Source organism: Castanea sativa, chromosome 3 (assembly GCF_040712315.1).
Source record: "Castanea sativa cultivar Marrone di Chiusa Pesio chromosome 3, ASM4071231v1".
NCBI classification, from domain to species: Eukaryota; Viridiplantae; Streptophyta; class Magnoliopsida; order Fagales; family Fagaceae; genus Castanea; species Castanea sativa.
The window spans coordinates 33,226,128-33,298,216 of record NC_134015.1 but is presented as its reverse complement, the minus strand read 5'-3'; the positions used below and the strand labels follow the sequence as shown (position 1 = coordinate 33,298,216).

At 35.6% G+C, this 72,089-nt stretch overlaps 2 protein-coding genes across 6 annotated transcripts; one reads left to right on the top strand and one right to left on the bottom strand.

Annotated features, from left to right (window-relative positions):
* The first annotated feature begins 15,890 nt into the window (after positions 1 to 15,890).
* LOC142629536 (choline/ethanolaminephosphotransferase 1) lies at positions 15,891 to 45,587 on the top strand. Of its 2 annotated transcripts, XM_075803545.1 has the most exons (20): positions 15,891 to 16,164; positions 16,926 to 17,116; positions 17,956 to 17,965; positions 18,075 to 18,125; positions 25,468 to 25,545; positions 27,070 to 27,145; positions 27,243 to 27,265; positions 27,345 to 27,445; positions 27,872 to 27,966; positions 28,233 to 28,301; positions 29,691 to 29,760; positions 32,949 to 33,012; positions 33,096 to 33,136; positions 33,225 to 33,309; positions 41,484 to 41,546; positions 43,927 to 43,985; positions 44,092 to 44,144; positions 44,435 to 44,507; positions 45,066 to 45,124; positions 45,261 to 45,587. In XM_075803545.1, exons 2-19 carry the CDS (start codon positions 16,980 to 16,982, stop codon positions 45,085 to 45,087), a joined length of 1,170 nt encoding a protein of 389 aa, XP_075659660.1. In that variant the 5' UTR covers positions 15,891 to 16,164; positions 16,926 to 16,979; the 3' UTR covers positions 45,088 to 45,124; positions 45,261 to 45,587. The 2 variants fall into 2 exon arrangements, with proteins under 2 accessions (XP_075659660.1, XP_075659659.1); XM_075803544.1 differs by lacking the exons at positions 15,891 to 16,164; positions 16,926 to 17,116; positions 17,956 to 17,965 and having other exon boundaries at positions 18,060 to 18,125; positions 45,274 to 45,587.
* A 20,182-nt stretch (positions 45,588 to 65,769) lies between these two features.
* On the bottom strand, positions 65,770 to 70,865 carry LOC142626741 (uncharacterized). Of its 4 annotated transcripts, none has more exons than XR_012842629.1 (8): positions 70,418 to 70,864; positions 67,421 to 67,501; positions 67,266 to 67,325; positions 67,021 to 67,064; positions 66,564 to 66,606; positions 66,449 to 66,471; positions 66,218 to 66,319; positions 65,770 to 66,106 (listed from the first exon to the last, which is right to left on the bottom strand). XR_012842629.1 is itself a non-coding variant. In XM_075800449.1 (8 exons), exons 1-8 carry the CDS (start codon positions 70,778 to 70,780, stop codon positions 65,987 to 65,989), a joined length of 885 nt encoding a protein of 294 aa, XP_075656564.1. In that variant the 5' UTR covers positions 70,781 to 70,863; the 3' UTR covers positions 65,770 to 65,986. The 4 variants fall into 4 exon arrangements, 3 of the variants coding, with proteins under 3 accessions (XP_075656564.1, XP_075656565.1, XP_075656566.1); XM_075800449.1 differs by having other exon boundaries at positions 66,400 to 66,471; positions 70,418 to 70,863; XM_075800450.1 differs by lacking the exon at positions 66,218 to 66,319 and having other exon boundaries at positions 66,400 to 66,471; positions 70,418 to 70,865.
* Between the last annotated feature and the right edge of the window lie 1,224 nt (positions 70,866 to 72,089).

Below are 72,089 nucleotides of genomic sequence, written 5' to 3'. Positions count from 1 at the left end.
CAATCTGAAGGTCGGCGGTGAGGGCTGTGGATGTCGACGGCGAGCTGTGGAGAATGAGGCGGCGAGATCGAGATCGGCAAGGAGGAGCTGACAGAGGCAAGATCGAGATTGAGATCGGCAGGGATCGAGACCGAGATTGGCGAGATCAAGATCGGCAGAGAAGATTTTTGGGTTTGATTTAAGGTGCAAAGAGAGAGAGACGTTTGAGGTTAAGGGAAGAGCTGATCTGATCTAAAGAGGGAGAGAGAAACCGGTTAGGAGAGAGAGAGTGAGAGACAGATTGTGAGGAGAGAGAAAAAAATCAATTAAATAACTGAGAGGAGAGAGAAAGTCAATAAAAAAATAATAAACGCATTTGCCACATCCGTCTGTACCATGGCAAAAATACAATGGTACTGTTCACTGTTGCATAAATATGGCACATTTGACACATTTGATAATGCTTCGTTTTTGTGTTTGGTGTGCCAAATATGCCAAATATTTAGCACTTGGCACATTTGCAACATCTGTTACGGATGCTCTTACAGGAGAAAATTTCGAAACAAGCATAAATCACCAACCAGCTCTTTTGTCCTAAACCATTCGTTTACTTATTCCACAAGAAGAATCATTTTTAGCATATACGCAGCTATTGTTGAGAAAAGATGCCATAGATTTGCCCACTTTTAAATAAATAAATAAATAAAGTCCAATACTTATTGAATATAAATTGAAAGGTGATCGTAGGTTTTATCTTCTTTAAAAAATCTGAATGCGGATGCCTTGTGCTACAAGTGGTGCAAAAAGCAGATTCAGCAAAAAAAAGAGTGGTGCAAAAAGCAGAGAGCGAAGCCATGTAAAAAGTGTCCCTTCCATAAAAGTAGAGGACGAGAATCTAACACACGAATCTGTCACGCAATACAAGAGTTGAAATGCAAAATTTTTAAGAATGAAATTGCAGTCTTCATCAATTGTTTAGAGATTACAAAATTATAAAACAAAACATTGAGGTAAGGTTTGGACTTTGGAGCTTGGGTAGTATAGAGTTTTTATTGGTATTAACGTCACGTCTGAGTGTAGTAGCAAGTTGCAACATGCCAAGTTGCAAAATGCAAAGTTCGCAAACAGAAAAGGTTAAAATGCAAAGCAATATAATATACCTAGCATGTGTGATGTGTTTCGAAATTCGAAGAATTCAAGAAACCAATATCGTCAAAACAAATCACCATCACACGCCGGTTCCCTTGCACAGTCTGCACTGCAGCAGCATTGTTTAACACTGACGAAAAGCATGTCATTTTTTATCCATCTTTTTGAAAAATTATCTTATGAGACGGTTTTATAAGACATCTCACTTACAATATATATATATATATATATATATATATATATATATATATATATATATATATGAGTTTTACACTTATAAATCCTATATGTTGAGAAAGAGAGGCCTTATGAGACTATCTTATAAGATACGTTTTCCACCACCCTTAATAATTAGCATATCCTTATTTAAAACTAAAATACTAATTGATGATGCATAAATTCATCTACAACTAGAAGACCTTCTACCCTACAAGACAACTCAAGGTGGGAAAATAAGCATTGATAAGGATACTTTCGTCAAAGGAAATTCCATTACTCATTGGTCCTAGGCCATCCCAACGGACCCAAGACCCTCTCTCTATCCGTCTAGCCAAGTAATCACAGGAGCCGACAATCCCATCCACGCCGTCCCCTAACCATGCGTCCTTCACCATGCGGTGTCCCTCGGATCCATCACGGTAATGGACGGGAGAAGCCCGATGAATGGATGAGTCCTTGTCTCCTCATCTGCATAACTGACAGACGGATGACTAAGCCAATGAATAGAGGTGATAGGCCCCACCATTCTTTATGTAGTCTCCACCCATGGTCCCCCATATGGAAATATCTTGCGCATCATGTCCAACGGCCCAACTACATGCCCGAATCTTCCTCGTATGGAAAGACACCCTAAAATCTCGGAAACCCTAATTCCAGATCTTCCTTACAAGGAAAGACCCTTACATCCAAGGGATCTTGATTCATTGCTCACCACTATATAAGCATTAGATTTCCTCTTCTTCAAGGTACGCAGAAAATCCCTAGTTCTTTCACTATAGAGTTCCTAGAGATTTCTCACTCATTGACTTAACCTTCGACGTGTCTTTGGCCGACACCCCACCGGTGCTTTCTATTAGGTTCTTGGTTTCTTGTTCTTCAGGTACCTATTAAAAGCAATCAAGGACAATTAGCTCACTAACGATTTTTGTGCATCATCAGTTGGTGTCATCTATGGGGATCAAGTGATTGGTCATTTCACTGCTTTTAAGACAAAGAGTTGCATGGTCCAGACGCGATCAATGGCTACCATTAACCAGGAGACGAAAAACCCTTCCAATACATTGGAGAGACAGGTGCAAACCCTGGCGGCAGCAGTTGAGCGGCTCACCCAACGCAACCAAGAGCTAGAGCAGCAGCTAACCAGAGGAACGAACGACATCTCGAGGACCAGCACGACGAGTGGGGTAACGAAGAACAGAATAGTAGTCATCTCCCAACGGAAGATCGGTAGGAGTGGGAAGACTAAGAAGAAAGCAATATCCCAACAGACGAGACAGGCTGAATGACACTAACCATCCATTAGAACTGAAGAGTAGTGCAATGCACATGGCACTGCACATGTAGATGATGAAGGAGAAGATGGACATGATAATGAACGCCCTAAAGGGACGGCTATCCACCAATCTGGACGAGTTGGTCCAGCAAACTGACTCATAGGTCACAGTGCAAGTAACTTCTTTCCCCTTTCTAGCCAAATTTCGAATGATGTAGGTGGAAGCATATAATAGCTTAAGGGATCCTCTCGATCATCTGATGTCATTCAAAACTCTTATGCATCTACAAGGAGTTTCGGATGAGATCATATGCAGGGCCTTCCCCACTACGCTTAAGGGACCAGTAAGGGTATGGTTTAACAAGCTAACCCCTAACACCGTCTCTACCTTCAAGGAATTAAGCACACACTTTGTCCCATTTTATTGGAGGCCAAAAGTACAAGAGGTCCTCGGCAAGCTTGTTGAACATCAAGCAACGAGACTAGGGGTGTCCAGCGGGTGGAAGACCCGACCAACCCGACCAGGCCTGACTGACCCAAGGCCCAGCGGGTGGACCCGATGGCCTTGGTGGGTCGGATTCGAGTCCCTCTCTCATACAACCGGACTAGTCAGTTCAGGTAGCGGGTTTATAGGTTAAAAACCCGTTGAACCCGACCCGACCGATGGTTTAAGCTTAAAAAAAAAAGTGGGGTTGTGGGTTATCTGTGTAGATCATGTGAAGTCTAAAGTGTGGAGTAGTACTGGTTGGACTAGCTGAGTTGTTTAGTCCTACTGCTACACGCAAGACAGCAAGAGGATGGAACTTTGGACTAAAAGGCTGAAATTTTATACTGCTACACGCATAAGAAAATCTACATATAAAGATTTCTCTAAAACTCTCTTCAGTTCAGTTCAGTCTTCACTCTCTCTCTCTCTCTCTACTCGCCCAAACAGCTAGTCGGCTACCCTTCAAATCAAACTCAGATTTTCACTTTCCCATGCCTCTCTCTAGTCATGAATCATGGACCATACTCCTCAAGACTCTCCTCGGCTACAACCTACAAGACTCTACCCTTCAAGACTCTACTCGGGTCTCTCTCGACTACACTTATCAAAATCAAAATCAAATTTTCCATACTCCTCTAGGTTGAAACACTCTCAACACTCATCTCTCTCTCTTATATATTGGTCTTTCTAAGTGTTCTCCGTTCTCTTTGCTCTCTAGTCTCTCTAGTGATTTCAAAATATCTCACTTTGTTTCCACTTTGTTTTTCAAAATCTCAGATCAGACTCGGCTTCCTAGTCTCAGATCAGCCTCTCAGGCCTGTCAAAAATGGAGTTAAAAAAAAATTCATGCAAATTCACAAATTTAGCCTAATTCGAAGCCTAACCCAATTTGAAGCCCAAACCCGCCTACCTGAAGAATCCGACCCGATCATTCGATGGCCCGAACCTCTGGGTTTGACCTATATAACAGGTCAGTTGCGGGTCACATTTTTGGTAACCCGATCCAGTTTGGTCGAGTCTAGGTCAAGCCCAAACCCGACCTGACCCGACCTGTGGACAACCCTAAACGAGACGATGAAAGCTTGAGATCGTACATGACTCGTTTCAACAAAGAGGCCCTTTTGATCGATGAGGTTAATGACAAAGTCTTAGTCACCGCGTTCACCAACAAGCTCTAATTAGGAGCATTCCTTTTCTCCATCTATAAGAACGGCTCGAAGATGATGGCCGACATGTTGTACAAAGCTACTAAGTATATGAACACAGAGGATGCCACAATTGCTCGAGGGGGTACGCTGAAGAAGAAGGAAAGACAAGAGGATCATCGCCGTGACAGAAGAAGGAAGTCAGCTCGGTCGAGTGACCGAAAAGACGATAGGAGATCAAAACCTCCGCTCAGTAGACAGTCAACTTCACGCCACTGAACACCTCGCTTGACCAAGTCTTTATGTAGATAAGGGACGACGCAAAGCTAACTTGGCCAAACAAGTTGAAGGGTGACTCGAACAAAAGGCCCAAAAACAAGTACTGCCGCTTCCATCAAGACCATGAGCACGACACTTCCAAGTGTTATGACCTAAAGTAGCAAATTGAAGCCCTTATCAAACAAGGCAAGTTAAAACGATTCGTCAGGGGCAGAGAGAACCCACCATGGGACCCCGAACCTAACCGATAAGTCAAAGAAAGACCAAGGGTCCCACTAGGAGAAATAAGGGTGATCGTTGGAGGAGGTACATTGGTTGGCTCCTCCAAGAAGGCAAGAAATACATATTTATGAATGGTGCAAAGTGCCCAGATTTCTGGTCGATCGCCTAAAATAATTAGGGTCAACAACTCAACCATCAACTTCATAGAAGAAGCCCGACAACTTCAACACCCTCATGACGATGCCTTGTCATCAACTTGTCAATAGCGGATTTCAATACCCAATGGGTGCTAGTGGACAATGGGAGTTCGGCAGACATCTTCTACTACCCTATATTCCAGCAGATGAGGATTGACAAGAAGCGTCTCTTGCCCTCGAACACACCTCTAGTCGGATTCGGCGGTACCAAGGTCTTCCCCATTGGAACCATCACCCTACCCATGACCATTAATACATATCCTTAATAGCTCACTAAGGAGGTCACTTTCCTTTTCGTCAATTGTACGTCTGCCTACACCACCATCATCAAAAAACCTACGCTCCATGCATAGAGAGCGGCCACCTCTATGTACCACTTGTTGATGAAATATCCAACAGAGTATGAAATAGGAGAAATAAGCGAAGACATGATAGCGGCTCGCAAATGCTACATAGCTATGCTAAAGATGGACGATCACCTATAGGTGCTGAACATCGAGGAGTGACGGGTTACGATGGAACCAACAAAAGACCTAGAAGAGATCTCCCTGGATGACAATTCCTCAAGTCGAATCACCCGTATTGGTACACAGGCCAATCCTTTAGTCCGCAAGGAGCTCGCCTTCTTCCTAAAGAACAACCAAGACGTCTTCGCCTAGAGTCATGAGGACATACCAGGAATTAATCCAATTGTCATGGTTCACAAGCTCAATGTGTGCTTATCCTTCCCTCCCATCCGACAGAAGAAGAGAGTTTTTGCCCAAGAAAGAGACAAGGCCATAACGGAAGAAGTCCACAAGTTGCTGGAAGCAAACTTCATCAAAGAAATGTATTACCCAAAATGGTTGGCCAACATAGTAATAGTAAAGAAGGCAAATGGAAAATGGAGGATGTGTGTAGACTTCACCAACCTGAATATGGCCTGCTCGAAGGATAGTTACCCACTCCCGCGCATTGACCTCCTTGTGGACTTAATGGTTGGGCATTAGCTATTAAGTTTCATGGACACTTTCTCCAGCTACAACCAGATTAGATTAGATGAAGCCGACCAAGAAAAGATTTCATTCGTCACAAGCCAAGGGCTCTTCTACTATAAGGTCATGCAGTTGCGACTGAAGAATGCAAGGGCAACGTATCAGAGGCTTATGAATAGGATGTTTATATAGTAGATTGGGCGGAATGTCGAGGTGTACGTGGACGAGATGCTTATAAAAGACGTAAAGGAAGATTGTCAACAGGACAATCTGCAAGAGACATTTGAAACCCTATGTCTCTATGACATGAAGCTCAATCCCAGCAAATACGTGTTTGGAGTATCATCAGGAAAATTTCTGGGTTTTATGGTATCGCAACGAGGCGTGTAAGCCAACCCCGATAAAATTCAGGCCATATTAGAGATGACACCTCTAAGAAACATCAGAAGTACAAAGCTTGAATGGTAAAATTACGGCTCTTAATAGGTTCGTCTCCAGGGTGACGGACAAATGCTTACTATTCTTTAAAATGCTAAAGAAAGCCTTTGAATGGACCGACGAATTATAGAAGGCCTTCGAGGAGCTGAAGACGTACCTTGCATCCCCGCCATTACTTAGCTTGTCAAAACCCAGTGAAGAGCTTTCCCTTTACTTAGCCATATCCCCAATGACTGCTAGTTTAGCCCTCATCTGGGAAGAGAGTTGCGTGTAATTGCCCGTCTACTATACTAGCTGAGCGCTTTGGGGGGTGAAGGGAAGATACCCCCTATGGAAAAGTTGGCTTTCACCCTAGTCATAGCCGCTCGAAAGCTCAAGCCATACTTCCAAGCATATATCATAGTGGTCCAAATGAACAACCATTACAAAGGGCGATGAACAATCTGGAGGCAGCCAGACGATTGGTCTTATGGGCGATAGAGCTCAACGAGTTTGACATACTGTATCGACCAAGAACTGCGATCAAGGCCTAAACCTTGGCCGACTTCATTGCTGAATTCACTGCAAAGGAAGATGAAGATTGAAGACCGGTGACATGGATGGTATGGATGGATGGCTCATCTAACCAACGCACTGGGGGAGTCAAGGTCATCCTACAATCACTAGAAGGAGATCTAATAGAATGTGTGGTCTATTTCCAGTTCCTGATAACTAATAAAGAGGTTGAATATGAAGCAGTCCTCACAGGCCTTGACCTGGCTAAAGCGGCAGGGGCTTCGTCAATAGTCATACACAGCAACTTGCAAGTTATTGTCAAACACATCAACAAAAACTACGAGGCCAAAAGGGAACGAATGAAAGAATACTTAAGCATGGTCAAAGAAAGGGTAAGCCATAAGTTCCTGGCTAAATTTGTGCAAGTCCCATCGGAAAAGAATGAGTAGGCTGATCGCCAACCAAAACAGCATTCACAAAGCACATGATCATCATTGGTCAGGTACTATCCTTCATTCAATAATCACCTGCCATCAATGGAATAGATGTACAAGTGATCCCTACAAGACCCGACTAGATGACACCAATCATCTCCTACCTCAGAAATGGGACGCTTCTGGAAGACCACAATACTTCTCGAAGGTTGAAGGTGCGATTATCACGCTTCGTACTAATCGGGATGTCCTTTACAAAAGAGGTTTTTCTCATCCATACTTGAGATGCTTAATCCCCAACAAAGCAGATTATGTTATGAGGGAGTATGTAGAAACCACTCGGGGGCACGCTCGCTGGTTCACAAACTCATATGAGTAGGGTATTATTAGCCTATTATGGAGAAGGACACCTAGTCTTACGTAAAGGCATGCGATAAATGCCAACACTTCAACAACATCATACGATAGCCATCACAACAGCTTACCCCAATGAACACTCATTAATCATTTGCTCAATAGGGGCTCAACATAATGGGGCCTTTCCTTATAGCTATGCTGCAACTCAAGTTCCTCATTGTAGGGATCAACTATTTCACTAAATGGATCGAGGCAGAACCTTTGGCCACTATCACTGAGAAGAATATCCGAAGCTTCGTGTGGAAAAGCATCCTTTGTCTCTTCTGCATCCTAAGCGTCCTCGTCTCAAAAACCACTATTCCTCACCTGCCCACCCTTAGGCCAACAATCAAGTTGAAGTTACCAACTGATCTTTGCTCAAGATGATTAAGACTCGGCTCAAGGGGGCAAAGGGTATATGGCCAGACGAACTACCAAGTGTGATGTGGGCAAACCGGACAACAGCTCGCACCCCTACGAGCAAGACACCCTTCCGCCTCGCATTTGGGAGTGAAGCTGTCATCTCGGCAGAAGTTGGATTGACTAGCTACAAGGTATCCTACCATGATGAAAGAAGGAAGAAGAGGGAATGCGCCTACAACTAGACCTCCTGAATGAAGTTAGAGCGACGACTGAGCAACGAATCGCACGTTATCAGGACCTAATGGCAAAATGCTACAATACCAAGGTCAAATCTCGGCATTTTTAGGTTGAAGACCTGGTCCTAAGGAAGGTGACAACAACTACCAAAGACCCTGTGTAAGGCAAGTTAGGCCCTAACTGGAAAGGACCTTACATGATTGTTGAATTGTTAGGGTTTGTGCCCTAAAATCCAATTTATTAGCATGTCATAAATAATTAAATTGTATACTTATATGAGGCTATTTATAAATGAACTAATGTGACATTATCATAGTCCATGAGATGCATTGTATGTGATTTATGTGATTTAGTTACAGAAGATGTAAATCACAAGTTCCTTGTAAACTCAAAATGTAGTTTGTAGTCAGTGATGAAATTGGGCGTTTCATCTGCGAAGATTATAACACATCAACTAAGATGATTTGTCTTGATCATGGAAGTGGAGACTTCTAGTTGATGTGTTGATGTGTCTTAAGAGTTAAGACATATTGAACTGGACCGCTGTGAGATTAATTATTCAATCAACAACTATCACCTGAATAATTAATTTTACGACTTCTAATTTCATAGACTCTCAATCCTGAGAGGGTAGTGAACTCGATCATGAAATATAGGTTACTTTGATATATCAGGAGTGAGATCTAATATTCACGGTCAAAATCTCAGTATGTTGGATAACCACACGTAGTGTTGAGGGAACACATATTCTCAAGATGCAATCCATAATCTCTTTTTGTAGAGACACGAAATATCCCCTTGAGATAAGTTTAATGGGAGCTGGTTATTCAGGGCACCCACTTTAGTAAGAAGTTACTAAAGCTTATATTTATTGAAATTAGATTTCAATAAATGTGAATAACTAAAAGATTAAACCGGGTACTCAAGGATAAAATAGTTGTTTACAAAGTGACAGTTTATTACGATTTTGTTCACTATGGATATTTCATGGAGGGGTCAAATGATATTATTAGAGTCTTGGGATATAATTTATTAATAAAGCCTAGAGTGCAATTATATTTATATAGTGGTATTAAATATAATTAATGGTAACTTTGGACTTGTCAAGAGTTGACAGAAAAGCCCAAGGCCCATTGGAGCTAGAGTCTTATTTGTTTCCTTTGGTCCCATCTCAAGCCACAAATTAAAGCCCAATTGGGTAGGCCCAAAAGGCTAGCTCAATTAGATAATCAGATTTTATTTAATAAGAGTTATTAAATAAAGAAACTACCAAGATAGTTAGTATGTACGTATGATGAAAAGAAAGAAAACAGTTTTTCTCTACAAGGAGAAGAAGAATGATTTTTCTTTAAGAATCAACGTACATAAAGGCTGATTGAGAGACCACACTTCTTGGGCACCATGTGGAATTGAGATGAAGATTAGAGGTATTCTCAAGTCTTGGTTTTGAATTTCACTGTACCAAGGTACGCTATCTTGTTCTTAAATTCTGAAATTTACATAGTGCATGTTATTAATCATAAATGAAATAGATCCATATTTGTTGCTTCTGCTATGTGTTTTGTATGAGATACAAAACCAGATTTTCCAACATGACTATCATAGAAAAGGGACCTACCACCTAGGGACCTTCGACGGGCAAAGACTCTAGTACCCGTGGAACACCGAGCACTTGCGGAGATACTACCAGTAGTGAACAACTACAAATTATGTTATCGCTTTTCTTTCTATTATTATTGTTAAATTAGGATGTTAAGTTTTTGAATTAGTGATGAGACTCTTGAGGATTATAAGACGCATTATCTACATTTTTCTACACCTTTTGTCTAGGGCCTTCTTTTTAGGAAATTATTTACGAAAGTGTTAAGTCTTACCCACCGAGTGGAAGGATCACCAAGGACACCGACGGGTGCCTTGGTCTTAAACTCTATCAAGTCCTATAAGTCCTACCTACGAGATGAATGGATCACCAAGGACACTGACGGGTGCCTTGGTTTTAAAACTTATGGTCCTATCTACGGGGTGGATGAATCACCAAGGACACCTGCGAGTGCCTTGGTCTTAAACTTTATCAAGTCCTACCTATTGGGTGGAAAAATCACTAAGGACACCAACGGGGTGCCTTGGTCTTAAAACTTATAGTCCTACCTATAGGGTGAATGGATCACCAAGGGCACCAACGGGTGCCTTGGTCTTAAAACTTATGGTCCTTCTTACAGATTGACGAATCACCAAAGATACCGATGGGTGCCTTATTCATAAAAGTTATCAAGAACACTGATGGGTGCCTAGGTCTGAAAATTTACAAACCCCACTGAGTGGACAAGCCATTAAGGACACCAATGGATGTCTTAATTCTCAAAAGTTCATAAGTCCCATCAGAGGGTAACATAAGTATCCTTGACGGATGATTGTGAAATGAAAATTTTACACATAGTAAACAATAGCAATGAAAGCATTCATATATAAAAAACTGACAATCATTTAGAGAAAATTAAAATGTCATATATGCCAAAACAAGGCACCCAGATTGTTCTCAAATTAAAATAAAAATTACAAATAAAATAAAATAAAAACTTTCCAGATGGTGGGGGCAATCTCGACTTCATCTTCAGTCGGCTTCTCAAGCTAGGGTGGGCCGTCGCCTTGGACTTCCTGGGGAGCTACAGTCTTCTCAGATGTGTCCTCATCTTCATCTTCAACATCCACAACCTCGTCATCCCCTCTCGGAGTCATTGGGATCATGATGTCAATCTGGACGGAGGAAAAGTCCACGTTTGGGAAGAGGACGACAGCTTGCTTCCTGAACTCTTCAAAACCTTCACCATACTAGGACCCCAACAAGTCGACGAATGGCTGGGAGTCCTTAAAATCCTTAACGGCATCAACTTTGAACTTGTCAATCTCTCGAAGGGATGTCATTTTAGCCGTCAGGATGGAGTTCGCCTCTACCAGTTTCTCAGCTCGACGAGAAGCTCCATCAAGCTTTTTCACTTGCTCAGTCAAGGTGTTGACTTCTCCTTTGAGGGAACGAACCCCGCTTTATAACTTTTTAGCTGATCCACCTCCTCCTCCAGATGGCCTCTTAGGCAGCATACTTGATTTGGAGTGCTCGCATCCTCACCGACGCTTGACAAAAACAGATGGTTAGTACACATACATTTTGTGACAGAGTATAATTATGACTTAAACAAAAAACTCACCCTCATCAAATCAAAGAGCCCAGAGTCCACCAAGGCATCTATCTTATGCTTGGAACACTCATAAAGGTCTGTGTCCTTAACAATGGATTGAACCGTTTGGATGGCATGTTGCTTGTCCCTCACCGGAAGAGGGGCCTACGGAGGGACTGGTTCATTGATGACGGGGCCACGGGCCATCATTAAACCACTACCCACGCCATGACGAGGAGGATTAGGAGTGCCCTAGGAGCCCGTCGGGTCTAAGATGACAGGTTGGTTCACAGTTTTCTTTGCCGGACGTCCCTCGTCAACCTGATTCTTCCTCTTCAGGCCCGTCTTAGCAATAGGGACCAACAAACTACCAGCTTTTGTTTGAAGGGTCGTAGCCTTCTTCACTGCTAGAGCCCTCTTTAGCCCTGACTCCATCTCTGCAATAGAAATAACAATGGGATAAGAATGGACAGATCAGAACTTAGGAAAAATTTGAGCTAAGTGACGGATAAGATACATACATCGACGAGATTAAGCTTCCAACCTTATAGCTTCAGCCGTCGGCACCAGTCCTCCACAACATGCGTGGAGAGTGTCAAGCGTCACTAGCTTCTTCCAATTTCTTTCTATTAAGGGAATCTGTAAGATCCGTCCCAAAAAATCCCTCTGCTCCTCGCTAATTACTGTCGGTGCTTGAGCTGACAGACAAAAAAGAAAGTTAGCAGCGGGATAAACAATTATATACAAAGTAAGAAAAGTGGTATCTAACTTTACAACGGACAGTTGATTATTCAACAGACGACTCGCTGGTAGTATCCAAAACTCCCCAAGTATTATTGAACTTAACTACATCTACCCATTCCTCAGGTCTACACACCCAATCCATGCCCTAAATAAAAAATTATTTATCCTTCCAATCCCTATTTGAATCAGGCACGTCTGTCACCAATTTCAATGTCCCCTTTTGCGTTACAAAATTGTAAAAACCTTTCAAACTTGCTATCTGCTGGGGTTTGTAGTAGTAGAAGAACTAGTCCAAAGTAAGTTGATGGTGGCCTCCGCTCATCTTCCCCTACAGCACTTTAGCACCGATAAAAATTCTCCAAGCGTTGGGATAAATCTAGCTGACGGACACGCCTAAGTAGTCTGAAAGCTGACGGTGCAAGGTGATAAGAGGCAACCTTAGCCCCACGATGAAGATGGACTCATAAAAACCGACATCCACCGTCCGTCCGGGGTAGCACTTCTCATTTTTACCTAGTAACATTAAGGCTCCGTTTGGGAGTTCATAAGGGAATGGAATGGAATGATCATAGGAAATAGAAAGGAATGGAATGAAATGAAATGAAATGTATTTAAGTAAGGGAAATAAATGGAATGGAATGAAATTATGTAACCTTGATTGGATGTTTTAAAATAAAGAAATAGAAATGAATGAAAATGAATGGAATGTAAGTAATCTTGTTTGGGAGCAACGTCGAGGGAATGGAATGGAATCATTTTATGACAATATTACTATTAGACCCATATTTTAAAATAAAAATAAATGGTTGAATATATAGGGGTATTTTAGGAGTTTTAGTAAAAAAATCATTAAATCTAATTCCATTCCTTTCCATTCCTCCCAATTTCAGAGGGAATGAAAATTTGAGGTTTTAAGTGAATAGAGAGGAATGAGTGTTCCCTCCTATCAATTTTATTCCCTCTCACTTAAAGTCCCAAACAAGGGAATGGGCTTTCCATTCCTTCCATTAAAACTCCCAAACAAAGAGAGAGAAGAATATTCTAAAATTATTCTTTTCATTTCTTTCCATTTCATTCCATTCACTCCTTCCAAATGAGGCCTAAAGGTATGTGGCTGGGTATCTAGAATCGATCATGAAGTTTATTGAAGACCTTCCTCGACAGTTTGGGGAGAAACTTCTTCATGGACTAGATCTTAGGAAGAATGAAAGGCCTGAAATTGTCGCCCGATGATTCAAAGCCCTCTCCATCTCCTTCACTTTCCTCCCTGTCACCCTCTTTTTTGTCCTCCTCTTCATATTCTTCTTCTTTGTCTCCCTCATCTTCCTTTCCCTCCCCCTCTACCTCTTCTCCCAACTCCATCTCCACCTTTTCATCTTCCTCCACTTCCTCTCTTGAAAGTTGAGCTAACGGCTCCCTTTCCTGAAAGTCTGTCCAATCTCCCACCATAAGGTCATTGCATGATGGACCAACATCTTCGTCATCTAGACGAGTCAGCGGAGCATGGCCACTTGTTGCTTTACTATCACCTAACATCCTTTCACCTACAAACGACGAATGAAAGCTATTCACATGTAAGGTAAAAACTAGACTGACGACCATTGAGGGATGGTTGAAATGAAAATAAGAAAGGAATAGGAGTTACCCTAAAAAGACAACGGTAGAGAATGAGCTCAATGAATTAGCAAAGCGTAAGGACAAATGACAAGCGACGGACGGGCGAGGTTAGATTTAGAGCTTTGGTTGAATTTCTTAGTAAAATTAAAAAAAGAAAAAAGTGAACCTCAAAAGGGGCAGGCGTATTTATAAAGCAAAGAAGCATGAAAAAAGAAACGATGCGACGCTTCATGTGAATGAATCAATAGATGCCACGTGTCACCTTACGAAGTCTAAAAGACCCTTTTACCCTTCATTTATGGCATAGATTATCGGGACGAAGAACATTAAATGATAGGAATATTCTATGTACCCCACAACCCTTTAGCTAACCCGATGAGTCACGGAGTAGGGAGCAACTGATAAGGATATTTTTGTCAAAAGAAATACTCATCCAATTTAGGCAATCCCGACGGACCCAAGACCATCTTTCTATCCGTTTAGCCAAGTAATCTCAGGAGCCGATGGTCCAATCCACGCCGTCCTCTAACCATCCTTTGCCACGTGGTGTCCCTCAGATCTGCCACGGTAATGGACGTGAGAAGGCTCGATGAATAGATGAGTTCTTGTCTCCTCATCTGCATAACTGACAAACGGACGACTGAGCCGACGAATAGAGGTAATGGGCCCTACCATTCTTTATGTAGTCTCCACACACGGTCCCCCATATGGAAATATCTTGCACATCACGTCCAAAGACCCAACTACACACCCATATCTTCCTTGTATGGAAAGACACCCTAAAATCTCGGAAACCCTAATTCAAGTTCTTCCCTACAAGCAAAGACCCCTACATCCAAGGGATCTTGATTCATTGCTCACCATTATATAAGCATTAAATCTCATTTTCTCCCCAGTACGCAGAAAATGCCTAGTTCTCTCACTATAGAGTTCCTAGAGATTTCTCACTCATTAACTTAACTTTCGGAGGGTCTTTGGCTGACACCCCACTGGTGCTCTTTGTTAGGTTTTTGGTTTCTTGTTTTTTAGGTACTCATTGGAGTGATTGAGAACAATCAGCTCACTGATGATTTTTGTGCATCATTAAGCACCAATATCTAATTCAATTTTTAAATGGCTAACCACATAAGGAAAGAGCATATCTCCCACGAGGAGATCATGCAAATCTATCACTGCCTTTAAATGAAGATGATTAGTTACAATCAAGGGCAAAAATCTCCAAGGTCAAAGCTCATCTAGCCCCATAATTTGAGGATCCGACCACATTTGATCTCTAGGTATGAGAAAAACCTTAAATCTCCATACACTGAAGATTGAGAGGTTGAATCTCCGACTTGAGTGTTGGAGGATCCTTGGGCCAGCATGGTTGAGTTCGTTCAGATCCTCTTGATCTTGCAATAACTAGTCCTTCACTAGTAATTAAAGAAAGGAATGCTTCCAAAATCTAGATGGTGGGTTTAATAGATTTGAAAGACGTGTTGTAAATCTTGGTGTCAAGTTCTATCTACTATACTATTGGTTTATAGGGTTTTTAAGCTGTTTTATTCTCTATTATAGGGAGCGGAATAATCTAGCGAAAGGTGAGACACACCACTTTCTTACATACCAGAATAAAGTCAATCTAAGAAAATGACACTTTCATAACATTTTCAAATTAGAGTCATTTGACGGACAATAAATTCACAATATTTTCAAATTAGCATACCGCATCTTTTACAATTATGATGTATCTTGTAACTTTATTATTAATAATATATTTCTAACATTCTATATATAACAAAGAAACAATTCCACCTCGTTTACAACTTATTAAATAAATTTAGTAATATTATTGCATACAACTAGTTATAAAGTGCTCCATATATAGCTTGTGAAGTTGTGTTTTTAAAGTACGATTTCATATAATGACGAGTTTATGACATGATGAAATTTTACAATTTCAAATGAAATCGTGTCTCTAACACACGGTATATTTATCACCGCTCTGATTTTTATTCTCCCCCTAACTTTATTTAAAAAAGGAAAGAAAGATAAAAAGAAAAGGAAAGAAAGGAGTAGGCAGTAATGAATTTTTTTTTTTTTTTTCAGTAGGGCGGGAGACCAAAGAGATCTGGAGTTTCCAGCATTACTTTGCGCCTTCCCCCTCCCCCACCTTTCCTTACAAAAACATCTCTTTCACATCTCTTTCTCTTTCCTTACTGAAAAAAAAAATCTTCTGTTTCCGTGGTGTTTGGGAAAGTGGTGGAATTTGGAGAAGTAAACCCTTGGTTTCAGTAAAGTACTTTACTATAATTCAAAATTTCTGACATTCCATACCATTCTCCACTGCTCTGATTTGGTCAGGTTTGAAAATATTTAAGACTTTGTTTTTATCAACTGGATGCGATTTTTCTTATTATCTCGACAGTTGAACAAAATCCTTTGAACTAACATTTCAGATCAGATGCTTTTAAATGTATGGCTGTACAGAACTTAATTTGTGAGGGAAGTCAAGGCTATGTTTGTTCTTGTGTTGTTTTGCACTGCCATTGATAGATTTTAGTTTATGCTGCTGCACTTATATAGTGTAAACTTTGACAGCTGCAGGCAGCAAGTATTTTATTTATTTTTTAACGACTAGAGAGATCACTTCTTAAAGTTTGAATTCCATTGTGTGCTGTTTTGTAAGTATATACTGTATTATCTGAAGCAAAGATAAATAAAATGAACTTGTATTAATGCATGCACTTGTCACTAGAATATTCCAATCGGAAACTACTTTTATAGTGAAGGATTTCACAAATTCTAATTATGTCCAAACTTCAAAATTTACAATTCCCATCGTTTTAATCACAGCCAAACTAGTAAATCTATAAATGATGGGGATGGTAAATTTCTGTGTATTTAACTAATATTTCAGTGATTCCAGTTTCCAAAAGGCCAAGTTTCTTTTTTCTTTTTCCCCTTTTCTCGCTTTTCCAATGTTCTCTCTTCTTTGTTTGTCTGATCTCTTTGTTTTTCGCTAGATCCGTTCCGTGCGTGATCTGTACCTTTGTTTTCTTGGATTTTCTTTGACATAACTGGCATCATCTTCATCTAAATCCAAATGCTCATGCTTATTGCAGTGATTGATTTGAAATCCGTTGTTTAGCGGGTTATTCTGAGACAAATTTGGAAGAATGGGGTATATAGGAGCACATGGTGTAGCGGCTCTTCATAGGTACAAGTACAGTGGTGTGGATCACTCCTACCTTGCTAAATATGTGCTCCAGCCCTTTTGGACTCGCTTTGTTAAGATCTTTCCTCTTTGGATGCCGTAAGTGCTTCACTCATGCCTATTTTTGCTCTAATTTTGATGTATCTAATCTGATTGTATGCCAAATTGTGAAAGGCATAGATGGAGTTGTAGAGTTACATGATATCATAATCTTATTATTGGTGTTGGAGTATGTACCTTTAGTTTCATATGTGCAGTGGTGTCAGTTTCTCCAATTCTTGATCTTTTTATACTTGAAAGTTCATTTTTGCTTCTTAATCTTTTTGGGTGTCTAATAAAAAACATCAAAAATCATGAATTTCAAATGTTTCAGGTTGGAATTTTCTGATTTTAGGACAAAGTTCTTACAGATCAGAAGGCTCAAATTTGCACTGAAACTGGTCTTTTGTCTTTAAATGCTTTCTTAGTAACTTGAGAATTTGTTTGATAGCATAGAATTCTTGCTACTTAATCTTAAACAGATTTTGAACACTAATTTTAAATAATTGCGTACTGGTTTGAGAATTATGTATTTTGTGCGTGATGGAAGATATATAGTTTCTTAAGATATTCTTTCATTGGACCCGCACTTATTTTAAATAATTGCGCACTAGATCCGTAGTTGTAGATTTTTGGATGAGTCACTTATTTTATTACTGTTAGCATATCAACTATCCATTTATATGGGTGGGTTACCTTCAATTATGTTATGTTCTATATGATATCCCTGGCTTTAATATTTTAAAGTTTCACCTTCTTGGGAACTTCTATCAGTTTGACTACGTACGTTTTGTTAATGAATTTTCTCCAAGCAAGTTTTAGTATTTTATTTTACTGAGATATGCTGACTTTTATCTTTTTCTTTGATTTTTGGTGTTGCATTCGGGATCTTTTATCAGTCCAAACATGGTATTGTAATCTTGGCTCCTTCTTTGTATCATTGCATTCATTTGTAACTTTTGCTTTGATGTAATATACTCATGCCTATTCACTGACAGTAATCTTTATATTTTGTCAGATAACACTTATGGGATTCATGTTCTTAGTCGTTTCGGCACTGCTTAGCTATGTGAGTGGGAGTTTCTCAATTATCATGTTTTTAATTTTGTATTTGTTAGGCTCTCCTGTTTATAATACTAGTTTAGTGAGAAAAAAAGCTATTATTATTTTTGTAATTAGTGCTGTATACTTCCTCTAAATATTTCATGTTTGATTGCATGAGAAGTTAAAAATTTGTGCAAATTAAAATTCACCTCCCTGACATTAGGTCTATTACACTTTACTTTACTCTAAGATAAACAAAGCAAACCTCCTTACAATTTGGATTAAATTGGTACGTTTTGATGAACCCTCAAGTGATATCACATCAACATCATCTAATTGACATCCTAGTTGTGAACAACCTTTTTCCCATTATTTTCCTCAATTATCATGGTCTTCTTGTGGAGTGGATTCATTAATACGTTTTGGATGCAAGGTTTGAAGGAAAGAATGAAGAAAGATTTTGTGTAACATGATTTCAAGTAGATAATTGATTGATTCACCAAAATATATAGTTTAACTTTAATCCAAACCAGTTAATATTTAAAAGTGAGGGACGCAGAGTAAATAATAAATTGTAATTTTCCCTAAAATTTTTGCAGGAAAACATATGCTGGAATTTCTGGTTAGTTGTGTCTACATCTTTGGTATTGTTGGTCATAAATTTGTAGTGTCCTCCTATGAGCTTTGTGGACAACATAACTATCAAGCCAATCTTTCATGCACTCCTTTCCTAGTACCTTTTTCCCCTCTTGAGCGGGTAAATATATTGTTAGGAATTTGTAGTGTTGGCTAATTCTGTGACAAAGTCTGTGTGTAAATGTAAGTTTTCCCATGTATTAAATTTCATTTGAGTTGTATTTGCATTTGAGATGAGGATCAGAAGCTGAAGTTGGAACTGTAGAAGCCAGAATTTTGCTCAAGTGAAATTTCATTGTCTGGAAAATTTTGAGCGAAATGACAATTTTTAGAAAATTAGTTTGGCAAAGAGTTGCGCCTTAAATCAGCATGAGTTTTGGTTGAGCGAACTTGCACCTGAGAGGAATTCGTTACCTTTCTGTCCTATCCAACCATCCCTCTTTAGTGTCTCGTAAATCCATGAAATCACACCCTAACTCAATGAAGTGAGAAGGAGAGTCTACCCATTCCCTTAGAGAAAAAACCTGTTATAGCCTCTAGAACTTCACCCTCTCCAAATTGCCATACACTTTGAGAGGAGATCAAATCCAACACTCCCATTTATCCTTTTGGACTATGGATTGAGTGTTTGGTGTTGGAAATCATAGAGATCATCCCAAAACATTCAAGTGGCGTTGGACTATCCATTAGCTTAAGGGTCCGTTTGGTTGGGGAGATGGAAAAATGGGAGAATAGAAGAGATTTTAATTTTCTCTTATGTGCTTGGTTGGGGTGTGGAAAAGTGAAGGGATGAAAAATTCTTTTGTTTGGTTGAGAAGAAAAATGAGAGTATAGAAAATATAGTTTGTAAAATTTATCATCATGTCCCTATAAGATAAAACAAAGTAACACATTATATTTTTATTAAGATAGTGTATGAATGGACATTTTATTTATTTAGTTATTTAAAAAATAAGGGCACAAAAAATTCAAGAATCCAAGACCTTTATAAAAAATAAAAAATAAACAGAAAAACAAACCTGATAGGAGAAGAAACAAATGAACACCCAAAAAATAAAGAAGAGAGAGAATGAGACAACATCAGAAAAAGATAAAAAGAAAGATAAGTTCAAAGAATTGAACGTTGGTGCTGTGGTAGTTTGTCCGAAAAAGCAAGCCTTGTTTTCCTTCCTATTTTCGCCCCAATTTGGGGAGATTGGGTTTTGGTGGGCCTAGGGAGAAAATTTATGGGCCCCACCATTTTCTCCTCCCATTTCCACTCTCAACCAAACATATTTCTCCCCCATTTTCTCTCCTATTTTCTCTTCCATTTTCTATCCTTCCTGTTTTTTACCCAACGAAACAGACCCTCAACTTGTGGAATTGGTACTACTGAAGAGAAAGGGCTGGTACTGCTGGTTGTGAAAAGGAGTAGGGAGCTTGGGTACAAGTACATCTATAGAGTAGGAGGGTTTGTAAGTGTATTATATAGCAACTTTTTTTTTTGGTAGTGGGTTTTTTCCTTAGTAATCACTCGTGTTTGGGTTTTATTGTGATTTGTGTTTATTCATATAATATGTAATTATATGTTTTAGAACGTAATCCAGGGTGTTTATTGTGGATTATTTGGTTGGAACGTAATCGTCGCTCCTTTGAGAACATGGAGAAGACATTGGATGAGTTAAAGGTGTTATGTCAGAGAAGCCTCTTCGAGTGGTCTCGTTGTTGGGGTTTTACGGATTCTCCGTCTCTTTCAGAGTTTATGTTTTCCCTTAGAGTTTCCTTCCCTTAGTTTTCTTTCTTTGTATCTTTCTGTTCATCATCATGAACATTCTGTACTACGTTTCCTATTAATATTACTTCTTTGATTACCTATCAAAAAAAAATATGTTTTAGAATCTTAAACCCTTGAAGCTTGAATGTTATGTGGGATATGGACAAGATATAATATACATTCAAGTTTTAGTGTGCTCTATGCCTTAAATGCACGGGTTTTGTAACATGTTCTATAATAATTGAAACTCTATGTTACTTGGTATGAATTTCTTGTTGAAATATTGATGTAGGTGGCTTGGAGAGAAATCACTTTTTAATTTAGGTTTATTTAATTTTGGAGTCAATTGTATTTTTACTAGTAATTTGTATTTTACCAATAGGTAATTAGATTTATTAGTATTTTTATTTAATATCCTATAGAAAAGGTTATTTTTTAAATTCAATAATTGGGATTTCCCAAATCATTTTGGATTAGGTTTTCCTATGTCAATTAGAATTAGGGTTTGGTAGTCTATATAATCACAATGACGTAATAAACTTCTATTGGAATTGTCCCAACGGTTTGGTGTTGACTCCAACCAACCCTAGATGATGTAGGTCAACATATGAGGTTTTACTTTTATCATATGTTAATTTTTTTTGAGAGGTAATAAAACTTTTATTCAAAAATGTTGAGCATGATGTTCATGATGGTGAACATTTTGATCAAGAAAAAATACAGCAGGTTCAAAAAATTAATCTAATAGAGTGTAAGAATTCAGAAATGGATATACAATTCGTAAAACCCCAAACATGTGCCCGCTTAAACAAAGTATCGAAGAGAAGAGCTTTTAAAAGATCTAAGGTTCTCTCATTGTCTTCAAAGATGCATGTATTACGTTCCGTCCAAACCAACCACATTAAACATGCCAGGACCATATTCCATATGGTTGACAAATGCTTTCCAAACCAATTTCTTGAAGCAAAGATGAGAGAGCTAACTGTCTTCGGCAATACCCAATGGATCCCGAATACCAAAATTGCACTCCATAATGCATGAGAAAATTTACAATGGAGTAGAAGATGATCCACAGTTTCTACATCATAACAACATGAACAATGCTTGTTAACCAAGGATTGACCTCTTTTAACTAGATTATCAAATTGACCTCTCTTAACTAGATTATCAATAGTGAGTATCCCATCCCTAGCTGCTGTCCATAAAAAGAAAGACATCTATTTAGGCACCTTTGCACACCAAATAATCTCAAGGAAAAACTTCATTGAGAGGATTGGACAACAACTTATAGTAAGAGCTCACATCAAACACCCCCTTCTTTTTTTTTGATAGGTAATAAGAATATTATTAAAACAAACTGAAAACAAATGAGAGCCAATACAAGGTGTTCATGATGGTGAACATAAGGAGAAGCAACAAACAAACAAATAATAACAAAGAACAAGAAAAAACTTATAGTGTAAAACTAAGAGAAGAAATAAACTCGACAATAGTGGAGCAATTCGAGAAGCCCCAACACCTAGACCAATCAAATAAAGTCTTTTGGCATAGAGCTTGTAATTGAACCAAGGATTTCTCGGTATCCTTAAAAGAGCGCCGATTTCTTTCCTTCCAAACAATCCACATCAAACAACCAGGAACCATATTCCATAAGACTGAATTAAATTTTCTCAGCCAAAAACTCCAACAATACATTAAGCTTTTCACATTTCCTGGCATGACCCATTGTGTCCCAAAGATCTGAAACATATAAACCCACAGAGAATGAGCAACCGGACAGTGGAGGAGAAGATGATCCACAGTTTCCTCATTTCGATGGCACATACAACACCTATTCGCCAAAATGCATCCCTTAAGCTTAAGATTATCCAATGTAAGGATCTGCCCATGAACCGCTGTCCACACAAAAAATGCCACCCTCCTAGGGATCTTAGCTTTCCAAACACCCTTTTTAGTCAAAGTATCATCCCCCTTCTAAGGTAGATACAATGAGGTCAGAAATCCAAGCCTCCTTAGACAGAGAACGAGTAAACAGATCAGGAAAAAGGTCCTTTAAAGGAGTAATCCCACACTAAGGCTCCTTCTCTAATGCTCTTCCACATTCCACACCCATGAGTGCCTCTTACAATTCTAGTGCACTAGCCTTCTCTAGCCTCACTATGCATGGTTGCAATAACTTGATGCCATAACCTGTTACTTTCCTTCCCAAAACGCCATAACCAGTTACCAAACAAAGCTTGGTTAAACAACCCAACCCTCCAGATCCTTAAACCACCATCCTCCACAGGCAAACAAACCTGCTCCCAAGCAATCAACGAATATTTAAAAACATTCTCCGAGGCTCCCCAAAGGAAATTCCTCTAAATCCTTTCTAGTCTAGTTGCCACTGCTTGGAGAATAGTAAACAAGGATAAAAAAATAGGTGGGAAGACTAGAGATGGTATTCTTTAACGAAGTAAGCTTGCCACCTTTTGACAGATATAGGCGTTTCTAGCCAGAGAGCCGCCTCTCCATCTTTTCTATAATAGGGTTCCATATCGATGAGTTCTTATAATGAGCCCTAAGTGGCATGCCCAAATAAGTCATGGGCAAGCTACCCACCCTGCAACATAAAACACGGGCCAAGAAATTCAAATTCCCAACATCACCCACCGGCACAATCTCACTCTTGCCACCTTGGACTCTCAAGCCTGTAATAGTTAAAAAAAAAATCAATACCATCTGAATGTATAATAACTGTTCTCTAGAAGCATCACAGAACAAAAGAGTGTCATCAGCAAAAAGAAGATGAGAAATTTTCAAACCTCCTTGTCTATGAGACCTTGCTTGTAAACCACAAAGAAAACTACCATCTTCCATTCTCTTCAACAACCTGATCAACACCTCCATAATTAAGAGAAATAACAATGGAGATAGGGGATCCCCTTGGAGGATACCACGAGAACTACCCAAAAAACCCGCAGGAGACCCCTTCACTAGAACTGAGAATCTAACTATAGAAATACAGGCCCTAATACATCTCCCCACCTTGCAAAACCCATCCTCTCCATAAGATAAAATAAGACATTCCAATTCACATGGTCATATGCCTTCTCAATGTCCAGCTTAATAGTAACCCCAGGGATGCCACTCTTCATTCTACTATCCAAGCATTCATTGGCAATTAGAACCAAATCTAGGATTTGTCTCCCTCCAACAAAAGAATTCTGAGAAGTGGATATCAACTTATCCAAAACCCCATGAAGTCTATGTGCCAACACCTTAGCCAAAATTTTATAAAGGCTACCCACAAGACTTATAGGACGAAAGTCTTTTATATTGATTGCATTGACTTTCTTGGGGATCAAACATAGAAAAGTGGCATTGAGAGACTTTTCAAAAATACACTGAGTATGATATGTTTAGGAATATTTTTACTTGTGAAGTAATGTTTTTTTGGGCCTTAAATTAGGCTTGCATTGTGTAAAACGAAAATAGGAATTTGTTTTCGATAAAATTGAGGTTTTCTTTAGTTTTGTTGGATTCTAAAGTTTTTCCTTGTGGATTCAAGGCCTTATGGATGCTAGGTCTTACTACCATGCGATCCTGGGTGCCTCGAATTCTTTGTTTCCTTGGAAGGGTGTTTGGAAACCAAAGATTTCTAAGCGCGTAGCGTTCTTTCTGTGTACTGTTGCTCATGGTCGGATCCTTACTTTGGATAATCTAATGCTAAAGGGCCACCCTTTGGCTAATAGGTGTTGTATGTGTTGCTGTGATGGAGAGGCGGTTAATCCCCTTCTTCTTCATTGTCCTGTTACCCACTCTCTTTGGTCTTCTATGCTTCAGGCCTTTGGTATTCTTTGGGTGATGCCAGGTTCGGTGGCGGGTTTGTTATCTTGCTGGTATCAGTGGATTGGGAAACACAACTCGGACATTTGGAACTTGGTTCCGGGGTACTTAATGTGGATTGTGTGGTTGGAACGAAATCGTCGATCCTTTGAGGACAAAGGGAAGACGTTGGATGAGTTAAAGATTTTATGCCATCGTAGCCTTTTTGAGTGGTCTCGGTGTTGGGGTTTCACTCATCGCTCTTCTCTCTATGAGTTTTTGTCCTCCCTTAGCTTAGTCTCCTGATTTCTCTATGTTTGTTGTGCTGTTTATCCTTTTTCTATTTGCTGTTCATCATCATGAACTTCTTGTATTCCTCTTTTTTCTATCTTTTATAAAAATTTCCTGATTATCTATCAACTTATGGATGCTAGGGTTTGCGTCTAACTAGCTAGAACGATATCCAACCCTTTCATGCTTTCTGTTCTACTTTAATTGGTACAATGTAGGACAACATATGGAGTTTATTTTTATCATTTGTTAGTTCTTAGATAGATTTTTATTTCCTTGTAAAATAAGTTTTTTTGAGACTTTAAATAAGCTTGCAACTTATAAAAAAGAATTACAATTCACCTACTATAAAATTGAGGTTTTCTTTATTTATGGTGGATTCCAGAGTTCTTCCTTGTGGATTCAAGGAGACCCTTATGAATTTAAAGGTTTGTGTCTAGCTGGAATGAGATCTAGTCCTTCACAATTTCCATTTTGCGTCACTAGATGCTGACTCCTATAGGTTTTCCCATGCATGTTGCTGACTCCAAGCAGGCCTAGGTGCTGGCTCCTATGTCCTCTATTTTTATTTTTCATACTCTTTGATTTACTTTTACATTGTTTTGGTTTGTCCTGCACCAAATACTTTGTAAAGCATTCATTGCCCAATTGTCTTAAATAGTCATGTGGCAGCCTCCATTTGTGTGCTCTGTGCCCTAGATTGGTTCTTTCGTAATTGGACAGAAAAGTTGGTATATAATTTGTTACATAATGAGTTGCATGAAACGTTTTGTTTACAAACACAGATTGTTCTTTCACATACTTCCAAATTTATAACGAGAAGTGATGCTGTTCTGTGTGCCTTCTGACTTCTCTGAATCCTCCATAATTTTTGTTTTAGATATATTCACCTCGCTTGGATTCAGCTCCTCCAAGATGGGTTCATTTTGCCCACGGATTGCTTCTTTTTCTCTATCAGGTTTGTTTGGATTTTATTCATGCTTTTTGTAGTCATGTTGTTTTGTCCAATCATGTTATTGTATTTTATGTATATTAGGCATGCTTTGTGACAGCTGATAGATTAATAAAGTTAAGTTACTTATACAATATTTCCTGATTCCTATTTCTTTCACTTTCATGTATAATTTTAGTTTTATAGTTTGCTTTTTTGCTTTACAATTTATATTGATTGTTATGCTGTTCTTATTTTGGTGAGGCACTTCAGAATCTAAAGTCTTTTGATTAAGTCGGACAAAAATAGAGTACAGCGAATGTAAGTTGAATCAACTTACATTAAGGAGTACTAGAGGGTTTGACTTCGGAGAGAATGGAATGGCAGAAAAGAATATCTGTGGCCGGCCATGACTCATCTGTTAAGATCCATAGCTTATCCCAAAAATTTGGGATGAAGGCTTGTTTATTGTTATGTTGTTCTTATTTTCTTTATTGAAGTCAAGAGAATTGGGGTTTTGAACCTAGTTTTTTAAACAAGTTGAATGATGGGGATTGTGTTGTAAGGCTTTAGTCTCTACTAGATTTAATCATATATTGAATGGTTTGGAATGCATAGTAGTTGTGGAAACTTTAGTATGCTGCTGCTAACCTTAATATGGACAAGAATGACAGGCAATTTTTGAAATACAAGGATATGATACAGTGGAGAGATGGCAATTAATTAATTAGTATAATTTTGAAGTATATTCGATGTTAGTTTTAGATTAAAAAAAAAACTAATAATTTTGAGAAATTATTTTCAATTTGTTTTGGGCTTCTAAAATACAGATATTTTCAAGCTGTATGTGGCTTCTAACATTGCTGTGATATACCTATTTTCAAGTATTTTGGCTTGAATTAATAAATTATTTAAGTTGGGTGTATTTTATAATGATTGCCGAACGCCCACTGCAGTCTTAAGAGCTGGTGTAGGAGCAAACTGTTATTAGAAGCAACATCTGAGAAAAGAATAGAGAGCAGAGAGGTATCAAAGACTAGGACGATGCTTAAGTGAAAGATGACAATGAGAGAGAGAGAGAGAGAGAGAGAGAGAGAGGTGGAATTTCCTAAGGTTTAACTAGATAAAGTTCTCCCCCCACCCCCCTAATTTTATAACCTCCTGTGTTCAGATTGTCCCTGGTATGTCTGTCCTGTCTTTGAAATCATTAAATTTTTTCCCCTGAAATGTCATGGACATGCATGCAACCGTGCACCTGGAGTTACTGTGTCCAATAAGTGTCAGATCTGGACATGATGGGGAGTTTGCCATATCCACACTTCCTTGGTCTGTAAATTGAAATTTTTATTGCATTTTTTTTTTGTCCTTATTCTAAATCTCATTCCCTGATTCGTAGACAGAATTTCTGCAGTGCCCTCTGCAATGTATTTCATACTTGATTATTCATCAATATTCTCGTATTGGCATGCCCTTCTCTTTCCCTTTCTTTCCTTTTTAATTAATTATTCTTTTTACCACTTTCCTTTCTAACCTTTCACTAGTTCCATTTAGACCTTTGATGCTGTTGATGGGAAGCAAGCTAGACGGACAAATTCCTCAAGTCCATTAGGGGAGCTTTTTGACCATGGTAATATACCGTTGTCATGTATTGTATTTCCTTTTCTTCCATAGGTTAAGTGTTAATATTGATAAATAATATTCTTGCCTTTCCCAATATATTGTAGGATGCGATGCTCTTGCTTGTGCGGTATGTATCATCATATTTGGTTGTCATTTTGTAGCCCTTGGAAATTCATCACCTTTATCATTTTCTTTCTTAAATATAGTTAGAAGCATTGGCTTTTGGGAACACTGCTTTGTGTGCAAGAAGTACTTTCTGGTTCTGGGTAATTTCAGCTATTCCATTTTATGGTGCAACATGGGAACAGTAAGTTTAATTGATTCCCATACATTATTTATGCATTTTACTCATTGCATTATTTCCTATCTTTATGGACCTGTAAACTATAATAATATTTTATTTACACTTTCCATCAATAAGAAAAAGGGATTGCTGTATACATTTGAATATTATAAATTAAGAATTTTCTTTGATTCTCCCGTCTACTGGGGGTCATAGCTGGGGTTTCTGGTTTTTGTGGGGGATATATTAATACCCTTGTTGTTTGCTCTTTGACCCTGGATGATGATTACAGGTATGTTTGTGCGTTTTGACTTCAATGTATCCTTGCACTATTAATTATTGTTTAAAACTATGCTTTTCAGAACAGGTCTTGTCATTGTTGATATATGTAAATTCCATTGACTGTTGGATTTTTTACTAGCAGTATTGATATTGATTTTCTTGATACAGCTATTTCACCAATACCCTTATTCTTCCTGCTATCAATGGGCCTACTGAGGGTCTTATGTTGATATATGTGGCTCATTTCTTCACAGCTATTGTAGGTATGCTCCTGCTATCAATGTGCCTTCAACCCCTCCACACCCTTTTCCTTACCCCTCTTTAAGTAATGTGCGTTTGTGCACTTTCAATCAGTATGCTAAAACTTAATTTAAAATCCAAGACACCATAATTTTCTTGGGTTGCCTTTATTTTGTTCTACACTAAGCTTATGAGCACCATGAAATTTTGGAAGATTTCACATTTCTTTGCTAAGAAATATACCCTGTGAATCATTTGATCCTCATACTCAAGTTCTTAACTTCTCCAGGTGCTGAGTGGTGGGCTCAACAATTAGGAAAGTCTTTGCCCTTCTTAAATTGGGTTCCTTTTCTTCATGGTAAGATTATTCTTTATAAAGCCAACGACCTACAACACATCATTTTTGGATCTGGAAAAACCTTATGGAATCTCTGCTCAATGTCTTGCATATTATACTTTAATAGTTTAACAAGATTCAGACCCACCATAATGTTTTTATTATGAGATGTGTTATTTGGGGGGATTTTCTCAGTATGTTGTTTCTGTTTGCATTTGATTGTTTGTCCTGCTTTGGCTGTCTCGTTTTTATAGATTCTGTTCTAAATGATCTGCAACAGTTTTAGATTACAGCAGTGTTCTTAAAATTTTTGGTGAGGTCATAGGGGAATGTGATTCAGCGGTATTATTTGAAGTTTTTTTGCGGAATTACCCTATTTATGTAAGCCAATGTCATTTAGGTAGTTTTATCTTGTTAAGTGTTGTATTCAGTGAATGTTGGCCTGAAGGTTTTTATTTTATTTCTTCTCATGTGGCCTTCACTGGAAATTGTAGCGAAAATGCATTACATTTCATTTTTTCCTCTTCTGCTCACATTGGTTCTGTGTAGTTAAGTGTCATCTTTGTTGGCATGGCACATTCTACCTTTTCATTAAGGCATTTATTTCAATGCTTTTAGGAATTGAGCATTTCTTCTATGGATCCTAATTTGGTAATATATGCACATGAATTCTACATTTTTTTTTTCTCATTTCATTCCTTTCCTTATTGTCCTTACCAATTGTGCGCTATTTCCATCCTGCACTTTCTTTCATACTGATGCAGCGTGGGCGTATAGAAGCAGAATCTGTAACACACAATTACGACAACTCTTCTACGAAACCTAAGTTCTACAAGAACACTAGGCTAGTAGGCAAATAATAGAGAAAACCTCTCTAACAAGCTTTTATTAATCAACACATAACAATCATCAACCTCTTTATAAAGAGTATTTATAGGAATAGAATTTCTCCTACTCCTTTTAAGAAAAGAAATAATAAACCTACTTCTACTTGAGAAAGGAAAAACAATTTAACTAGGAAAACAAAAACAATTAAAATTCTAATTCAACTAGGAAAAAGATTCTATTTGAACTTATAAAAGCAAATAAATCCTAATTCCACTAGGAATGATAAAACAACATAAAATATTAAAATATTTTCTTCTCCCTTAATCGATCTGCATCACATACATTCCTTCTTTGATATGGCTGCTGTTTGCTGCTAAGTCACAATTTCTTTTCTCTGTTTAAGATGCTAGAAAATAAGTTGTACTTCTGCAGGAAGAGTTTGTACTAGGCATTTCATAATTTCAGTTGATAATTCATCTCCATTTTTTCTTACCTGCTTGATGATTGTCAATAAACTCTTGAAATCCTTTTGCAATTGTTTGAAATGTAATGACTTCATTTTTATTTATTTATTTTCTTCAGAAATTCCTACAAACAGAGCAGTGTTGTTTCTGATGATTGCTTTTGCTGTAATACCAACAATCATTTTCAAGTATGTACTTCTCCATACCCTAAATTATTGGGTTTTAAAGCCTTTTCTGTTCTGGCATGTGACTTTTGACATCTGTTATGACTTCTTCAATGTATTGTAAACTGTTTTAGATGGACTGTTTCACATGCAACCTTCAAGTGCTTTCCCATTCTATGATATGATAGGAATAACAAAGAAACAAGAAGGCACATCATATTAATTTGACTTGACTTATATTTTTTGTAAAAAAGAGAGAAAATAATAGAAATGAAGACAAGGGAAAATTATGTTTAAACGGGGTAAGTTGAACATAAAAAGAAATATTTTAGAGATCATGGCAAGTGTGTAATTCTGTGGTAAGGAGAGTGGTCCATAGTTCCACTGCTAAAAAAGAGGGCAGAAGTGGAAATGGTGTGGATCTTAAGTCAGCAAATGACTAAGGTTAAAGTTCCAGAGATGAACTGATTAGATGTGCAATGGCAGAGATTTTTATTTTTACTATCTAAACAGCTACACACACTGCTCATCAAACTATCGGAGCTAGCCATGCCTGAAGTTGTTACCTTAACCACTAGGCTGGGGTGTCAAAGACAGGGCTAGTGATTTGAGTGAAGTCAATATTACTTGGCAAACCTATTTGAGGCTAAATGAGATTTTGTTCAAAATATGCCCAAGCTTTTGACTCTGTGGTCAGAACTCGGATGGGAAGCTTAAATAGATTGAAGTTTCAGCACTATTTATTTGTTTGTTTTGTTTTTGTTTCCTGTAATGTTGACCTATGGACATTGGAATGGCATTTCCATGATATCACATTGCTGTTTATTGTTGCACAATGGGGTGTGTATGCATATGTGTTTCTGTGTAAGGCCTTCTAGACATGTTTTGTAACCAAGTGTGAGTTTACACAAATATTTAAATAAATTAATTGTGTGTGTATCAATTAGTGTTGATGGCATAGAGTTAAAAGGATCTTACTATGACTTGTGTTGGTGTGCTTAGGCGTGCTTAGTGCTTAAAGCTCTAAGCCCTGAGGTTTAAGTGCTTCGCTTGGCTGAAGCAATGTTTCTTTAATGAAGCGTGACTTAGAAGCACTTTTCTTATGCTTTTTGAAGAAGCTTAAAGCATGTTTAGGTGCACTTTTGTTTTTGGCTAAAAATGATATGAATCATTAATAGTCACTGCTTGATCTTGAAGAAAATGACATGGAGCATTGATTTATTATACAAACACGATTCTTAAGGTCTTGTACTACAAAATAATTTTTTGTTTACATATCAAAAAGTTAAAAAAACAAAAATTAACTTGAAAGTATACTGCAAAAAAAAAAAAAACTATCTACTTATATATATCGAAAGACAAACAAAGAATTTATTATTCTTATGCTTTTTGGTCTTTGTTTTTTGAATATATTTTTATTGAATTATATACTAATAACTATCAAAGTTATATACATTTATAAAGCATAAGAGAATTGCAAAAGAATGCTATGTTTAAACTTTATCTGAATAGATTATTATCATGGGCCAAAATACCTTGTTTTGGTATTTGAAGTTACAATCTAAAGTTTAGCAAGCGAGCACTATTGGTCTTTGAAATTTCAAATGAGCGCTATTGGTTCCTGAAGTTTAAAAATCAGCGCTATTAGTCCTTCTGTTAATGGAGCAATGCAGTGGCATCTTTTAAATGATGTGGCAATGTTTATAATATTAAAAAATTACAATCATTATTGACACGTTAGAAACCCAAACCAAACCCATTTTCCCCAAATCAAACCAAACCAAATTGAGCCCTAGCCCATCTCCCACCTCCAGTGGCAGCTCCTCCCCTGCTCAGAAATAGAACAAAGCAGAGTAGTTGATGGCCTAGGGGAAACTAGAGTTGTTTGGTCCAAAGAGATTTCTCACTTTTCTCCGTATTTACTGAACAAAGTTGTGTGGTTTGTGGTTAGTTGCATAGTGTTTTCTTTGAAACTGTAAATAGTATACTGTGACTAAAAGTGAGCGAGAGTTTAAAGCCTTCATTCATTACTTACCAACAAATGGATTTCAGTTCTTCAGATTTTGGAGAGATTTGGCCTTCAATTATTTATGTGACTGTAAATTGTATTGTGAGTTTGCATTTTGCAATGCTCATGAATGACCAAAACATAATTCCAAAAAGAAATCGTTTTTTGGAAGCCATTTCAGTAGAAATAAAATACCTTTTCTTCTTTTTTCAAAGTTTGGTGGAAGATTTTGTTTTTGTTTGTCATCGTCATGAGCCATCTGGCGAGATAACAAAGCAATGTAATCGTCGTCCTTGTCATTGTCTATCTCGGCCAAACTGAGTTTTGACTCAACTGGGAACTGGAAACCCACTGCACCTCGGTGCTGGCGATGAAGCCAGAGGAATTACTGGCCAGAGACCATGGTGGACTTGAGGTGGTGGAGTCTGAGGAGAGAACTTGAGATAGGGAGGGTGGTGTTCTAAAGTTTAATTTTTTAATAATAAAAACAGCTGGCAAGTCATTTAGAAAATGACACGTCATTATTTTATTAGACACATAGGCAAGGCAAGAAATCTAACGGAAGTTGACAGAGAGATCAATAGCTCACATTTTTTAAACTTTAGGGACCAATAGCTCTCATTTGAAACTTTAGGGATCAAAAGCACTCACTTGGTAAATTTCAAGGACCAACCATTTTGTTTTTTTGCCTGTTGGTAAACTTCAAGGGACCAATTCTCTTATACTTATATATAGAAAAATGCTGTGTGTAAACTTTATATGAATAGATCATAGATTATTACAGTATTATCTATTGATAAATGTCTTTGAATTTACTATATTAAAATTTTAAGAATTTGAATAAACTTATTTAAAATTTGAACTTACAATCTTTGTGCAAATGCGCTATCCTAATGAGCTTATGGGCAAACTATATTATTATTTTGAGTTTATTAACTTTTATTTATTTATTATTTATTATATGTTATAAATATTTCTATTAGAGGTTATTATACATCATATTTGAAAAACCTGCGCTGTACTTAAGTAAAGCAGTTGGTGATTGTATATGCTTTGCACCAGGCTCCTGGAAGTATATGGCTCTATGCTTTTTAATTGCATTTGATGTGTTTGCCTATGCTATTACAGCCAGCCTACATGTCTGACTTAATATTTTGTTTGATAAAGGCAGCTTAGATCTCCCTTGTTTTGTGTTTATTTGCAGTGTACAGAATGTTTATAAGGTAGTTCTGGCAAGAAATGGAAGCATGCTGCTGGCGTTAGCAATGGTACTACTGCTACCTTTTGGATACTTAACTCTTTTCATTGCTTATAGGATATGTAATAATGTTTTCTTCTTGTTTCTTGTCAGCTTTACCCTTTTGCTGTACTCTTGGGAGGCGTGGTAGTTTGGTATGACCCAATTCTGTTATATGTTTTTTACATGTTTTTCTTTAAAACTTGCAGATGGGTTTACATACTGTTATTTTTTCAAATGTAGGGACTATTTGTCTCCATCTGACTTAATTGGGAACTATCCTTATTTTGTTATATTGGGAACTGGACTTGCGTTTGGTTTTCTTGTGGTAAGATATTTGTGTTTTAGTGTGACTACTCCATTCAATGGATTTTTCTGTTTTTCTTTCTTTGAAATGATTCACTTTATTTAAATTGTTGTTACTATTTATTCTTTTAATTTTCTTGATTTTCTGCTTTACTGTTCTGTGGTCACTAACAAATATATTTTACTTATTTGTGACAGTTCGATGAATTTGATTTTTTTTTAATAACTAGATGATTAGTTTATTGAGACTAGAACATTAATGCATGAAGTATACTAGAGATACACCTAAAAAGCCAAGAGCCTTATAGCTTAACTGGTTGGCACCTCTTGATGTTTTCAATAGAGACATATAGGGTTGAAATCCCCCCACCCCCAACTATTCAATTATCAAAAAAAGAAACACCTAAAGAATGCAATAGCTTTCCAGATTTCACTCTTAGTACCCATATTGCATTTCCTTTGCCAACAAACCAGCAAATTTATAACTGTCTTAGGCATCACCCATCTAGCCCCATACAAGAAGCAAGCGCCCATAGTTCAATTGCAACCAATTAGTGAAGCAAAAGATGTTTTACTATTTCTCCATTTTCCTTGAAATATAGCATCAATCTTTCACAATAATTATCCTCTTGAGAAGATTTTCTACTATTAGAATCTACCTCAATGCAGCTGTTCAAACAAAAACTGCAACCTTACATGGAACTCTTGTCCTCTATATATTTTCCATGGGAACCCAAGCTCCCAATTTTCTAATGAATCTTTATAGTGAGATTGAAATGCAACCTCATGTGGAACCCTTGTCCTCCATATAATCTTCGATGGGAACTAGTGTTGTTAAAAGCATGCTTTAAGCGCGCTTAAGCTCAAAGCTCGAAGCCCCAAGGCTCCAACGCTTTTTGCCTCAAAAGCTAAGCTCATTCAAAGAAGCCCGCTTTAGGCGCGCTTTTTTGCGCTTTTTCAAAAAGCTCAAAGCGCGCTTTTTGGAGCTTTTTTATATTTTTCAAAAAAAAAAAAAAAACCAAAATTGAATTAAAGCTATAGGATCTTGACATTATTGATATAAACCATTGATTTTGTATATTTTTAGTGTAAATTACTTATCAAAATAAATATTTTGAGTATATCTTATCCTAAAACCCAACCCGCAACCTCCTAGATCTTCTCTATTTTTATTTTTTCTTCTTGAAATAGTAACCCACCTAGCTCCTTGGTACCAATTACCATGTTGCAATGTCCTCATATTCTTAGCTCATTCATGGAAAAAAAAAAGTATGATATAATATATGTGATAATTGTTTAGTTACTTTAGTGGTTGATTTTGAACATAGCAAACTAATTCTTCCAGAGTTATAGTCATTAAGTGATTAAATTATTAACTAATATTACTAATTAGTCATAGGGCATTATAGATGTAGGAGATTTCATAAAGGATATTACATGGAAGTACTGATATCTAGCTTATCCAAAAAAACAAAATGACTTGACTTGTAATTTTTGTGTTAAAATTGCAAAAGTAGGGCATATCTAAATGTTATATGAATTATATAAAAAGTTTTATTTCAATTTATATGATCATTTGATTGTTGCATTTCTCATTAATAATAATTTTTAAATTTTTTAAATTATTTCTTAAAATTGTGCGCTTCACTTCAATCAGGCGCGCGCTTGCGCATTGTGCCTAGGCTCCAGGAGCCCTTTGCGCTTAAGTGCGCCCCTCGCTTTTACCAACACTGATGGGAACCCAAGCTCCCAAGTTCCTCTAAAGCTTCATAGTAAGGACTGAATGTTGAAGTTTTCAATACCACCAATCTACTCAAACATAAAGCAATAGGGGCTTCCTTATCTCTAGCTAAGGCAAACAAAACCAAAAACTAATCTTGTAAAGAAGCTCCACATATGCATCATACCATGATCAAACGTATGACCCATCAAGCTGCATAATCCCTTAAGAAAAAAACCTTGACAGGCACATCCCTCTTTAACAACCCTAGAGACGTCTAATAACCTCAGGTTTCTCCATATTTGCACCTATAACATGTCTTCACACTTGAATCACTTTCTACACCATAACTTTAAAGCCATGTTCCTAGTGGAACTTGATTAAATGTACTTAGTATTACTAGCTTCCTAATACCCAAACCACTAGTCATCATAAAAAAACAAACTTATTTTATTCCACTAAATGAAATTTGAATGCTTCCCATAACCCTCCCCAAAGAAAATTCCTCTGCAACCTTTCTAGTTGGGAAGCTTGAGTGCGCCCATGTTGAACGCGATTGGGACGCAGGTTGTGGCTTGGATGCAGTTGCACGCACGTCCCACACGATATATATATATATTTAAAAAAATTAATACAAGTTTTTAAGCTTCAACTCTTCAAGCTTTCGACCCAGCTCAGCCTGCTCTTCAAGGTGACACGCACACAGTGACAAAGAGTGAGAGAAATGAGACTCAGAGAGAGGGGAATAGTGAATAAATGAGAATAGATGAATGAATTTGAAACTAGATCCAAAACCTCAAGTTATCAGGTGAAGTTGTGAAGTGATGTATTGATGTGGTGGGTGGGAAATGTGTAGCACAGTCAAGTGCATTTTTCTTTTTGATTTATTTTTTTAAACTTTGTAGTGGATGCCAACTTTACATGCTTTTTTTTTTTTTTTCCTTTTTATATATTTTATTAAGTGATATCCCCTAACTTAAGGATATGTGATCCACTCTCCTCCTCTTCCCTCATTTATTTAGGATATATTTTCAGAGTGGTATATATAATAATTATTAATTGATTTTATAATAATAATTATTAATTGATATATATTTACCATTATATGAAAAAAATGCTTAGCAATATATAGAAAATATAAATATAAAATATTTAATAATTAATTAATGAACGCATCCCGCCGCACCCGTGTCCTATTTTTTCAAAAATTGTCATGTCGCCATATCACACTTGCACCTTTATCCATGTAGGTGCTTCCTAGCTTTCTAGTGTGTTATCTATATGAATGGACATGGTAAAAAAAGGTAGAAAATAGGTTGATAGATTGGATAGGAGCTTTTACTAATGGTCTGTTTTGATTGAGGGGGAGGGAGGGGAAGTAGAGCAGAGTTGGCTCAAAATTAGCCTATTTTGTATTTTTAGCCAAGTCTATTCTCCTCCCATTCACTTCCTCTCCCTCCTCTCTCAATCCGAACAGGCTGTAAGAGTCAATCTTCCTCCCTTTGACTAATACAATTTTCTTTAACTTGTCAAACTTTTCTCAATTTCAGAATTCCAAAATCATCCTAGCGTTGAAAGAAGATCCAATGGCAAACCTATATATCATGGAAAGCAGCCCACTTTCCACCCAATGTTACAGTCAACTCAGAAAGTCCTCCCACCTCTCCCACTGGGCCAGAGTGTTTACTTTTACCTAAATTCACCTTCATTCTGAAGGCAACTTCAAATCAAAGTTGAACACATCTAATAGCTCTCAATATTTCAGAAGATGCTCCACATAAAAGAATGGTTTCATTTGCAAATAAGAGATGAGGAATCTCCATATCCTCCCCATCATCTCCAACTTGGAACCCTGTTAGAAATCTGCTACCTTCCACTGCTATGTATAGCACATTCTTTTGATAATGTAGATAACTAGAAGAAGAAAATAGTGGAGATAAAAGAATCTCCTTGCCACAATACTCTAAAACTAGCAAAGAAACTAGGTGGATCACCATTCACCAATATTAAAAACTAACAGTTGAGATACAATAGAAGATCATTTCCTCCTCTTATCACAAAAACTAAGCCTTTCTAAGATATAAAATTAATAAATCAAGCAATCTTAAATCACATGATCATAAGCCTTCTGCATATCTAGCTTACAAGTCCTGCCTGGCTATGACTTTCTTCCACTGCCAGCAAGAAGTGCACTTTGAGTATCTTATACAAAATCTCCTATCACAAGTTTCAATTTATTAGCTAAGACTTGCTAATAATTCATATGCACTGCTCGCTAAACTAATAGACTGAACGTCTTTCACAGTTAAAGTTCCTGCCTTTTTTGGCACTATAGTTACAAACTAGCATTAAGAGGCTTTTCAAACATACCAGACTAGTGAAATTCATGGAAAATTGTTTTAACATCCCCCTCTATGATCCTCCAATAGTGTTAAAAGCAAGCCATTATAAAATCATCTAGACCTGAGCCTTAATCCTCATTCAAATCCTTTAGAGCATTTAACACATCAGCCTTTTTGAAGGGTCTTTGTAGCCAATTCTCTGGTTTAGCAATCTAAAATTTAAACCATTTACCATAGGGCGTAGGCCTCCAATCAAAGAAGTGGCATATTTGAGCTTTTTGTAAATTTAACAATTCTTGTTGATTGCCTTTTGAAAGCTCAGTGGATCTAAGATAATCCTGCTTTGATATATGGTGGTTGAGGTTTTGTGGTTATGGTAGTAGCTAAATCATGATGCAACTTGATTTTTGTATTTTCCATGTTAATCATATTTGTGTAGGTAGATATGGGTGGCACATGATCATATGAGAGCAGCAATTTAGATTCCAAAACAACTAAGAACTGATGCTGCATCAAGAACATGTTCCATCTTGTGCAGTATTTTGCTAGAAATATAATGATTTAAGTTTCTTAGTAAGGCAATAGGTAATTTTGTTAGCCTTTGCATGCCAATATTAGTTTTTAGTTTTAGTGCAACTTTCTAGATTAATTTTTTCCAGGCTGGCTGCTGATACTGCTTAATTTGCAAATTGGTAGTTTGTTGTCCATGCAATTGCATGTTTTTCTTTAGTTGCCATGGTAGTCATTACATGACATTCAATAATCAGTTGTATAGATCCCCAAAGGTCTACAGGTTGACTTGCTCAAGATATATGGTGTTTTATTATTGTTGTGAAATAAATTCCTTACAGAACTGCTCTGGTAGCATGATATGTGACTGTTAACCTTTTACCTATTTCATGCTAAATTTTTGGTAATAAACTGTAGAAAGAGCTTGTTTTTTGTCAAAAAATTTGTAGAACCCTAATGGTGCATAAATAACTCTGCAAGGTGCCGTAATTAGTTGCGGTTTACAGTTGTTAAAGATGAGAATAAAAACAATATAGAGAAGCGTAAGCAAGAAAGAGAGAAGAACACAAGGAATAATGTGGTTCAACTAGAGCCCTAGCAGCTACATTTTTATTGTATAATCAAGTCAAATATTACCGTGAACCCTTAACAGTTTATATAAAGTTAGGGTTAGCCCTACATGGGCTTACAACATAACTAGGGCCTCTTGGGCCATTTTGTTAACATAAACTTAATGCCTTTAACACTCTACCTCAAGCTAGAGCATATAGTCATATAGTTCCACCTTGCAACACATAAACTCTAAACAACTTCTATATAGTGCCTACTTGATTGAAGAGGCTGAAAAATGATGTGAACCACCCAAAACTTGAGGGAACTGGCTGAAATTGAAGCTGAACCGACCAAGATACTTGCATCAGCCGGTTGAAGTTCTTCAATACCAAACAGGTAACCAAACAGAGGTTTATAGGTTGTTAGGTTATCCTTATCATGGATAAAGGAAAACCAAAATCTATACCTAAACAATCAAAATCAATCAAATAGGAAAACATGGGACTTCCTTGTCTACTTTAATCAACAACCAACACTGGTGGCTCTAGAACATGCTGGTGACCACTACGTTGGCAAACAACAATTCTGGCGATAACAACCAAGAACCATTGAGAAAAAACACCTAGGACCACTGGAAACTACCGAGAGATCAAGGAGAAGCCATTGCGAGCTTCGGCAAGCAACCTCCATGATCTGAAAACCGGGGTAAGCTGAAACCGACTAAGAAGTACTAGATCTGCCAAGACTCGCCAGAATATTCTGAAAACCACCCAACAACAAAAAGCCACCGACAAATGCCAAGAACAAAAAAAAACAAACAATGATTGGTGGATGATGGTTGGAAACCACCATTGACTTCCACTGAGAACAACAAAAAATAAAGGCCAACTGTTGAGATCTACCAAGATAGGTTGCGGGCTAGTTTTGGATCTCGGGTTGAATATGAATTCAGGTTGGATCTGCAACAACAATGACTAGGGGTGTCCACTAGTCGGTTCGGGTTGGGTTTGTGCCCAACCCATGACCTACCCAACCAAATCGGGTGGAGGACTTTCAATATCGCCGCCGACCATTGAGGAGTCGGATCGGAGTGGTCAAATCTCACCAGATTTGCCCAAAACACTCCAGATTTGGCAAAATATCACCAGATCTGTTGGAGATCTCACTAGATTCAGTGAGATCTTGCTAGATCCGGCGGAAATCTAGGTGGATCTAATGAATTTTCACCAAATAATCACCAGAAAATTATTGGAGTTGTCAGATTTTTTTGGGTTTTATACTTGGCTCAGGTGAGTCGGGTTTTAGAGAAGAGAACTTGACAGCCTACCTGTTGGAGTTGGTTTATGAAGTCTAAAACCCGCCGTCAACCATCGAAGCTCTCTGATCGTTTGCGGGTGGGTTGGGTCCCGCGTGCGGGTGGACACCCCTAACAATGACAGCCACTGCGACGACCACCAAAACAACAACGAGACAACAAGACAACAACAGCAACCATCGAGAACAACCAATAACAATAGCATCCACCATGAACAACCTACAAAGTTGGATTTGAAGGTAGCACAAGCAAACAATCACTAAAAATCGAGAACAAAAACAATGAGATAGGTGTTGAGTAGATCTGTTTGGTGGGTGAAACAAGATGATAGAAATTGTGAAAGAGGAAAAGCAATCAGCCACAGGAAAATGGCTCTTATGGCTCTTATACCATGTTCAAGACGAGAATAAAATAATATAGAGAAGCGGAAGTAAGAAAGAGAGAACACAAGGAATAACATGGTTTAGCCTAACGGCCTATGTCCACAAGATAAAGTCCCAGTGGCTATATCTTTTCTGTATAATCAAGTCAATTATTACCATGAACGCTTAACAGGGTATATATAGAGACTAGAAGCTAGGGTTAACCTTACATGGGCTTACGACATAACCATGCCTCTTAGGTATTTACATCTAGGAAGCACATGCATGAATACGGGTACGGGTGTAGATACGGTATGACAACGCAAATTTCTGAAAAAGTTAGGACATGAACAGTGGGGATATGTATATTAATTAATTTTTAAATATATTTTTATTTATGTATTGTTAAGCATTTTTTTTTCTTCATATAATGATAAACATATATCAATTTAAGGGCAATAGTAGACAATAAAGTGAAATACAGTAATCAACCATTCAATTATTTTTATTTTTTCAATTGTGATCAAGTATCAAATAAATTAGCAAAAGAGAGAGCGACAGAAAGTGAGAGTGAGCCAAAGAGAGAGATCGGATCAAGAAATAAAATTAGAAAGAGGGAAAGAGAGAGCGACGGAAATGAGAAAAGTACCGTGACTACTGTCGGCTGTCGCAGTGGGGCTTCACTGCCGTTGCCTTTGCGTTTTCCATGGGGCTTCTCTTCTTCTGCCACTTCAGCTGTTGGACAAAGAGTGAGAGAAGTCCAACGGCGAAAGCAAAGGCAACAGCAGCAAAGCCCCACGGCAAAAGCGAAGGAGAGTGATCGAGAGAGAGATTTTAGGTTTTGTTTTTAAGTTATGCGGTTCTGCCTTCAAAACGAACAGTTTCAGGCGTGATTTTTTTTTTCTTCTCATTTTTCACGAGCCCATGTCCCGACTATATCCCTCCCGTATCCCAAATCTATCTGAGCTGTGTCCCTGCCGTATCCGAATATTTTTTTAAAAACGGCTTGGACACATGTGCAGCCGTTTCCTAGGAGTATTCCGTATCCCGTACCTGACTACCCGTATAACATGGACATGGTAGGCATTTTTTCGTGTCCGTGCTCCCAGCTTTACATCAACATAAACCCAATACCTTTAACAAAGATCACGGTTGTGAACCTGGTAAGATGTTTCTCTGGCTTGTGTTTTGGGCTGTCTTGTAGATTTTCCTCTAGAAGTCCCAGCATGTGATGTCTTGTAAAAAAATAGGATAAATAAATAATTCACACACAAACATGTTCATTTATTTTCTAAGATTTTTCTAATGTCTGCTTAGTGTTTGCTTTATTCTTCTTTATAGCTACTTTTTGCTGGATAAGATTTCTTATTTTTTGGATTACATCTGTTTTGGCAGGGAAGGATGATCCTTGCTCACTTGTGTGATGAACCAAAGGGCTTGAAAACCAATATGTGCATGGTATGTTGCTATCTCATACCAAACGACTTTGAATTTAGTTGGTAATTTAGAATTTGGTTATCGTTATGGCTTTTTTTTTTGGCTTTGTTGTTTGTATATCTTGCCTATCTGTTTCTTTCCACCATAAATGGTTTGAGAACCACTCAAAATTTGAGAGTATGCCTAAAATGAAAACAATTAAAGGCAATTGAGTATGGTCACTTGAAAAAGAGTATGTGGCAAATTGGAAGGGTTATTAATAATAATAATAATAATAATAATAATAATAATAATAATAAAAATGTCATACTCAGTGCACAAAACTCCCACTTTTGTGTCTAGGATAGGTGATTGGTAGGAAACAATTAAACTTTCAGTTATGGTGGAAGGAACTTGGCATCACACCATATTTATTAAAAAATGAAAATAATTTATTTGAGTGGTCATTCAATACATTGAAAGCAAAAAGGTCTTCATGAAATTCGGTTATAGTGATATTCAGGTTGTAATTAATAGATTAATTTCTAATTGATTTTATTGATGGCTTCACCAACCCCAAAGGGTTGGCCTACCAGTTTGTAAGGTCTCATGAGATCCATGAGATCTTGTGTTTGAAACCTCTACCTAGTATTTTGGGACCATCCCAGTAGACTCTTCCTTGTAATTATGTGGTGTGTGTGTGATAGGGGGACTATACACACTGGGGGAATAGTCAAGTGTTTAAAGAACTTTGGATACCGTTATTAGCCACCAAAAAAAAAAATGCTTCACCATAATGTTTGCTTGTTTGCTAGCCCATTAAGTGAAAACTTGCTTTTCTTGTTCTCTGGTTTACCTAGTTTGCTAGAGCTGTATTATTCTGTGTACTGGAGTAATTCCCTCTTAATAACATGATGCTTATCAAAATAGTTTGCTTGATTGCTAGATATTTGATTCAAAGCTAAGTTGGGATTACCTTTACATTTCAGTGTTACACATAAGGTCCCATTTTTATGGAAAATCAAAACAGGGAAATTTGTATGGCTCTACTGGTTATTAAATTTGTGTAATTGTTATTCTATCAGTCAGCTTTATTGCTTGAGAACTTGACATGAGATAAGTGTGGCTTCTTAGAATGCCCCTGGATACCCGACAATTGGTTCTAGCGAGTGGGGTTAGTTGCCCGTAAGTTTTATTAGCTAAAGGCGAGTCCAAAGGGCTCTTATGTAGAAAGGTTCCTCTGTAATAAAAAAGAAGAAGACGTGTGGCTTCTTTGTCCGGTGTGAATTGCTGGAAACTAGAAATTTGATAAATTAAAAGGGCTTGTCAGTTTCTGTCATGTTATTTGAAGTTTCTTTTGAACTAGTTAATGATGTTGCGATTTATATAGCCACTGAGTTATATACCAGTGGCATGGGGCATCTCCCATGAGTATGGGGTTTAGGAAGCATGAACACAGCAAAAAGGGTTGCATTTACATAGGCACACCTCAAATATGGCTGCATGCATGTCTGTGGGGTGTCCAGCCCAAAAAGTTATTATTTGTTGTTTAGTTCACAGAGGGGACACAATCACGACACGGCTGAACCTAAAAGAATTTAAAAAAAGAAAAAGAAAAAAGTCGTCGATTTGCTTTCTTGGCACAAAAACGACAGTAGATTCATAGGGTCATAGACTACATGACTTCGAAACAAATTTCTCTCTCTCTCACTGTGCGTTGCACCATTGGCCATTGATATGCCCTCTCATGATCAGATTGGCGACCAAACAGCCTGCTTGCACCTCTTCAATAATCCTCACTATCAGATTGGCAATGCATCTGGCACATCGATCTGATTTCTATAAGCTTTTCTGCAACAGTCAGCTGCTCTTTAAAAAAAAAAAAATCTAGAGTTGTATTGCAATGGCAATGGGACAATGGGTCTTGAACACTTTTCTTTTTTTAATGTTTATAAAGATTTAAATTTTTGGTTATTATTATTTTTTTGATAGGTAAAATTTTTGGTTATTATTTAGTATGTTTATTGTATACATTTGCTGTTTAGTGGCTATAAACTTACACAGTTATGTGATTATCATTTATTATTTAAGACTATTGTTTAAGGTTTAGTTAGTCGTATCATTTGTCAGCATTTTAAGGGTTGTTATATATTTTAAAACCTATAATAAACGTAATATATGCCCAAAAGTATATAAATAATTTTAATTTATTAATTGTTGTTTCCCTTCAAGTTGTGTCCTAATTTTTTAAGAATTGCTGTTGCTGTGTCTCATGTCATGCTGCTGCTTTTTCCCTTCTTAGGTATGGGATGGTGGGTGATGTGTGTCTAAACTCCATTGTGAATTACTAATTTACTACCACCAACACCCCCCCCCCCCCCAAAATAAAAAAGTAATTCACAATTTTCATTATTTTGTGCAGTCACTACTGTATCTACCTTTTGCCATTGCAAATGCACTCACTGCCAGACTGAATGATGGGTATGTTGTAATTTGATTTTTGTTTGCTAAAAATGGACTTGCCATTCTATTCTCAATGCTTCTGGTTCTATTTCACTCATGAACCTCTTTTGATCTTTTGTGGCAGAGTTCCTTTAGTCGATGAGAGGTTGGTCCTTCTTCTTTACTGTGTGTTCTCAGGTATGGTGACTTTCACCTTTTTGTTTGTTTGTTTGTTTGTTTGTTTTTTATTTTTTGTGGTAAATTACTTACAAACTCCTATTTCCAATAATTTTTTTTTGAAATAGGCCTCCTTGTTGAGCTTAGTTTTTTTTTTTTTTTTTGGGGGGGGGGGGGGCATATTTAGGCATTTGCTGCTGCAGTGTCTACTTGGCAAAATATTGGTCTAGCTTTTACTATTGATTAGAGATGTAATACTGTGATTTTGTGATCTTTCTCCTGTGCCTGACATCCTCTTTTACTGAACTCAGTGGTACTGTATTTGCACTTCGCAACATCTGTTGTTCATGAAATCACAACTGCGTTGGGAATTTATTGCTTCAGGTGAGACTGTCATTCAAAAATCTGTAAAATTTCACATCTTGGTTCAAATCAGGTTTAGATTGGATGTGGGTTTTTTGGTTTTAAAGTCAGTTCTGACTTTACCAAATTGAGCATATTTAAACCTAATTGTTCAAATTATATCGAAATTTATATAACCTTTACTACTGTGATATGAAATGTTTGTATAATTTTTGTTGTCTACATTTTTATTTGGTGGCTATGACACATCTTTTAGTCCAAAAAAAGGTGTCAGTGAACTCCAGCTGCCTATTTTATTTAGGATGTAATATTACTTGCTCACTAGTCATTACTAACTCAGACCCTAGTATTTGTTACCTCCAATATTCCTTTGGTTTCTTGTAAATGAACCCAAAGTATGTTCAACTACGTTGAATCTTTATTTTCATAAAAACAAACATTTACACGTAATTAGCAATTTAACTGTAATTTATTGTAGCACAATTTAATGTATTCTGCAGTATTAAAGTTTCGGATTTTTCCCTGTAGTTTCTTTGCATGAGAATGACCTTTGTATATGTTTTTCTTTGTCAATTACAGGATAACTAGGAAAGAAGCTTGAACTTTGCGAGTGTTTCTTTTGGGCTTATCCTTCCCAGGTTCACCCATCATTCTTGAGACTTTTTTTTTTTCCCTATGCTTTCTTGTATCTTTACCAAAGATTTTGTAGTGCTGATTGTGTTTGCTGGTTTTGTGCCTGCTTCTGATCGTTTTGACCTTCCTCGTGCCTTCAAGCTGTCAATTCCAGAATGATGCAGCAATGCCAAGATTTTGGTGGTTTTGTTTTTTTTAAAGACATTAATGACATAGTTGTCACAGGGTTCAGTGTTTGAGGTCCATTTTGGTTATCCATACCTTTGCATTAGAATTTTCTTTTTCAGCATAGAGTAGGTCAATATAGATTTGTAAACTCGTTTCGTGTAATACAAGCATTAGAAATTTAACACTAGTTAGTAACCTGTGCAATACATGGGAGAGTACAATATATGATATTCTATATTTGTTTTATTTTATCTTTTTCTAAATATGTAATTTTAAAATTATGAGAATTATTAATAGGTATTTATTAAGAATGTGTTTGATAAAATTCTAACAAATGATGTAGATATATGAGGATTTATAAGGAATCTTTATATAATTTAAACTCAATTAGATACATGAAATAAATGAAATGAAAAATTGTGAGGTCTTAGTTAATGTGACAAATTTATGAGGTCAATCGTAAGTCATGCGTCTTTCATTTTTATATATAGTTAGTAACCCATGTAGTGCATGGAAAAACTTAATATAATATAATGGGCAAAACTTAACTACAGTATTTAGGTGTTGTTTCTTAAGTTTTCTTCTTAAAATTTACTCATGTGGTAGTATTTAACTAAAAATACATTTTCATCCCATGAGAAGAAAGCCTCATGGTTGAATTTAAAGAGGGAAACTTATAGCCTGTTTGGAAGTTTAGAGAGGGAGGAGAGTAGAAGGGAATGGTTATCCTTCACTTTGTTTGGATGTTTTTAAAATTAGTAAGGTAGAAGGGAGTAATTAGCCTTTCTTTTTGTTTGGATGTTTTAAAAATTAGGAGGGAGAGGAGAGAAAATGATTTAAATAGACAAATTTACTCCTATTTGGTCTATGATTAATTTGTTAGATTAAATAATTATTTAATCAAGATTCTCATTCCATTAAATACTACTAATAAATTATGAAAAATCATCTATACCTATGAAAATTAGCCTAGACCATATCAGATATCATATCAAACCCAATAAATAAATAAATAATTCTGATTTTCTCACATGAACTTTTCACTTATTTCAACTTTAATTATGACAAGTGGACTATGACTTTGGACAAAATCGCTGACTTGAATAGTAGAAATCTGTCCAATCATCAATAGTTAAAGTGCTAAAAAACAATAAAAATCATATACTACTCCGTTTGGATTCTGAGAAGTCACAGGAAAATAAGAAAGAAAGAAAAAAACAGCAATATAATTTCCAGTAATTTCATTATTCTCAATAAATAAAAAAGGATTATAAAGAACAATCCAACCTTTTTTTTTTTTTGGGAAAAAAAATCCAGCTTTAGTTAAGCTGAGACTAACAAAATAAATTCAATACAAAATTCTCTCTTCTCTCTTTTTCCCTCAATTTTCTCATCAACTAAACAAAAACAAAAATCACACAAATCTTAGTGCTTAACTCTACCAACCAAATCAACAACAAACATGCTCAAAACGATGAAAATCATAAAACACTCCATTTGGTTCCCAAGAAATTACAGGAAAAATAAAAACCAGCCAGTAATTTCATTATTCTCAACGTTAAAAAAAAAATAAGAACATAAAGCAAGAGTCCAAACTGAAGACGAAATTCACTCTTCCGTCCTTTTCGTCAATTTTTTTATCATCCAAACAGAAACTAAAAACACTGAAATCTTTTTTCTACGACCCGTTCACTCTCACAGCCTTTTCCACCAGCTCTGTACACCTCGCTAATGGGTCTATCCCAACTTTTGTGAGCAACAAGAACAACGAGACGAGCTTCAGAGCTATTCTGACTGAGTCAAAGGACACCACCAAAGAAAAAAAGTACACTAAAAAAGGGTTGTTTAGCTTCAGTGTTAGTGAAATAGCCCGATTCAATTTTTTTTTCATTCACTTTAAATTTTCTCAGGAACAAACAAAGATTATTTATATAATCAGTTTGTAATTTTGTTAATTTAGAAAGGGTAAATTAGAGAATTCATTTCGTCAATAATTTATCTACTCTACTCTTCCTCCAAATCTCTTCAATGTGGGGGAATTAAAAATGAGGGGTTAGTGGTAGTTGAAACCCCTTCCCCTCGTTCTTTAAAAAACTTCCAAATAAGGTAATTGAATTACTCTCTCTCATTTTACTCTACTCCCCGTCCTTTTTTAAACATCCAAATAGGTCATTAAAGAATAACATCTAAGTACTATACCTAAGTTTCGTCCTAATATAATTAATCCTCTTTTATTATTTAAAAAAAATATATATAATTTGGTAATTATGTTAATTATTAATAGGTATTTATTATGATTTTATTTGTATATTGAACTAAAAGATTCTAGGATTATGCATTTATATGATTTTGTCTGTATATAGAACTATGTATTCTACTATATAAAGAAAATATGATGTACCTAGATTTTAATAGATGGTTTAAATATAAAATAAAATTTAAATTTAATAAAAATTTTATATTAAAATATGACATTGAAATATTGCAAGACCTTAAATCCTTACATGACACAGTATTTTAAGGTTTTAAGGTCAATCAAAAGTAAATTGTTGCCAAAAGTCTTAGAGCTCAATTAGTTAGTATTATTAATGAAGATATTTAAGGTTAGAATTCTCCCCCATTGTAAATATTGAGTTATTAAAAAAAAAGTCAAATTGCGTTGATATCTTCGTAATCTATCTCATTTCATATAATACAAGTTTTATAATGTGTGATTTAATCGATAACGTGTTTTTTAAATGCCATGTAAATATTTATGAATTGACAAAGAGATTTGATAGTTAATATCCTTTGAATACAACACTTGATTCAATATTCTTGTGCATTCCAAACTACTCATCTCATGTTCCTTGGGCAAACGCGTTGGTGGTCTTTATACCCCCTACCTCCTTATCATTGGGTAGTAACTTAGTTGGTGATTGAAATAATGAAATTGTTTCCCTTGCGATGGTGAAGCGTATTTCCCATAGTCGATCTTTGACCCTAAGACCCCTGTAATTTTGAGGTAATATCTAGTATTTATAGTTAGCCCAAACTAAAACAATTCAACCCTTAGATGTCTAGTTAGTTGTTGTGCAGGCTCCTCAATGCATTTTGGAGAGGACTAGCTAGCTGCCTAGCTCTTGGTTTGAGTGACACTGACATTTCATCAGTAACCTTTACTCATCCGTAACCTTCACTGGAGTGGCTAGTATTGCAGCAACATCTTACCCTGCAATTGTTCAAGCAGTAGCAGAGGCCTTAATAAAGCTAGAGACATTGGTTTTAGACAAGTAATGTTGCTAACAGATTGCAAAAGACTCGAACAAGTTTGCAACATGAAGAGTCAACCAAAGTGGCAAGAACAATCCATGATGAAAGACCTGCAATGTCTAACACAGCATGGCCTAACCATCCACACTATTTTTGTTCCTAAACTCATCAGTAACCTTAACTCCTTAGTTGATTCAACTTCACTTCCTTTGGATCCCAACTCAGTTTGACCCAAACTTTGTAGAATTGAGTCCATACGCAATGATAATTACCCTGTGAAAACCCATTTTGATAAAGTTTCGATGGGTTCTTGTTTCCAATTCATTCTTCAAACAATCTCAAGACCTATTACTTTTTCTCATAATGGACGACTTAGAAATATTTCTCGTTTATCTGCTTTTACTTTTTATTTTTGCTGAAAATCTACTTTTATTTGTGTGGGGGTGGGGGTAATAACACACTCGTTCAATTATAAAGTTTATTTTGTATACTGTTTGAATTTATATTTTTAATTGGGAATTTTGGGTATCAATTTAATTGCTTCAAATGAAACAATATTAAGTTTTGGAACATTTTAGTTAATGAATCCTATTTATTAGCAATGGAAATAATATTCCATATTGGCTTTCTTATTGCTTTTGATGTCAAAATTTATAAATTTTACTAGACAAGCCTGGAGACACATTAAAGGTCTTTCGTACTTCTACGTCTTTAGTTAGAATCTTATTAATTATTCAAAATCATGAAATATTGAATAAAACACAGTTTTTCTCCAAAATTAGGTTAATGGAATCTCCTCAACTTATTATGCTGCAATTCATAAGACCACACACATGTATAAATCATTTAAATAAGTTACATGATCTTAATTTTGTCATATGATTAAAAACGTATATATAAATGTACATTTGACTTACCAGTTGAAGAAAGTTTCTTCCAAACTGGTTTGGAGGAAAGTTATCCTTGAATATGAATCTTTATCAAAGTATTGAATTTTAAATTCTCATAGGGTAAGGGTGAGGGTGAGGGAAGGTAGGGGAGACAAATGGTGACGATATAAGGTGTGGCAAACAACAAACTTTTTGGTTGGGTCTGGTGCAAGAAGTTTATAGGAACAGGAACCAATCTCCAATTGAAAACAGTTGGGTTTGTAGTTCTGAAACTCGTCTCTGATCAAGCAAACCAGCGAAAGCATCCAATACTAATTGGGTCAAACAAGCAGATCAATTTTCTCGAGTACTTGGTCACTCTTTTCTTCACCTTAGTAGTCGCTATTGTTGGACCCCGAAATTATGCAATCCTTTGTTGACAATTTTCACACTGTTCTATAACTATTGGTTTTCTAGCTACGACATGCAGATTTACATAGATGTTGAATGAAAGATTGTCACTATCAATTTATGAACTTAATGTCACCATGCTTCGGATGCATCAACCTTGGTGGAAGGAATTGGCTGGCTCACCTAGGTCGTATTAATACACCCATTTGGTGTATGTGTAAGTTACCAATACAAATTGACTTTAGGAGTTCTTATCAAATTCTTTCATCTTATGGCTCCTGCCAACTACTATTTAAAATCAACAAACTAACAATTCAACCACTAAGTGAGCATTTGGATACAAATGATTTCCCACAACGTTTGTGTCTGGGGTTTGCTAGTGGATCCTGCCAACTACTATTTAAAATCAACAAACTAACAATTCAACCACTAAGTGAACGTTTGGATACAGATGATTTCCCTCAACATTTGCGTTTGGGGTCTGTCAGTGGGTCCCGTGCACTGTTCTAGAGACTCACAAACCTCTTTTTTCAGTAAAATTTTCATTGAAAATGGGTCTCATGACATTATCCAAACATGTAAAAATGATTTTACTATAATTTTTTTAGTTTTCAGTTTTCAACAATAAGCAGTATCTAAATAGACCCTGAAAACTACTGACTGAAAACCCAAACTGATTTTGGCCTATTTTAACTGGTATTGTTTTACCTTACGAAGAAAAAATAAATTGGCACAATAAAAGGTACATGGACCAAGCATCAAGCCCAACATTTAACTAATGAATGTTAAAACTCCTATGAAAGATCGTAAATTTTATACTTGAAATTCTTGATGGAGTCTAATCTTATAGAGGAAGAAGTATAATACCCTTCTTAATATTTTCATTGTGTGACATACAAAGTCTTTTTCATAACAAAAGTGATCCAACGTTATTATTATTTTTTTAAGAAAAAGAAGAAGAGATGTTGACTATATTTTTAATAATAAAATGAACTAATTTTCCCTTTTATCAATATTATTGTTGTTAGTCATGATTAATCTACGAAGTTTGCTAGTAAAACTAAATTCAAACTAAACCCTAGTCCCTAGCCATTTTTCCGATTCGGAAATTGAGCATCCTTTGACATGTAGTGTTTTATCATGACTTGTAAGAAGAGAAACGAGACATATACATTTTACAATATTTAAGAAATCTTAGACGTCAACATTAACCAAAAAAAAAAAGTTACCACCATCCACATTAATGTTTAATAAAAAAAGGGTAAATTATATAGGTAGTCCCTTATATATTTGGTCTCTATCCTTTACACTATATATCAATTTGGTCTCTAATATTTTAATATTATCAATTTGGTCATTGTCGTTATCTCATGAATGGAAAACCTGATGTGTCAATCAAAATAATAAAAAAAGGATTTTCCATGTCACATCAATGGCTAACTATACCGCCACATCAGAATATATAAAAATAAAAAAATAAAACCCAAATTTTTTGTTCATGTGTGAGTTCAAGTTTGGGAAAATTTCTAAAATCCCTAATTTTATAAGGTGAGGGCCAAAGGTCTCGAAACTTCCAATAATTTTTTTTTTGAGCTCGTGGTTCTCGATTTCGACTAAACATATACATAAATTTTAATAATTTGCATTTGCTTCTTCTATTTCTGTTCTGCAACTTCCACGGATCTCACTACCTGCTTAATCGATTCACCAAGATTAGGTTAAGTGCATCCCTTCTATAAAATTTTCTCTCGTTCTCTTAGAGTACCTTCTTCATTCTATAACTTTTTCGTATATTGTTTTAAGGAAATTCAAACAGTATGTTGATTGGGATGATAAAGATATGGAAGTTATAGAACAAAAATAGTAGTTATTGCCAGGTTGAAGTATGCCAACCATGCCTATTATTTGCCACATAGCGATTTTCCGTTAGTGAGTTAAGGTTAGAGATCAAATTAATTGCAAGTTGATAATAGTATAGACTAAATTGACTAATACCAAAATGTAGGGAACAAATTAATTGCGATCCTAAAATATAAGGACCAAAATAATATTTTCACCATAGTATTATTACATAACTAATTACTTGTCATTAGTTGAAATTTATGAATTTAGAATGAATATACCTTTTATATATGTATATCTATAATTATTTTCCTAAATTTTATTAGGGGTTTGGATATCTTAGAGTATATGATATGAAAAAACCAAAGATCAAAAATTGATTTACAATACAATTTACGTTTTCCCTCATTTTTATATATTTTCAAAGTGTGACATCCAACGAGTCTTCACAACAAAATTGAGACATTTATATTAAAAAAAAAATGTTAGCAATATTTTTACCTATAAATGACCCCTTTCCTTTTATCTTTTATTTTTGAGATGGAAAGTCATATATATTAGTAGTTTACATGACAGCTAACAATTAATCCTTATAAACTTCTCTCTTTAGTAAAAAATGAAGATGTTGAAGATTAATGGATAAAAGTCTTGTAGTCCAATTGGTTGGCATTTTTTTTTTTATAAAAAAAAAAAAAATCAAAGTTCAAATTACCCTACTCCCAACTATTAAATTATCAATTAAAAAAAAAAAAAAAAAGGCTGACCAATAGTTGAATTCTAGTCCGCCCACAAAACTAGCACCTCATCTTTCCATTCTTTATTCTGTCCAGATTTAAAGAATATGCCTTATACCAATAACCTATCGACGACTGCAATTAAAACAATGTAAAAGGGAAATTTTGTAATGATTGATAGATAAATTAGTAGAGATTACCAAAACCTAAATCAAATTACAGTAATTTGGTGATGGTAGCATATGACCTGCAATTGGTGAATATGCAATCTCTAGTCTACAATCAAAAGACACCAACTCAATAAAAATACCACGTCATCACCAACTCAGCAATAACCCCAAAAAAAAAAAAAAACCCACATATTTGATTCCTTTTCCTATACCCAAACGATTGAAGTCATGTCCACCATGCACGAACCATCTCCCTTTTAGTGCCAAAGTAGTGGTGTTGTTTAATGGTTCAGCTCTTTGCTCATGAGTAGAGATCAATGAGAGGGAAAACAAGAGAAATCAATGGGTGTCGGAGCTACTATCAGTATTGGAAATATGTTCAATTCTTTAATCCATTCCGCAACCGCAACGCCAATCTATCTTTCCATATGTTCAAGTTCAGAGGTCCCTTTTCCTTGAAGAAAATAAGGAAATGCTATCATGACAGCAAAACCTTTTACTCTTTTGTGAAAGGGTCAGGCCCTTATGAATCGAGCTAAAAAGACCTTCCATCTAAGATCTTGTGCATGGTATTTGCTAAGACTAAGATCAACCAGGAGAGCGTGGAGTCTTTCTTTCTTGGTCGTCTATCTTAACATAAGTGGATCCAATTCATGCGAATCAAAGGATTAGAGCACGACCAAAAATATCTTGATCTCTCCATTGGATGAATCATATAGCTAAGAGAAACCACAAACCAAAATAAAAGAGCTTGCCTCACCCATCAGAAAATATTTCATAGTAGCCTCATAAGCGTACATAAAAGTCAATTGGCTGAATTATGCAAAACCATTTTGTACAAGTTCATTGAAATGTAAGATTTTAAGAAAATTTTATATGGCCCACATTTAAATGATAAATAAAAACTCACGTCTTAAGGATTTTATTTGTGAAAGATATTATGGTGAATGAAAATTTCTAAGTAACTCACAATTGGTATAACTCCTTTAGTTAATAAACACCTTGAAGTTACTGATGGAAATATGCATGTACGCGGTAGAAAATTAACAGATCTACTTCATTCGCAATTGATAACATGTATTATGTAAGTTTCAGAATATAAGAAAAAGAGAGTGTACCTTGGTGTGGTGAATTTCAAAATTCTAAGATCAGAAGTACTCGAGAACACTTTCAATTTTCACTCCAATTCCACTAACGCCCAAGAAGTGTGGTCTCTCAATCAGTTATATATTTATGTTCAAGAGAGAATGAAAGAGTGTCCAACACTCACATACATACCATTTGATGTCCTTGTTCAAAAATTTTATATGTTTCTCTCCTAATAACTGATTATCTGATTGGGCTAGCCTTTTGGACATTTTTAATTGGGTTTTAGTATGTGGCTTAGAGTGGGACCAAAACGGAACAAATAAGACATTAGCTCGAATGGGTCTTGGACTTTTCTGTCAATTCTTGATAAATCCAAAATTACCATTAATTATATTTAATACAACTATATAAATATAATTGCACTTTAGGCCTTATTAATAAATTATATCTCAAGAATTTATTGTACATGCAACTCCTTCATAAAATATTCGTAATAATACGAAGTCATTAATATAGATTGCTATTTTGTAAATTACTACATCTTAATTCTTGAGCACCCGGTTTAATCCTTTATGTTATTCATTATATTTTTATGAAATTTAATTTCATAAATATATACTTTAGTAACTATTTATTAAAGTAGTTAGGTCTAACATTTTGAATAACAAACCCATTAAACTTATCTCAAGGGAATATTTTGTATCTCCGTTAAGAGACTGTGAATTCCATATTGAGAATATATGTTCCATCAACACTAAATGTGGTAGCCCAACATATTGAGGTTTTGACCGTTACTTTAGATCTCTCTCGATATATCAAAGCAACCTACACTTCATGATCAGGTCCATTATTCTCTCAAGATTAAGAGTTTATGTAAATAGAAGCCGTGAAATTTATTATTCATTTGACAATTGTTAGGAGAATAATAAATCTCACAGCGGTCCAGTTCAATATGCCTTAACTCTTAAAACATATCAACATACCAACTAGAAGTTTCTACTTCCATAATCAAGATAAATCATCTTAACTGATATGTTATAGTCTTTGCAGATGAAATGCCCAATTTCATCACCCATTACGAACTAAAATTCTGACTTTACAAAGAACTTGTGATTTATATCTTCTGTAACTTTTCACATAAATCACATACCATGCATCTCATGGACTATATGATAATGTCTGAATATTCATATTACCATTATTTTAGATAATAATAAAACAAATTTATCAATTACAAAATTAAATCATACATAATGTCATACTTAATATCATATAGAGTATCATGCAATAGGATTTAAGGACATTAATCTTAACAATCTCCCACTTGCCCTAAATACTATTGTGCACTAATCTAACTCCCATTCTCTCCAAATGTGACTCGAAAGTCCTTTGAGGCAAGATTTTGGTAAATAGATCTACTAGATTATTCGCATTTTCAATCTTTGCTACTACTACATCTCCACAAGTAACAATGTCTCGAATGATGTGGTACTTTCTTTCTATGTGCTTTCCTTTCTTGTGATTTCTTAGATCTTTATATTGTGCAACCGCTCCACTATTGTCGCAAAACAATGTGATAGGAACTTGCTCCATTCTCACAACACCAAGATCAGAAAGGAATTTCTTGAGCCAAACAGCTTCCTTTGCCGCTTCACAAGCAGCAACATATTCAGCTTCCATGTTGGAGTCCGCAATACAAGATTGCTTAACACTCCTCCAACTTATGGCTCCACCTCCCAAGGTGAATACATAACCTGAAGTGAATTTTTTGAAATCTAGATCCGATTGAAAGTCTGAATTTGTATAGCCAATGGGAATCAAACCCTTACACCGGTAAACAAGCATATAATCTCTTGTTCTCTGTAGATACTTGAGAATATGCTTTACAGCTTGCCAATGTTTTGGTCCTGGATTTAATTGATATCGGTTGACCATGCCAATTGAATAACAGATATCTGGTCTAGTACAATGGCATACATGAGACTTTTCACTGCAGAAGCATAAAGAACTTGTCTCATCATATTTTCTTCCTCTTAAGTCTTAGGCCTTTGGTCATCAGACAGAGGAACTCCATGTCTAAAAGGAAGTAATCATTTCTTGGAGTTTTGCATGCTAAACCGTTCTAGAACCTTATCTATATATATCCAGCTTGTGATAAACGTAACATCTTATTTTTGTGATTTTGCCAAAGCTTGATCCCTAGAATAAAGTTAGCCTCACCTAAGTCTTTCATATCAAATTGGCTTGACAACCAAGCCTTTACTGATGACATTACCCCTATATCATTTCCAATGAGTAGAATATCATCAACATAAAACACTAGGAACATTACTACTTTATCTCGATGTTTTTTATACACACATGGTTCATTAAGATTTTATTCAAAATCAAATGACTTGATTGCTTGATCAAATCTGATATTCCATGACCTAGATGCTTGCTTAAGTCCATAAATGGACATTTTCAACTTGCATATCATATGCTCTTGGTTCTTTGCTACGAAATCTTTTGGTTACTTCATATAGATTTCCTCTTCAAGATTGCCATTAAGAAATGCAGTCTTGACATCCATTTTCTAAATCTCATAATCATAATGAGCAGCAATAGATAAGAGAATTATGATAGATTTAAGCATTGCTACTGATGAAAAGGTTTCTTCATAATCAATACCTTCTTTTTGTGTATACCCTTTTGCCACTAGCCTTACTTTAAAGGTTTCAACCTTTCCATCTATCCCTCTCTTCCTCTTATAAACCCATTTGCAACTAACAGGTTTAATGCCGTTAGGCGCCTTTACAAGATCTCAAACTTGATTGGAATACATTGAATCTAATTCAGATTTCATAACTTTGACCCAATGATGTGTATGTATATCATTAATTACTTCTTCATAAGTTTAGGGATCCGATTCAGCCTCTTCTGAGATAGCTTCATAAGTTTCTCCCAAACCTATAAATCTTATAGGAGGCCGAACAATTCTCCCACTACAATGAGGCACCTGTGTACTAGTCATCTCATGAGTAGTATCTTGTGGTGTATCCAATACAACCACATCATCCCTAGTTTCATCCATTGGTTGTTCATTTACAGGTTCATTCATTTCAGCCAAAACAACTCTACTTCTAGGAATATAATCATTCATATAGTCATCTTCTAAGAATTTGACATTTGTACTAACAAATACTTTATTATCTTTATGCCTATAAAATAAACCTCCAACAGTTCCTTTTGGATACCCTACAAAGAAAACCACTTCTGTTTTAGACTGTAACTTGTCAGACTTTCCTTTCAATACATGTGCTGGACAACCCCAAATATGGAAATGTCTCATACTAGGCTTACATCCATTCCATAACTCTACAGGTGTTTTAGGAATAGACTTCGAAGGTACTAAATTCAGAAGATACATTATAGTATTTAAGGCATATCCCCAAAAAGAAATTGGTAGAGTCTAATAACTCAGCGTGGACCTAACCATATTTAAAAGAGTCCTATTCCTTCTTTCTGCTACACCATTTTTTTGTGGAGTTCCAGGTGCAGTCAATTGGGATACTATCCCATTTTTAGTTAAGTAATCCTTAAAATCTCCAAGAAGGTGTTTGCCACCTCGATCAGATCGAATGACTTTTATGCGTTTATCCAATTGATTCTCAACTTCAACCCTAAACTCTTTGAACTTTTCAAATGCTTCGGATTTCTGTTTCATTTGGTACACATAACCAAATCTAAAGTAATCATTAGTGAAAGTAATGAAATACTTATAGCCACCTCTTGCTTGGATTGACATAGGACTACATACATCTGAATGTACTAGTTCTAGCAACTCTTGGGCTTTCTACCTTTTGCATTAAAGAGCTGTTTGGTCATTTTGCCTTCCAAACAAGATTCACAAATTGAAAATTCATCAAAATCTAATGGCTCTAAGAGTCCATCTTTGATCAGTCTTTGGTTCTTATTTGGATTAATATGACCTAAACGTAAATGCCAAAGATATGCACCACTAGTAGAACGAAACTTTCTCTTTAATGATTTCACATGAGAGTTATTATCTAATTTAGAATTATATAATTCATGCTTATCAGGAGTTAAAATATAAATACCATCAACAATATTGCCAAAACAGATAAACACTTTACCCTTTTTTATTACAACATTGTCTTTAAGGATAACACAATATCCATGTTTATCTAAATAAGCTGCAGAAATTAAATTCCTACGAATATTAGGTACATATAGTCTTCCAATATTAAACCCTAGACTCAAAGCATAAGTTAAACACTCCAACAGCTACAACCGGAATCCTGCTTCCATTAGCCAAAGTAAAAACAATTCCTTTTCATTAAGCTTTCAGGTCTCTTCGAACCCTTGCAAAGAATTGCAGATATGATTAGTACAACCTGAATCCACACACCAAGAATTCGTGGGATTTCGTACTAAACATATTTCAAGGAGGAATGAACTTTTCATACCCTTATTATTAGCAGCCCTGAATTTTGGACAATTCCTCTTTCAATGTCCTTTCTCACCACAATAAAAACACTTTCCTTTGATCTTCTTTCCTTTATCAGCAATCCCTAAGGCAATTTGTTTACCATCTTACTTGGTGAAGTCCTTCTTCTTCTTCTTCTTCTTACCCTTGCCTTTCGACTTAGGTTGAGAAGTAAAAACTTCAGCCATATTAGCATCAACACTAGAAGTACCAAGAATGCCTTTTACCGCTACCAATTCATTCATTAATTCAGAAAAAGAGTAAATCTTGTTCATATTATAATTGAGTTTGAATTCCTTGAATGATTCCAGTAGTGATTGGAGTATTATATCCACTTGAGATTCTCTATCAATATCAGCACCTAAAACCTCCAATGTATTCAGATTAGAGATCATTGTAAGATAATGCTCCCTCACTGAATTGCCTTTAGCCATTTTGGTATTATAAATTTGCCTCATGGTTTCTTGCGTTGCAGAACGGCCTTGCTCACCAAATATCTCCTTCAGACTTAGCATAATGTTCGAAACTAATTCTACATCCTGCATTTGATGCTGTAGAACATTTGAGATAGATGCTAGGATGTAGCACTTGGCCATCTCATTAGAATTCTGCCAACGATCATATCGCTGTTTTTCCTCAAGAGGAGCATCTAATGAAGAAAAGCCAGGACATGGTTGAGTAAGCACATACTTGTGCTCTTCAGTTGTTAGAACAATGTCCAAATTTCTTTTCTAGTCAACATAGTTGAATCCGGTCAGTTTGTTTTAATTAAGAATAGTAACAAGTGGGATAAATGATGCCATATTCAAATCTGAAAATAATAAACATGAATATAATAAGTAAACTGGACATTATCAATTTAGAATATAAACACATAATATGGAACCTAAATAAAACCATAATATAATACATGCAACGATAACCCAATCTCATATTTAATATCCCTCAGCATAGAGTGAACATTAAATATTATGATTGATTGAGAAATATTCTCATTATTAGTGCTATCATGATAACTCTTATCAAACACTAATAATATATCGATATATATATTTTTGCCTCTAAATAAAATAGTAAGAACTTAGAATAGAGGATACTATAATATTTATTCTAGTGTATACTATTGTCTAAAATCATGTGTAGCCACATTTCATCCCCTTTACAGACTTATTTTGTAATACCATGATACAAAACACTCACCGCATGGAATGCAAAGCTCAAAGCTAAACAAGGTGTTTGATCAAACCACTATAAACCAATAAATTCAATCTTGTAGTACCATGAAATAAATACTCTCCGCATGGAATGCACAGCTTGAAGCAAAGACAAAGTATATATTTCACACTACTATGAACCGACAATGGAGATCATGAGATTCAACCCTTGTATCTCTCTCTCACTAGATGTTTTAAATTAAACGTTTTTATTTTGGAAACATGTGCAAACTAATCACACACAGCCTTGCATTTTATACACTTGAAAACACTTAGAAAAAATTCAAAATTCCCTTCAGGTGCATTTTCGTGAGAATCTCGCGACTAAGCTCTTCTCGCGAAAAAGAAATAGTAAAAACACAAAATTTAGACAGAAACTTTCGCGACTGTTTCGCGAGTAAAGCTTACCCATGAAAAGTTTTGTGCTTCAGAGGCATTTTTCACGAGTAACTTCGCAAGAAGGTAACCCACGAAAAACCCGTATTTTCTGTTTTTAAAGGGAAGATTTGAACAGTTTTCAACGGTTTCCATGAACAAATAACCACCATATGAACATGATAGATAGAACTTGATATCAAAACTGAATTCTATTTATACTATAGCCTTAAAGTTCAATTCAACATACTTAAATTCAAATTTAAAAAACATCATAACATCAATATCAGTTTTTATCAAACCATAGTTTCAACAACCATGCAGAAAATTAAATATATATATAACCTTCTAACATCATGAAACTATTATCTCAAATTCCAAAACTCACAAAACATGTTATACAGATTCAAAATTGAAGACCGCTCTGATATTATTTGATGGAAATATGCACGTATGCATCGAAAAATTAACGGATCAACTTCATTCACAATTGATAACATGTACTATTTAAGTTTTAGAATATAAGAACAAGAGAGTGTACTTTGGTGTGATGAATTTCAAATATTTTGAGATCAGAAGTACTTGAGAACACTTTCAATCTTCACTCCAATTCCATTAACGTCCAAGAAGTGTGGTCTCTCAATCAGTTATATATTTATGTTCAAGAAAGAATGAAAGAGTGTCCAACACTCACATACATACCATTTGATGTCTTTGTTTGAAAATTCTGTATGTTTCTCTCCTAATAGATGATTATCTAATTGAGCTAGTATTTTAGGCATTTCCAATTAGGCTTTAGTATGTGGCTTGGAGTGGGACTAAAAAGGAACAAATAAGACACTAGCTCCAATGGACCTTGGGCTTTTCTGTCAACTCTTGACAAGTCCAAAGTTATCATTAATTAAATTTAATACCACTATATAAATATAATTGCACTCTAAGCCTTATTAATAAATTATATCCCAAGACTTTATTATACATGCAATCACTTCATAAAATATTTGTAATAATACGAAGTCATTAATATAAACTGCTACTTTATAAATTATTACATCTAATTCTTGAGTATCCGGTTTAATCATTTATGTTATTCATCATATATTTATGAAATTCAATTTTATAAATATATATTTTAGTAACTATTTACTAAAGTAGTTAGGCCTAACATTCTGAATAACAAACCCATTAAACTTATCTCAAGGGAATATTTTGTATCTCCGTTAAGAGAATATGAATTCTATATTGAGAATATATGTTCCATCAACACTAAATGTGGCTGCCTAACATATTGAGGTTTTGACTGTTACTTTAGATCTCACTTCTGATATATTAAAGCAACCTACACTTCATGATCAGGTCCATTATTCTTTCAGGATTAATAGTTCATGTAAATAAAAGTCGTGAGATTTATTATTCATTTGATAGTCGTTAGAAGAATAATAAATCTCACAAAAAGATATCAACATACTAGCTAGAAGTTTCCACTTCCATGATCAAGATAGATCATCTTAATTGATATGTTATAGTCTTTACAGATGAAATGCTCAATTTCATCACCGACTACGAACTAAAATTCTGAGTTTACAAAGAACTTGTGGTTTATATCTTTTGTGACTTTTCACATAAATCACATACTACGCATCTCATGGACTGTATGATAATGTCCGAATATTCATGTTACCATTATTTTAGATAATAATAAAACAAATTTATCAATCACAATATTAAGTCATACATAATGTTATACTTAATATCATACATAGAATCATACAATAGGATTCAAAGGCACTAATCCTAACAGTTACAAGTTTTAAACTTCTTGATGGAAGGAGGTTATAGAACAAATCTTAATTTAAAAGGGTCCATAGTCTAGCCTATATACATAATCTGTCTCCATCAAAAGAAAATATGTAAGGTAAAAATCATAGACCAGAGAACACCTTTTATAGATACACTATTATATAGTGAGTCTTCTTTTTCTCTAAACACTTAAACAATTATGGCTGAAGGTATGTTTATGTTTAGTTATTTTCCGTTGCTACTCTAAATTTATCTTACATTTGGTATTAGAGAAATCCTTCATGCTATGTTGTTTAGTGATTTTAGTTAGAGAAAATTACTATTATTTTCAATTGCCATGTATTTGTATGGTAAAAGTTTGTATGCACTAATTTAATTTTGGGATGAAATTTAAGTTGTGCTTAATGCAAATATAGAGCATATGTACTCTAAATCCTAAGGAACAAGTTTTGTTTTACATCTTTATTGGTATATGTGTAATGAATTACCATTGACTTTTGAGATTGGAAGTATCAATTTGAAATCTACAGTATTATTATCTATATAGAACTGGATAGGCTCAGAGGAAGATATGTTATATATGTTTGTTTTTTCATTACATGTGCAACCGAAGGACTTTGTTTGCTCTAATCTTAAATTGCCAACATATGGTATTTTACAATATGCTAATGTGGACTAGTGGGTAATTTGACTAAAATACATGCCAAGGCACTTAAAGTGTTCGTACATTTGATTTTGATCTTGATATTCATCAAGTTCTCATCCAAGTATTTATGTTTGGTTCTTGGATATAAAATCTTAATTATTTGGAAAATGATTTGTGGCAGTATGGTGGCTCATATGACAAACATGCCTCAATAATTTGTACAATTTTCAATTGTAAATTGCTTTAGAGACTATTTTTGTGGATCCATATATTTGGCATGATAATACAAATGATCCTTAGATTTTGGAAACCATAAAGTTTTACATTAAATTATGGGGATAAATGTGTTGCATATAAGTTTGTAATTATTTCATAAAGTTTATTATTACGTATGAGATTTGGATCATTCAAGTGAGTAATTTATTTAAGTGCATTTTAGGTTTCTTTGCACTTATCATGTATTGAAATATTATTTCATGTCATTTTTGCGTGCATACTGTCATGATCAATGTTAGGGTTGGTTGATCTTTATGATGCTATTTGAACTAGTGAATATCAAAATGACTCAGGAGTAGCCATAGCATCCTAAGCCATGATGATAATCAAATCAAGAAATTTCTACAAGACTTCATTAGTAATAAAGGCGTCTAAGTGGCAATTAATTCATGAAGATAATGACTTGGCCCCATAGGGAGGTTATGATTTTTATGATTTAATTGGAATAAAATGGTGAATGTAGCAAAAAGATGAGATTTTCCTAAGCCCATAGGTGTGGAAAATTTGATTCTTAGTGTTTATATTTACTAGTTTTATGAATAAAGTTTTATAGTGAATCCATGCATGATGCGCATTTGCCCATAGGAAGGTTCGAATTTACTACTAAATTGACATTGGTTAATTTAGAATTAAAGTTTAAGTTTCATAGCATTAAAGTTTATTTTCTTTGGGTTTGTGGATCTATGTTTTGGTACTCATGTGGATGAATCACACATCTCATTTAATAAAATATATTAAAATGAGAAATTAAGTATGAGGGTGGGAGTGATCTAATTGCTCTAGAGTAAAAACTTGAGAATTTATTCCTTTGAGGTAAAGTTTTTGTAAAAGCTGTTTATATTAGTTTACAAGATCCATTAAGACTTGACTCCCAATAAAAGTTATACTTTGCAAAAGTTAGGCATATAGGTATCTCACTAATGGTATATAAAGGTTCACCAACTTTGTTGTGCCATTTGGTTTTATTGAGCACATTGTTAATCATTGTATATACCTTAAGATCAGTGGGAGTAAAAATGCATTTTTTTTATGCCTAAATATGAATGACATACTACTTGGAAGTAGTGAATTGATTTTTTAATGTAAGATATCCTATATGCTATGAAGCTATAAGATAGGCATTATGGACAGGTCTTAAGGTTGTCGATTTTATGATAAGACCTTTAAAGATTTTAAAGATAACTTGGCTATAATTTTCTTCTCTAAGAACAATGATTGTGAAATCTGAAATAAACATATCGACATAAAGTAACTTAGTTTAAGAGAGAATTTTAAGAAACTGAAAGTGTCCATTGTGTTAAAATTACTGAGCAAATATATGATAATTTCATAACTAAAGGTTTGCCAGCAAAGCAGTATAAAAGTCTTTTGGACATATGGAACTTGTTAGCTCATTTGGTATTTAATTTCTCTCTAATTATTCTATCTTTTGGACACATTTTGGGTTATTTTCGGAGAAGAAAATATATGATTTTTATTTTGTGCACAAAGTATATGTATTAAGTTAGATATATCTGTAGAGATATATAAGGATGATATATCCGTGAGGATGTATAAAAGAGGGCCCGAATGGCTAATCGGTGGTCCATTCATAAAGAATTAATGGCTCATAAAGTACTCATGTAAGAATTACCATACATTATAATACTTGGAAGGAACTCCTCATTATAATTGAGGGTATTACCGTCATGATTCATGTATTGGATTTTTTATTTGAGTGTGAGCATTTTATAACTAGTTGACATGAGTAAGATCATGGCCATGTTAAAGTTAATATCATTTATCAAGTAATTTAAATGTCAAGTGGGCCAAGTGGGAGAATGTAAAGATTTTAAGAAAACTTTATGTGGCCCACATTTAAATGATAAATAAAAATTCATGTTTTAATGATTTTATTTGTGAAATACGTTATGGTGAATAACAATTTTTAAGTAACTCTCAATTAATATAACCCATTTGGTTAATAAACACCTTGAAGTTACAAGTTTTAAACTCCTTGATAGAAGGGGGTTATGGAACAAATCTTAATTTAAAAAGGTCCCTAGTCTAGCTTATATATATAGCCTGTCTTTATCAAGAGGAAATATGTACGGTAAAGACCATAGACTAGAATACACCTTTTATAGATACACTATTATATAGTGAGTCTTCTTTTTCTCTAAACACTTAAACAACTACAGCTGAAGGTATGTTTATGTTTGTTTTATTTCTGCAGCATACTTTAAATTTTATCTTACATGATATTCTCTTTTTATAGAGCAAATCGACTTTGATTATTGAATAATACACATCACTTTTGCTTCTACTTTGACTGTAACAAAAAAGATTCCTCTTTTATGTGAAGCAAGCCCATGTCATTAATGTTATGTATTAACAATTTTCACTGGTGGGTGGTGGCCATGGCATTAGATTTTGTGTAGTTTTGTCTTCCAACGGTTGATGGAGTTTGATGCTGTTTGGTTAAAGGAAAGGAGTAAGAATAATTTGGCTATTGGAAAGAAATATATGGGTTTATTGGCTATTGCTGAATTGGTGATGACAAGTTATTTTTACTGAGTTGGCATTATTTTATTGATTTGGTTATTGCTGAGTTTGGTTACAAAAAAGGGATTGCATATTCACCCATTGCAAGTAATATGCGCCCTTGGGTGATAGGAGCCACAGACAACATGTAAACCTGAATTGTGCTCTAGTTCCTCATTGTCTGGTTCAGTATAAGCTCAAGTTCTAGCTAAATAGATCATCCAGGCATTGTAATTATACATTGAATTTTCCACATTTTTTGTGTTTTTTTGGTGATGTCCATTCTCAGTTCATGGCTCCATGATGCAAGTAATTGCACTTACATTTATAGAACTTAAGAAAACAAAGAAGAAGACCAATTGGATTATTGAGAGAATGCACGTAGTCTCAATGACAGTAATTGCAATGATAAGATTTTTGGAATTCATTTATTTCTTTCAGGGTTGGCTTGTTTTGGGTTTGGCGCATTTCATGTAACGGGGTTGTATGGTCCTGGAATATGGGTGTCCGATCCTTATGGACTAACCGGAAGGGTACAATCTGTAAATCCAGCGTGGGGTGTGGAAGGTTTTGATCCTTTTGTTCCGGGAGGAATAGCCTCTCATCATATTGCAGCAGGGACATTGGGCATATTAGCCGGCCTATTCCATCTTAGTGTCCGTCCGCCCCAACGTCTATACAAAGGATTACGCATGGGAAATATTGAAACCGTCCTTTCCAGCAGTATCGCTGCTGTCTTTTTTGCCGCTTTTGTTGTTGCTGGAACTATGTGGTATGGTTCAGCAACTACCCAGATATCAAATATATTTATCAATTCAAATTACTTGAATATATGAAGGAACTATGGACTTCAATAGATATACCAATTCTAACCAAATGGGGAGAGGGATTTGAACATTTGGCATCTCCGTTGAAAACACCAGAAAGTGTCAATTGAGTTAAAAATGCTATCGGCCATTTAGTGCATGGTATTACATACACTAAAAATGACTCAATGTCTTAGATGCAATTATATGGCCCTCTCTATCCATCTTGGTAATCTCAATGAAGCCTTCATCCCAAGCTTGGTAAGGAACACTGAATACAAAAGGTGGAGCAAGAATATGAAGCATCCACTATTCAATAAAACCTAATAAAATAGAAGGGGAAATGCGTGAGTCTTTCATGCATGACAAGTAATTGAGGTGAGAGAGGAAGTTAAAAGCATAAGGAAGAAGGGCAAGTAAGTAATTAAGGATACCAAGGTTGTAAAAATGGCATATATCATGTTCATTGATGGAATTGTATGAACACCCAAAGCCGTGAACATGAACGTTAGAGAAGCATGAATGTTAATGGTGATCTACAAGCAAATAAAAGAAATCTGTGAACGAATTGCAATTACTCAAGTAAAACCTCAATCGTAAAAGGGAAATCAATTACCAAAGAAAGTATGTTTTCCCTCAGTAAAAATGAAGATATCAAGACATACCCCACGGCACCAATTGCTCGAACCTGCATATATAAGTTCGTTAACTGAAAATAACTGGAGGATGATGATGTTCAAAAGTTGTAAGGAATTCAAGGCAAAGTGGAGCAAACACTACAGTTGTGCACGACAAAATTGAAACAGTCCAATTTGCTCCCAACCTAAGAATACACCAAAATCAAAACATCAAGCTGTTACTGCTAAATACTTTTTGCTTTGGAGAAGGAAATTCACTATTCAAAAACTAATAAGAATTATGAAAAAGTGGTCCACTGCTTATTAAAATTACCAGAATTCACTAAGCAAACTAATCTATCACTTCGCAATGAATCCATATAGTTTAGATGTTATAAGAAAAAAAAAACATATTTTAAACTTGAAACGCCAAGTAACTGTTTACCAGAAACACGTCTCTGCAAAGTAGTAGACAATGTATGGGAAACAAAACATAGGGGACAGATGAGTACAAGTTTAATAAAATAGTGATTTACAGTTTAAAATAATAGAATTTCTAAAAAAGTTCGCTTCTCCAAAAGAAGAATCATCAATACTAATAGACCTCGAGCATCACATACCTCCACAGAGTGCCCATTGTTAACCCAACAATTCCATGTTTAAGCTGCAGAAAACAAATATCCAAAAAGTTGGCAAATTATAAGCTACCTGCTACACACCCCCTCCCTCCAAAAGAAAAAAAATACCAAGAACAAGTTCTAGAAACTGAAAGCTCAAAAAAGACTAGGAACAAAGCTAGAGATGCAAACATAAAAACAAGATGATCCTTCATGCAGAGGGCTGTAAAATTTAAAAGGAAGCTCACCAGATAGGTTAAGGCTTTCACTGGACCGGACAAGACAAGTAATAGCATAGTTGTTGCCACCTATGGAGAATAATTAAGACACATAACACAATGATCTCAATGTAATTCTTCAAAAAATGCTGTATTGTAATATGGTGGAAATATAGGTTACAAACCATAGTCTTCCTTCCTGCTGCAATGCCCCATCTCATTGAGGAGATTACTATTGGCAATGAGAAGACACAACCAAAGTAGTTCTGTGCAAAACCATATCTTATTGAGAAAAAAATGCACGACAAAATGCATAAGAAAAAAAAATGTGAGACACATAATAGCTATTTATATGGGACTGAAGAACATTATAATTAGCTATTTATATCAGGGCCAGAAAAAAGAAAGAAAGAAAAGGAATCTCCCTTTTCTGTTCTTGCTTGGTCGAGTTGTGTTGCTCATTCCTTTGTGTATAAAACACTGTTTTGTTAAGGTTTCAGGTTTGTGTACTGCCACTTTCTCCTTTTTATTTTTATTTTTGGATGATTCGGTACTTATAACAATGTAGGAGGGGAATTCAAACCTTTTCAAAGAGAGCAAACAATGCCACTGAGCAACAAGGCTCTTGGCGTTGCTCCTTGTTTTTATTTTTGAGAATAATAATACCAACTATTGAAAATGAATTATTAAAAAAGGAAATTCATACACAATCAGCACATTTCTATAAATAAGTCATACTTCATCAATAATCTGTGAGATGAGTTTGGAGGGACGAGTTAGTGGATGGTTTTGCAAGATGCTTTGCTTCAAGAATGTCTCGTGATCAAGGTTGTCAAAATCGGGATCCTACATAAGATCGTTGAAGGTAGATAGGATCGTAGATTGTAGGATCGGATCGTGAATTGTAAGATCTTACATATTTTCAGATTTAAAGAAGAAACGCATTGATAATGACTCTGTATGTTGAATAATCACGTAAATTATAAATTCATCCATAAAAAAGCTAATATTTGCATCATATGATGTAATTTGCATGTCATACATCGCTAAGTCTATACTAACGAAACAATTATATTTAAGTTTTGACCTAATGTATCTAAAAAGTTCAATAAATGTTTAATTAGCATTCAAATACCAAAATATTTATCAAAACATATGCAAAATATTTTCCAAGTTCTAAGTTCCAAACCCAAAATAAGTTAGCCAATGGAAACTAGCTAACTACAATATGAAATCCAAAAGCAAGATGAATATTAAGGTGAAGTGAACATTTAATTATTCACATTCTAAGATTCTTCTAACCACTGTCCTAAATTCCTAATCATCATCATCCATTTCATCATCTACGTAGACATTATACATTTGTATACTAGAGTTGCAAAAGACATCAAGATACAATTTTACAATCAACTATTCAAGTTATACCACTCAGCAACAATTAAAAAGCATGCCCAAAAAAATCAATTAATCAATATACAAATACAAGCATGGTTGATAAAATTATATATAAAAAAAATATTTTAGTAATATTAGAAAATAAATTAGTATATTGATCAAACAAATTCAACAACATTATAGCTTAAAAGGCAGCAAAACTAACATCAAATTCTTCATTTAGAAATGATGAAGCATTCCTTCATTTTGATTACAAGTGAACTAGAAACTAGAAAACATTTACTTAGGTTAACATAATTTTTTTAAAAATAAAAATAAAAAGTCATACCATCATAACATGAAAAAATAAAAACTCTCAAAGCTTCATCAAAACTAAAAAATTATCCCATAAAAAAACAAAAAATTTATGTTTTTGGTAGGATCCCATACGATTCTACAATCCTACACAATCCTACCATTTTTACGATTCTAGTGCGATTCTAAACCTTTTGGTGAGGTGGGATCGTAAAATCATGTGATTCTACGATCCAAATCGCAAGTTTGACAACCATGCTTGTGATGGTATTGTGGCTCCTTCATCACCCCTTTGCCCGCCCAAATTCCAGCAATTTGCAGCACAAAATGGACCCCTCCAGAAAAATAACTCATTAAAATCAACTTTGATGGGGCCATTTTTTACAGAAAAGGGTTTGGCTGGTAGCAGAAGTGGAGGCCCTTGGAGGGTTGAAAACAGGAGATTTTGCATTGGAATATTGGGCTACAGAGAGGTGATATTGAAGGCGATTCTGAGTTTGTCATCAATGCTCTGAAATCTGAAGAAGATTGAATGGCTTTATATGAACTCTTATTAAGGACAAGCAAATGAAGACACGGGATCTTGATTGAGTGAGGTTTTTCACATGTTAGGACACATTGTAACACAGTAGTTCACCCCCTAAATAGAAAAGCCAAGGATATTGCTGGTTCTCAAATCTAGTCTGATTTTTAATTTTTTACCCCAAGATAATTCTGTAGTTCTTTTGTGGGAGTAATTTTCTCCATTTGAATAAAGTTTCTTAAACCCATTCACAAAATAAAAATAATCAATACGCACCAGGAAAAAAAAGAAGACCCAATTATATTTTATAAAAACTAGTTTGAAACTATTAAATATTAGCATTGATATACCATGTTGAATATGCTAGTATGGATGTGGAAGCAAGAGCATAAAGTGTAAAACATAATAACTCACGAGGGTTACCTAACGGCCTATATTCACAGCGGCCTATATTCACAGAAGAAACCCTAAGTGCTACATCAATAATATATTAGAGTATAATACAAATCCTGTGTTATAATGAACCACAAACCACAACATGTTTATATATAAGAGACTAAACCCTAGACTAATAGACTTTTAATAAAAATAGGAGACTGCTTGCATCAGAATTAGGCTTGTCCCTATGCTAATAGGCTAATATATCTCCAACAAAAACCAAATGGCAAACCAGCGAAGCTAAAAAAAAAAAAAACTAAGAAATAGAAAATGCAGGGAAACAAAAAAAATAAGCCATGGAATATATATATATATATATATATATATATATATATATATATATATATATATATATATATATATAGGCACACACAAAAACAATGGTTCACAGGAGACGGTACCAAAAGCAGCATTAATAAATTATAAGAGAAAAAGAACAGAGCATAAATAATGCGATAGAAAGTGTAGAGAGCAGTAATTAATAAATTGGCTAAGACCCATTTGGCAAATAAGAGTTTTAAGAGAAAGAGACCTCAATTGAGAGAGAATTGCTCAAGAAGTAGACCAAGCCAGTGAGCGCAGCAAACATGGCGCACTCAACCAATGCCAGAGTTTTCTTATAAACGGCACCATTTGGGGACAAGTCTTCAAGTTCCGGCAAAAAAACATTGGAAGAGTATTCACCACCTTCATTGGCAGCAATTGGTGCTTCAGGTTTTGAAACTCTGAAGAAATTGAAGGTGGGTTTGAACCTGGGGAAAATAGTGGATTTGTGAAGGGTTGGAGAGAGAAAATGAGGTGGAGGGAGAGGGGTAGTTTGGGAAATAGAAAAATATGGAAGATGGGGTTGAAGTTGAAGAAGCTTCAAGGGTGGAACTGGAACAGGGATAATCATGGTTCATGGAGATTGGAGATATATGCAGATGCAACCAATGACTAGTAACTACTACTAACTAGTACTTTAATTTAGATAGCTCATACCATACGGATGACTTCAGATAGGGAGCTGACTCAATATGTCTTTGGGCCTTGGTTTTCCCTTTCTATACAAAGTACATTCACCGAGTTTGGGCTGGAATAAAACTAGCCCAGCGGTAATGGCATAATAGGAGGATTTTTTTTTTTTGGAATAGATTCTCCTCCATAGGTTCCCATTTATTTTGGTTCGTAATACTAGTTTTCCTTTTTGCCAAATAAAATGAACTAACAAGTTAGGTTTTTTTTTTTTTTTTTTGTGGTGTTGTTGGTGTTGTTGTTTTTGTGAAGAACACTTCAAGTTAGTTAAGTGTGCAATGCAAGACTGATTGTTGTGACAAAATTTGAGCTCATATGAAAAATAATTGAATTTTTATTTAAAATGATTACTCATGAGCTCAAATTAGACTTAAAATAATAATAGAGGTCGCAAAATGGGGCATCTACAACCTTGAACACAATTGTATAAGCCAGGTACATGGTAACGATTCCATATCAGGGGAGTCAATACTGTTTTGTACCAGCCGGTATGGCCGGTATTTTCTGTTCCAAAACTCACTCTGGTACAAAAACACCCCCTATTTTGTATAGCTCTATATACCAGACCATTTTGGAAGGTACCGGCCATTTTGGCCATTTCGGACCGAAATGGTTTCTTCTGCAATTTTTTCTTTTAAATTTTTTTTAAAAAAAAACCATAAACCAGAGGTTAACAGAGGCATGGTGGTGGACCTAGTGGCGTTGCTTTAGTCGGGCTGAGCGAAACTGAAGCTTGGTTGGACAGATTGTCATTTTATGGAAGAAAGAGAGAACCATTGAATAAGTGGAGAAGGAGATGAAGGAGAAAAAGTAATGAAAAGAAATAACAATAAAAATTAAGAAATGGTTGAAATTTAAAAGATGTGGCTAGGATAAGGAGTAGAGTTATTGTCCACACCAACTCTCTTCTATTTCCAAGGCAATCACTTGGGTCTTACAAGTTTCAATTTTGATATTTTACATTCTATTTTTATTTTTCTGTATTTATATTTAATTTAATTTTTTTTAAGTCTTAGATAATGTTAGACTGATATGATATGTTGGACTTGGCCAATTTTTATTGGGTATGTTAACTAAACATATAAGTTGAATATAAATTTAACTAGTCACTATCCCGTGCGATGCACGGAAAAGCTATTGACTCTGAAAAAAAATGATGAAATATTTAACTTCTATACTTTTCCATAGTT

Bases quoted from the DNA above. Each gene is read 5' to 3' on its own strand.
- LOC142629536 (XM_075803545.1), top strand. From the start codon at position 16,980: ATGGGGTATATAGGAGCACATGGTGTAGCGGCTCTTCATAGGTACAAG. The intron at 28,302-29,690 runs GTAAGATTATTC...TATTTTCTTCAG, and splicing joins TTGGGTTCCTTTTCTTCATG to AAATTCCTACAAACAGAGCA. The intron at 44,508-45,065 runs GTGAGACTGTCA...TGTCAATTACAG, and splicing joins TTGGGAATTTATTGCTTCAG to GATAACTAGGAAAGAAGCTT.
- LOC142626741 (XM_075800449.1), bottom strand. From the start codon at position 70,780: ATGATTATCCCTGTTCCAGTTCCACCCTTGAAGCTTCTTCAACTTCAA. The intron at 66,607-67,020 runs GTATGTGATGCT...GTGTATTCTTAG, and splicing joins ACAATGGGCACTCTGTGGAG to GTTGGGAGCAAATTGGACTG. The intron at 66,320-66,399 runs GTAATTGATTTC...ATTTGCTTGTAG, and splicing joins GGGAAAACATACTTTCTTTG to ATCACCATTAACATTCATGC.